Below are 60,948 nucleotides of genomic sequence, written 5' to 3' on the forward strand. Positions count from 1 at the left end.
TAGAACACTTTACTGTAGTAGTACTTAAGTTAGATTTATATACCAAACGAGCTTCAATTCACAAGTTGAAATATGTTATATAATATTTATTGATAGTAAAATAAATAATCTAGTTAATTGACCAATGACGAGGTTCCTGGTTTAATGATACTTTATTTACTAGTCATACACTTATCTTCAGTGACAAGCATCTTTATTAGTTAATAAACAAATAGTAAAAATCATAAATATAAATGCAAATGACGTATTCCGTTTTCTGTTTATACAAGAAAATGACTCTTTACTTGATAATTCGTCGTGTGTTTCCCATAAATATTAAATTTTGTTAAATGTAATTGATTATCTTCAATTTATACTTTGTTCATGTATGTTTCATAATGTACTGTCAGACTTTGAATTTGGAATGCTTGGAACATGTAAGAAACTATACACACGAGAAAAATATAGTGAAAAACAAACAAACACTGTCATTGAACGTCCTGTATATTTGATACAAACGTTAGCAAAATATGTTTTCACAAGCAAATGTATAAGTTTGAAACAGAAAGCTTTATAAATATTTGTTAACTCATTTATATATATCTATAAGGTGTACTTGATATTGCTCTATATGTACGTTTCATCCATAGTAAGCTATTTCAAATATGCTATGATATATGGAATTAAATAAGATGAATAAATCAAAAGATATTCTTTATATAAACATAGAACAAATTTTCAGAAAGTATCATTTAAAGAATTGAATGCTTCTTTTTGTAAATTTATTGGGGTGTAAAAGCATTGACTGAAGTACATTTTGTAAAATTCTAAAAACGTGCGCACGGTCAACGCTTTTACAACCCTATAAAATTATTAAAAGAAGCATTCAATACTTATAATTACATTTTTTGCTAGGATCATGATAACACAGTTTCTTTCAAGTTTTTCTTTTATTTACCTGTGTACTTTATTGTGAAAGCTCGTGTCATCATGAATGTTGCATTTCATTTTGAAATAAATGTTAGTTTTAGAATGACGCAAAATTTCTGTAACCCAATTAAAATAACGTATTATAGTTAAACTATGGAACGCTAAAACTGTCTTGTTATGACCATTTTCATTATATGATGTGCATTTATCTTTATATGATGTGCATTTATCATTATATGATGTATAATTATATGATGTATGATTAAACATACATGTAATGCAATTATATGCATATGAACAAGAAAGTACAGTAACTCTAGTTACCCGATAAATGATATATATAGGGAAAACAAAGATCCAGTTTTGATATAAAAATTATCAAACAAGTAACAATATGGATATTACTTTCTAGCAATCCTTCTGAACAATGTATTTTGTTTACTTTATAACGTTTTTTTATATACAAGCGAGAGACAGATTCGTTATTGTACATTCTGTACTAGTATACCCATAATCTTCTCCATCTTTAGCAATAGGCACAAACATCGCACTCTATCACTTTCTTGTTAATATTGGTTGATAGCGTTTGATATATTTAGGTTTTTATGGACTTCTCCTGTTTGAATTAATAATGGAGTTCCGTATTTTTGATATACTTTTTGATTCAGTCGAAGACAGCCCTGATGTATTATCCACGTTTTTATACTTAACTTTTAAATTACTAATAATCAGAGGCAATAACAGTATTTTAAAGAAACTCTTACCCCTCTATGTTGTCATCAAGCCAGTGTGTATGACGTAACATTACGTAAACTAGGCCATTAGTTTTCTCGTTTGAATTGTTTTACATTTGGTCATTTGGAGCAATTTATATCTGACTACTCGGTTAGGGTTTTACTTATTGATAAAGGTCTTACGGTGACCTATAGTTGTTAATTTCTGTGTCATTTGGTCTCTTGTGGAGAGCTTTTTCAATGACAATCAAACAACGTCTTCTTTTTTATATAAACCGATTACAGATTTTTAAATTAAATATGTGCAATATCTTAGTAATGATTTTAATAGAACTAGTTTGTTCCTTGTTATTATTATATTTAAAACAAAACCAAACCATATATGTGTGTACCTCGTTAGTCGTATAGATACTAATGGCTATCATATAGTTAGTTAAAGTCATACGTCGGGAAAGATATTCATCAGAGTTTGCATCATAGGCCTGTCATTGCACCGTTTGCATATGCATCAACAGTCTTATTATTTAACAAAAATAGACGTGCTGTAATATTACATTCATAACAATGTGTATGTTCGACGCATACATTTTAAGATATGCAGTCAATTTTAGAAAACAAGGTGCCATCAATGTCACTGAAAAAAAAACAATGCGTTATGCCATAGCAGTGGACATGGCGGACATCTATTTCGAATAACATACAGTTCAAAGCTTTTGAATATTGTAGCTTAGGTATCCGATCCACAAAGTTGAAGACAAATGTTCTGTAAATGATAGCTTTTTTTATTAATCATGAATCATTTTCATCCTTGACAGTTTTGGACTTACCATGCCCGTACATATAATAAAAATTGCGAATGTTACATAAAAACATGCGTTCATCGTGAACAGTGTTCAGTTAGTGTTCACCTTATAAATATGCATGTCTTTCATTTCATTTAGTCTTCACCTCAAACCATAGATTTTGTAGATACTGCCTCTATCTGTATTTGCTACATGTATATATACTTATAACGAGAAAAGGTAATTCCAATTGGGGATTTATTTTATATAGAAATTTTCCTAAAACAATTGTGTTGTCATAGATCTGACATTTCGTACTTCAGTCCGGCATATATATGGTCTTTTGTTGCCGGTTAAATCTGTTCAGCATAAGTTACATCAGTATCCTGTAAGTATATGCATAAAATAAAAACTACAAAGTATTAACAATATGAAAATATACTAAAGATAAAATTAAAAAAAAAAAAAATAGCACAAAAACCATATATTTATAGTAAAGAACAAAAAATACAAGATTTTAACATCTGAATTCTAATTTTGGTTTTTCTTTACATCTGTTTTTTAATACACCGATCGTTTCTAATGATAGAAGGGTCTGGTATATCAAAACACTTCTAACCGGCCAGATGTGTATGTGTCTATCTCAAGTTTTCTTATATCTTAATATTTGTCTCATTTTGAAGATTTTTGCATTGATGGTGGTCATTAATAGTCTTGTTTTGATTAGTTCACAATTTTCATACACCGAACATTAGCTTGTCATATTTGATTACTGTGTGATGTGTGATGGCTGACAGCGGCTTTTGTTAGCTGAAGAAGTTTTAGAAGTTTTTACAGTACAGGTACCATAGTTTTTAATACTGGATCAATTCTGTGTGCTCATAATCACATTTTAACTTCGATTTTAACTATTAGTGCTTCTTGGTAGATTTTAATTATACTATTGACACTTTAGTAACCCGGATTTGTATTTGTCTCAATTGATTTATGACTTTCGAACAGCGGTATATTACTTTTGCCTTTATTAAGCTGTTTGGAATTACAACTCTTTTATTAAAGTACCGCCATCTGGAAAATTTTGTTATTTTCCTGCCATCCGTACCTATTGTCCCATTTGTACGTATATTTTACCTGTAAATATGTCGTCATCAGTCCCTGGTATTTTTTGTCCATTTTGCCAGTTATTTTCAATCTTTTTAAATAACTATTTTAAGTTTTAAGTACAGTGTTTGTCTGATAATTTCTATCTCAAGTCAGTCTTGAGTGTACATGACCTCCCTCGCCTTTTACATCCGTCAAGGGAGTTGTTAAACCAAGAAAACATAAAAACACTAAGGCTACTAATAGAGATCAAACTGTGCAGTATACTCTTGACCGACAAAAGGCTGTTAAGAAAAGACTTGATGCTGCCAACAGTTTCTTCTCCATCACGCCAGAGATAAGTCCTGGTAATCTTGTCTTGTTATTATCAGCTGCTGCATACGAAATATTTAAGACTGTCACCTTTAATGTGTTTATCGTAGAGTGGCTGTTTCGGACACAAATTAAGGCTTAGTAAATAAGAACGTCTGCTTGCAATGATACTTGTATTGAACTCTCAAAAGCTAACGTCACACCAACGGTGACGTCGTGTACATGGAGATCGGTAGCGGGAACACCTCATGTGCAATTCTTAACATTCTGGGGGCCCGCAAATGAATTTAATTACAATAAAATGAAAATAAATTATGAAAATTTCACTTTGAACTACTGTCTCTGAAAACTTTGAATAGCTTTAACTGTCTTTGATCATGAGCACGAATGAAATAAAATTATGTCTGTAATAAAGCACGAACAGTTAACAGTCCATAAAATTATACGATAGTCTCATTTGGTCCACATCTTTAACTTTTCCTTTGCATCGGTCTTCGCTCGTCTGACGGGTAGTATTTCATCACATGGTCCTGTGTATTCATTAGATGTTAGTTCTAGAGGATATAACTTGCTAATAGGTCTAGACGTTTGACCATTTCTTTCTTGTAATAGGGAAATTGCCTTTTCATAGTTTGCTTTAGTGAGCGCAAAACCTGTCACTGATTTTAGAGCTTCATCGTGAAGTAACGATTTCAAATAATTGAATTTTTGGACGTTGCTTAAGGTTGGGTTCGTATGCACGGCTGTCTCAAATGAGTCCCAAAATGATTGCCATTGAAGTATATCTCCATCGAAAGTAGGGAGATTCAACTTGGGTAGTTTGTTGTATTCACTGGTTGAGCTTAAGGATGGGCGAAAATCTGACAAACGGTAATTTGAATTGTTATGATGTTCTGTATATGAAGAGTTTATAGTATGAACGGGTTGAGTAGTTTCTATGCGTGGAGTAAAACTTTCTGCGTGTGTATTCAACGCTGTAGTTTTGACTAAGATAAATTTGTTGACTTGACGAATTTTACCTTCTAAGTTAAATGCATACTCATCTGCTTCAACGATCTCTGTTTCAATATCTCCGTCGTCCAGTTCCTGTACTATGTCCTCATCTAACTTGCGTAATATTTCTTGCTTCCGTTTCAGACTATTCAATATGTTTGACAAATCCTCCGTGTCCACGGTTCCATCTTCTTCTTGTTGAACGTCTTCAAATTTCTTTATCAGTCGGGAAACTGCACTTCTATGTCCTGCTCGTATCGAACGTAGCTTCAGATTCATCCTGGTCTCGGTACAAATATCGTAGAGTGGTTGTTTCGGACACAAATTAAGGCTTAGTGAATAAGAACGTCTGCTTGCAATGATACTTGTATTGAACTCTCAAAAGTTAACGTCACAACAACGCTGACGTCGTGTACATGGAGATCGGTAGCGGGAACACCTCATGTGCAATTCTTAACAGTGTTAAACAACTTACAATATACATTAGACATCACTAGCACGAAAGACCAAACAAGTGCTGTAATATATGACTCTGTGGCAGTTGAAGTGAAATCCGTTAAGCGATATGTTCTGAACTTTTACCACTCGAGCTGAAAGGTCCTGTTTAATGGCAAACAAAATCACATGATAGTCTTTATACAAACTAAATTACAAGATATCATGGGTGTGTTAGAACAGAATGATGACTTTACTAGTATAAACAATACAATCAAGCACTACTGTAAACATTATCTAGAAACTCTTGATAGTTCAAATGTCCATGCACGTAATAAATGCACCAATTCTAGGGACTCTCAAAATGTACTTCATATAGTCAATAAAGATACCTTGTCAGTGACACCTGCCAATATCTGTCCTGTCTGCAATGATCCCTGTGAATTTTCTTCAAAAGCAATAGGGTGTGATACGTGTGATAAATGACTTCATTACTCTTGCGAGAATCTATCACCTAAAGACATAAGATTTTATGAATCCGACCACTCGTCATAATATGTATGTTTGAGCTGTATGAGCTTACAAGCTTCTGTTGCAAATGACTCCGAGGGCTCTAATGTTCTTAACCATCTTTGTTCTAATTTGGGAAATCCTTGACTTAACAACTCTGGTAAACTAAATGCATTTGAAAATTTGGAAAGCTCAAAGCTTTATGTAATGGAAAAAAACTTTACCTAAACGCTTATACCTAATACTGTTGATGCAAATCAAACACTTGTACATGAAGTAAAACAAAGGCCAGGAATCCCATCACAAATTCCTAATGTTCATGAACAAAAACCAATTGCATCAACTGACTTGAGTGATATTCATGACGTTAGAATAGGCTAATAAACTCATCATAAATGAACCGAATATTCCGGCTGCACATTCTGAAATTGGAACAAGCACGGTCTCAAACCCTGATGACATGGGTAATAGATATCTATACGAACAAGAAATTGATCATCTTAAAGATTGCTTGAGTAAGAAAGAAAAGCTATTAAGAGCTAAAGACTCCATAATTAATAAACTACAAACTGATATTTCTAGCCTACAAAAAGAACTGACAATAGGTAGATCATATTTTATAACTCTGGAAAGTGACAAATTAGACTTAGAGCATTCTCTTCGTATACATAAACAGAAACTTGCCAATGAATTCTCTCAACATGATAACTATCCATCGTTTAAAAATACACAAAATCACAATGCAGCATCTCATTGTCATCAAGGTGCTGAGCAAGACTCCATAAAGGTCTGGGTTCTGGAACAAAGAATTGAAACTCTAGAATTTGTTATAACCAAGCAAGATAATAAAATGTCAAACTTACAAGACAAAATCAGTGATATGCATATTCATCATATGTACAACAAACATAATCATGGGAGACAAAGGGGTAGAAGAAAGCGCAATGGTAACAACAATACTAACAATAATGGCTATCGAACACATACACAATCTTGTAGTACGCTTTCCGATATATCTGAAAATGTGAAAAACAGCTCTCTACACAATTTCTGCAATGACCAATATAATGATATCTATACGTCCATCAGACCAGATGAATCCGTTGTATTAATGAATGATCCTCTTGAAAATGAAATGGATAATTATTTAATGCAAACCCCTGAAAAGGCAAATTCAGGAAGTGATGACAATTCTTAGACACGCGCAATCGCCCCAGAGTGAGGAAGGCACTAGTAACGGGTTAGTACATAACTAATTGAAAAAGTTAAAACCTGACGGGTTAGAATGCAAACATAATATCCATGTACACAGGAAGCATACAATGCATGAACAAAAGTTCTAAGCAAGTCAAGTTAATATAGATAATATACATTATCATTATATATAAGTATATAGATTGTGGACCTTATTTTCGCAAAGCCATGCATGGATTTCTTTTATTACACAGCCACAAGACTTTACAAATATCTTGATCAGTGATCTTTATTTGGATCTAAAATAGTTTACAGTTCGCTAGAACTGGTTAAAGTTAGAATAATCGGCTTTAACTGTGTTAATATATGGATTTCTAAAATCACTGCTGATTTGGCATGAAGGAAAAAGTATTCCTTGTCTTCTAAAAATTTACAAACTTTACACACTCTTATGTTCTCTTCGAATTTTTGTATATCGACCCAAGGAGGATTTGTTGCTCATGTATGGAACTCCAAAACTGTCTTGGTATGACCAAGTCGTTATATGATCATTTTATACTTTTATATGATGTGTACTTGTTATTATTTGATGTGCAAACACCTCTATATGATGTGCAAATGTCCTTATATAATGTGCAAACAAAATTATATGATGTACAAACATACTTATATGATGAGCATATTTACTTATATGATGTGCATATATACTTAAAAATATATATGATGTGCATATATATTTGTGTGATGTGCAAATATACTTATATGATGTGCAAACATACTCATATGATGTGCAAATATCCTTATATGATGTGCAAATGTACTTATATGATGTGCAAATGTTCTTATATGATGTGCAAAGATCCTTATATGATGTGCAAATATACTTATATGATGTGCAAATATACTTATATTATGTGCAAATGTACTTATATGATGTGCATTTTCCCTTATAGTATGTACAAACATCTTTATATGATGTGGTTGTGTCATTATATTATGTGCATATAACCTTACGTTATGTGGTTTGGTTAACTTCATTATATGATGTCGAAACGTCATTATATGATGTGCTTTCATCGTCGTTATGGTCATCATAATATGTTTGCACATCATATGATGATGTTTGCACATCATATAATGATGTTTGCACATCATATAATGATGTTTGCACATCATATAATGATGTTTGCACATCATATAAGTATATTTGCACATCACATAAGTACATAATTATGCACATCATATAAGAATATATGCACATCATATTTTAAGTTATAGGGTTCGCTACTGACCCCGTACGGATCCATAGGGGGTTAGTAAAATCCATAGGGGGTGAGGCCGGAGGCCGAGTCTCCTATAAAATTTTATTCACCCTCTATGGATCCGTAGGGGGTCGGTAGTTAACCGTATAACGAATTTATCGGACGCTGGATTTTTTCTGCGGCGTTTTTTTGTAAAATAAACAATGAAACACAACAACATTAATAGATGACGTCGCCATTAACGCGTCATGAACCCCATATGAAACTGACTAACCCAAAACGGTCTCATAGGGGGTCACCACGTGACGGCATTTAACCAATCACAACTTGATAATTCATCTGTGGTCCGATAAAAGTATATATGCACATCATATAAGTATGTTTGTACATTATATAATGATGTTTGTACATCATATATTGATGTTTGCACATCATATATTGATGTTTGCACATCATATAAGAATATTTGTACATCATATAATGACAAGTGCACATCATATAAAGGTAAATGCACATCATATAATGAAAATGGTCATAACAAGACAGTTTTGGCGCTCCATACTCATGCATAAGGCAATTAGTTAGTATATATTTTCAACTACTGAAAGAACATGATATAAAAATATATATGTATGATTAATTATCTTGCTTGTATAGTTTAAATTGCATAACATGACTTTTAATTTTTCAGTTATTGACGTTACTTTATAATTTAAGCGTGAAATGTTTTGATTATTGGTTAAAGTATGTAGCACACAGCTAGACCCCAATTTATGGTCTTGTTTCAATGTCAATCTGGCAGAATTCGCTGAATCAAAAAACATTTCGTTTTATAAATAGTATTATTCACATCAGATGAACAATGTAAGGGTTTTAATCCTCACCTGTGTTCCCACGGTGATCCAAATTGTTGTAATCTTATATTCAGTTACCACAATCTGTGGTAGTCATTTATATATATATTTTATAGTACGGTTGCCATAATCAGCGATATGCCGGTAACCTCATATTTTCATATATACAAGTGACAGTTAAATTGCCAGCGATCTGCGGCACATACATACATTTATATTGAGATTACTTTTATACAATATGTATAGATTTAAATAATAATATAAATCAATTGTTTTAAAAATAATTGTTAACGGTCTTTCCCCTCCAAAACATGATTGATTGATTGTTAGATGGATTGATGGATGGATGGATTAATTGATGGATGGATGGATGGATGGATTGATGGATGGATGGATTGATGGATGGATTGATGGATTGATTGACTAATTACACACATGGGATAGGGTTGCTTGAAACAAGCGAACACGAAACAAATGAGATATTGGACCCGTATTAAACACAAGGGACCGAAACATGCATGTAATGGTTGGTTGATAGGTAGGTAGTATGTAGGTAGGAAGGTAGGTTGGTTGGTTGGTTAAACACATGGAGCCGAGCCACTAGGAACACGTCAAAAAGGAATTGAAAGCCTAGTGGCCGTGTTCAAACACTTGAGACCTAGCCTCTAGGAACACGTCAAAAAGGAATTGAGAGTCTAGTGCCCGTGTTTAAACACTTGAGACCTAGCCTTTAGGAATTCGCGAAAAAGGAATTCAGAGCGTAGTTCCCGTGTTTAAACACTTGAGACCTAGCCTCTAGGAACACGTCAAAAAGGAATTGAAAGCCTAGTGGACGTGTTTAAACACTTGAGATCTAGGCTCTAGGAATACGCGAAAAGGGAATTGAGAGCCTAGTGGCCGTGTTTAAACACTTGAGACCTGCCTCTAGGAATACGCGAAAAGGGAATAGAGAGCCTAGTGCCCGTGTATAATAATAATAATAATAATAATAATAATAATAATAATAATAATAATAATAATAATAATAATAATAATAATAATAATAATAATAATAATAATAATAATAATAATAATAATAATGATAATAATAATAATAATAATAATAATAATAATAATAATAATAATAATAATAATAATAATAATAATAATAATAATAATAATAATAATAATAATAATAATATCTTTATTTAGAGAGAGTAACTCATTTGGATTACACCAATATTTAATAAGGCTCTCTAAATACAATAATAATTACATTAAAAATAAACAATACATATTCAATAATAATGATAAATAAAGATGTAATACAATCTAAATACAATAAACAAGTATTTTATGGTATTACAGCACAAATATCATGGTCATGTTAAAAGTACATAGATTTGTCGTTATGTTTAAATTCTAAAACTGTGTTTGATTTTTTAATTGAATTAGGAAGAGCATTCCATACTTTTGGTCCATTGTACGAGAAACTAGACTTATAAAACTCTGTATTTGGTTTTGGAATTTTAAAATTATCTGCGGACGAAAATCTCGTATTTTGTATTTTTGGTTTGCAGTAGCTGAATACAGTACTTGCAACCTTAGGCGTTACTGTTTGACGTGAACTTGACTGATCGGTGAATGATCGGTGACGGATGTTTGACTGATCGATGAGTGATCGGTGATCGGTGACCCATAGGATCCGTCAGATAAGTCAAATAACCTATGTGAGAGTTACCCTGACAACTGTCACCGATCGATCAGTAAATTAAATTTATGCACGGATCGGACGGATACGTATATATTTAAAATTCTGATGTAAACCGAACTCCACAGTGTTTACAATCGATGAACGCGGACCTCTACGAAGACACCTTAATTTACACGTTATAATGTGTAATAAAATTAGTTGCAATACAAAAGTAAAAATAGTTTAACATAATAAGATGCTTAGAGCGTTATTTGTGTTGATTAATATTTTCGTATTAAATATTATAAACATCAGAGACATATACATTTGATATAATACATAATTGTATTATATGACTGTTAACATGAACTTATTTCTACGAAAATTGTTATTGTTGACCGCCATTGGCATGGTTGGATTTTTGAACTCTTAATAGTTTCGAATAGGTTGTTTTTTCATGAAATTAAAAGAATGTCAAAGAAATGATATAAAAAGTTTGTTCCCATTGTTTAGAATTACCAAAATTAATATTCTTTTTATCAAATATTGTACTATTTTATTTGCAATCAGTTATTTTTACCATCTTGAGACAAGTCTTCTAATTAGAATTGAGATACAATGAGAATTAAAATACTTAAACTTTTGTTTTTGTGGAATAAGAATGTAGTTATTGATTTATTTTGATACAAATAATAACCTTCACATGATGTCAGTACTTTTTGTACATCATGATTGGCTGTTCTTCATTAAATATGCTTACTCTAAGGAAAAAGATATTAAATTTTTGTACGCGTTGCCTAAAATGCAAATATTGTTTCATTTTACTGAAAATTATTGACCGCCAATGGATTTTTGTACTTTTTATAGTTGAGAATAGTTTTTTTTCATAAAATTAAATTAATATCAGAAAAATCATACTAAAATTTTGTTTGCATTGTTTAAAATAATCAAAATTATTCTTCTTTTTATCAAAAATGATACTATTTTATTTGAAATCAGTTATTTTTACCATTTTGAGACAAGTCTTCTAATCAGAATCGAGATATAATGAGAATTAAAATACTTAAACTTTTATTTTTGTGGAATAAGAATGTAGTTATTGATTTATTTTGATTAACCGTCATATGATTTCAGTACTTTTTGTACATCAGGATTGGCTGTTCTTCATAAAATATGCTTACTTTTAGGAAAAAGATATAAAATTTTTGTATGGTTTTCTTAAATGCAAATATTGTTTCATTTTACTGAAAATTATTGACCGCCATTGGATTTTTGTACTTTTTATAGTTGAGAATAGTTTTTTGTTCATAAAATTAAAATAATATCAGAAAAATCATACTAAAATTTTGTTCGTATTGTTTAAAATAATCAAAATTATTCTTCTTTTTATCAAAAATGATACTATTTTATTTGAAATCAATTATTTTTACCATCTTGAGACAAGTCTTCTAATCAGAATTCAGATATAATGAGAATTAAAATACTTAAACTTTTGTTTTTGTGGAATAACAATGCAGTTATTGATTTATTTTGATACAAATTATTAATTGCATATGATTTCAGTACTTTTTGTACATCATGATTGGCTGTTCTTCATAGAATAATCTAACTTTCTGGAAAAAGATATAAAATTTTTGTACACGTTGCCTAAAATGCAAATATTTCTTCATTTTACTGAAAATTATTGACCGCCATTGGATTTTTGTACTTTTTATATTTAAGAATTGTTTTTTTTTCATAAATTAAAAGAATATCAGAAAAATCATACTAAAATTTTGTTCGCATTGTTTAAAATAATCAAAATTATTCTTCTTTTTATCGAAAATGATACTTTGTCATTTAAAATCAGTTATTTTTACCATCTGGAGACAAGTCTTCTAATCAGAATTCAGATATAATGAGAATTAAAATACTTAAACTTTTATTTTTGTGGAATAAGAATGTAGTTATTGATTTATTTTGATGCATATTATTAACTGTCATATGATTTCAGTATTTTTTGTACATAATGATTGGCTGTTCTTCATAAAATAATCTTACTTTAAGGAAAAAGATATTAAATTTTTGTACGCCTTGCCTAAAATGCAAATATTTCTTCATTTTACTGAAAATTATTGACCGCCATTGAATTTTTGTACTTATTATAGTTGAGAATAGTTTTTTTTCATAAATTAAAAGAACATCAGAAAAATCATACTAAAATTTTGTTCGCATTGTTTAAAATAATCAAAATTATTCTTCCTTTTTTCAAAAATGATACTATTTTATTTGAAATCAGTTATTTTTACTATCTTGAGACAAGTCTTCTAATCAGAATTCAGATATAATGAGAATTAAAATACTTAAACTTTTGTTTTTGTGGAATAAGAATGTAGTTATTGATTTATTTTGATACAAATAATAACCTTCACATGATTTCAGTACTTTTTGTACATCGTGATTGGCTGTTCTTCATTAAATATGCTTACTCTAAGGAAAAAGATATTAAATTTTTGTACGCGTTGCCTAAACTGCAAATATTGTTTCATTTTACTGAAAATTATTGACCGCCAATGGATTTTTGTACTTTTTATAGTTGAGAATAGTTTTTTTTCATAAAATTAAATTACTATCAGAAAAATGATACTAAAATTTTTTTTGCATTGTTTAAAATAATCAAAATTCTTCTTCTTTTTATCAAAAATGATACTATTTTATTTGAAATCAGTTATTTTTACCATTTTGAGACAAGTCTTCTAATCAGAATCGAGATATAATGAGAATTAAAATACTTAAACTTTTATTTTTGTGGAATAAGAATGTAGTTATTGATTTATTTTGATACAGATTATTAACCGTCATATGATTTCAGTACTTTTTGTACATCAGGATTGGCTGTTCTTCATAAAATATGCTTACTTTTAGGAAAAAGATGTAAATTTTTTGTGTGGTTTTCTTAAATGCAAATATTGTTTCATTTTACTGAAAATTATTGACCGCCATTGGATTTTTGTACTTTTTATAGTTGAGAATAGTTTTTTGTTCATAAAATTAAAAGAATATCAGAAAAATCATACTAAAATTTTGTTCGCATTGTTTAAAATAATCAAAATTCTTCTTCTTTTTATCAAAAATGATACTATTTTATTTGAAATCAGTTATTTTTACTATCTTGAGACAAGTCTTCTAATCAGAATTCAGATATAATGAGAATTAAAATACTTAAACTTTTATTTTTGTGGAATAAGAATGTAGTTATTGATTTATTTTGATACAAATTATTAACCGTCATATGATTTCAGTACTTTTTGTATATCAGGATTTGCTGTTCTTCATAAAATATGCTTACTTTTAAGAAAAAGATATATAATTTTTGTAGGCGTTTCCTAAAATGCAAATATTGTTTCATTTTACTGAAAATTATTGACCGCCATTGGATTTTTATACTTTTTATAGTTGAGAATAGTGTTTTTTCATAAAATTAAAATAATATCAGAAAAATCATACTAAAATTTTGTTCGCATTGTTTAAAATAATCAAAATTATTCTTCTTTTTATCAAAAATGATACTATTTTATTTGAAATCAGTTATTTTTACCATCTGGAGACAAGTCTTCTAATCAGAATTCAGATATAATGAGAATTAAAATACTTAAACTTTTATTTTTGTGGAATAAGAATGTAGTTATTGATTTATTTTGATGCATATTATTAACTGTCATATGATTTCAGTATTTTTTGTACATAATGATTGGCTGTTCTTCATAAAATAATCTTACTTTAAGGAAAAAGATATTAAATTTTTGTACGCCTTGCCTAAAATGCAAATATTTCTTCATTTTACTGAAAATTATTGACCGCCATTGAATTTTTGTACTTATTATAGTTGAGAATAGTTTTTTTTCATAAATTAAAAGAACATCAGAAAAATCATACTAAAATTTTGTTCGCATTGTTTAAAATAATCAAAATTATTCTTCCTTTTTTCAAAAATGATACTATTTTATTTGAAATCAGTTATTTTTACTATCTTGAGACAAGTCTTCTAATCAGAATTTAGATATAATGAGAATTAAAATACTTAAACTTTTGTTTTTGTGGAATAAGAATGTAGTGATTGATTTATTTTGATACAAATAATAACCTTCACATGATTTCAGTACTTTTTGTACATCGTGATTGGCTGTTCTTCATTAAATATGCTTACTCTAAGGAAAAAGATATTAAATTTTTGTACGCGTTGCCTAAACTGCAAATATTGTTTCATTTTACTGAAAATTATTGACCGCCAATGGATTTTTGTACTTTTTATAGTTGAGAATAGTTTTTTTTCATAAAATTAAATTACCATCAGAAGATGATACTAAAATTTTTTTTGCATTGTTTAAAATAATCAAAATTCTTCTTCTTTTTATCAAAAATGATACTATTTTATTTGAAATCAGTTATTTTTACCATTTTGAGACAAGTCTTCTAATCAGAATCGAGATATAATGAGAATTAAAATACTTAAACTTTTATTTTTGTGGAATAAGAATGTAGTTATTGATTTATTTTGATACAGATTATTAACCGTCATATGATTTCAGTACTTTTTGTACATCAGGATTGGCTGTTCTTCATAAAATATGCTTACTTTTAGGAAAAAGATGTAAATTTTTTGTGTGGTTTTCTTAAATGCAAATATTGTTTCATTTTACTGAAAATTATTGACCGCCATTGGATTTTTGTACTTTTTATAGTTGAGAATAGTTTTTTGTTCATAAAATTAACAGAATATCAGAAAAATCATACTAAAATTTTGTTCGCATTGTTTAAAATAATCAAAATTCTTCTTCTTTTTATCAAAAATGATACTATTTTATTTGAAATCAGTTATTTTTACTATCTTGAGACAAGTCTTCTAATCAGAATTCAGATATAATGAGAATTAAAATACGTAAACTTTTATTTTTGTGGAATAAGAATGTAGTTATTGATTTATTTTGATACAAATTATTAACCGTCATATGATTTCAGTACTTTTTGTATATCAGGATTTGCTGTTCTTCATAAAATATGCTTACTTTTAAGAAAAAGATATATAATTTTTGTAGGCGTTTCCTAAAATGCAAATATTGTTTCATTTTACTGAAAATTATTGACCGCCATTGGATTTTTATACTTTTTATAGTTGAGAATAGTGTTTTTTCATAAAATTAAAATAATATCAGAAAAATCATACTAAAATTTTGTTCGCATTGTTTAAAATAATCAAAATTATTCTTCTTTTTATCAAAAATGATACTATTTTATTTGAAATCAGTTATTTTTACCATCTTGAGACAAGTCTTCTTATCAGAATTCAGATATAATGAGAATTAAAATACTTAAACTTTTGTTTTTGTGGAATAAGAATGTAGTTATTGATTTATTTTGATACAAATAATAACCGTCATATGATTTCAGTACTTTTTGTACATCGTGATTGGCTGTTCTTCATTAAATATGCTTACTCTAAGGAAAAAGATATTAAATTTTTGTACGCGTTGCCTAAAATGCAAATATTGTTTCATTTTACTGAAAATTATTGACCGCCAATGGATTTTTGTACTTTTTATAGTTGAGAATAGTTTTTTTTTCATAAAATTAAAATAATATCAGAAAAATCATACTAAAATTTTGTTCGCATTGTTTAAAATAATCAAAATTATTCTTCTTTTTATCAAAAATGATGCTATTTTATTTGAAATCAGTTATTTTTACTATCTTGAGACAAGTCTTTTAATCAGAATTCAGATATAATGAGAATTAAAATACTTAAACTTTTATTTTTGTGGAATAAGAATGTAGTTATTGATTTATTTTGATACAAATTATTAACCGTCATATGATTTCAGTACTTTTTGTACATCAGGATTGGCTGTTTTTCATAAAACATGCTTACTTTAAGGAAAAAGATATTAAATTTTTGTAAGTGTTACCTAAAATGCAAAACATTTCTTCATTTTACTGAAAATTATTGACCGCCATTGGATTTTGTACTTTTTATAGTTTAAAATAGTTTTTTTGTTCAAAAAATTAAAGGAATGTCAGAGAAATCATACTAAAATTTTATTCGCATTGTTTAAAATAACCAAAATTATTCTTCTTTTTATTAAAGATGATACTATTTTATTTGAAATCAGTTATTTTACCATCTTGAGACAAGTCTGCTAATTAGAATTGAGATGTAATGAGACTTAAAATACTGAAAATAAATGATTGCATTACTTTTTGTCCATCAGGATTGGTTGTTCTTCATAAATTGTGTTTACTTTAAGGAAAGAGATATTATTTTTTTGTACGTGTTGGCAAAAATGCAAATATTTCTTCTCATATCGGAAAATATTGTAATTTTAATTGCAATCAGTTGTTATAAATGATTTTCATATGTTTTTTTGTAGAAAATGTGAATTATTCAAGAATAAATCTGCTTATTTCTTTCTTTTTAAGGAATATATTTATGTTTACCAACATTGGATTTTTGTACTTTTTATTGTTTAGGAGTTAGTTATCTTTTTTATTAAAAAAAAGACTATCAGAAAAATATAATGTAATGAAATATCTCCTTTGCATGATTAAAATCTAATAAATTTTCAGCTTGTGAGCAATGTCCTATATTTAAAAATGAATAGATGTAATTAAAAGAATTTTTTTCAAAATCTTTCTCTTATATATTCAAACAATAGTAAAAAAAAATAAATGTGACTTTTTGTCCTATCAAATTTGTGACTTTATGTCCTGTGACTTTTTGTCCTGTGACTTTCTGTCCGTTTACCGACGAGAATATAGAAAGTCCGTGATTATGATAAGTTTTTTTTTAAAGAATTTTATGATGATAAGGATACAAAAATTTAAAATATTGAAAAAAATAGACTACATTTTTCAATAACTGATCTTTCATTTTGTTTTTCCCGAGAATGTTTGGAAAATAATGAAATAAAAATCGCGATGTAGACACCGTTTTAGAACTCGCCGGTTTTGAAAATATATAACCTAAAGAAAACGAAAAAGACCATTCTTTAATGATGATATTTTGATTTAGGTTTTATCTGTACATTTCTTTTCATTTCAATTCATAAAACTTTGCTAAATAATTAATAAACAAAATGTATCATTGAACGTTCGATTTTCAAAAGTCGCCATTTTAATTAGATTAAACGAAACTAAGATTCCGTAATTTGTATTAGTTTATCATGTGACGTATTAAAGTTCGATCCGTCATCAAGGTCGATCGGTACTATCCGTCCGATCAGTCCGATCAGTCAATTACTTTTACTATAAGTCTGACGGATTGCTGACGTGAGTTTGACGCGAACTTGACTGATCGGTGACTGATCGATGACCGCTGACTGATCGCTGAAATAGTAACGCCTAAGGTTGCAAGTACTGTAAGACTGGACATATATTCTGGAGCTAAGCCATGTTTTGCCTTATACATTAGTAATGATTTATGATTATGTATTATTTGTGTGATCGGCACAATGTTACATTCGTGAAATCATTCGCTTGAAGGTTTGGTGTAATCATGTTCATCTAAACTTATTCTTGCTGCCTCTTTTACAGTTTTAGTAAACTATCTAATAGCAAGTTTTTACAGTTTCCCCATATTGAACAACAATAATCTCAGTGAGGTCAAACGTAAGAGTTATAGAACATTTGCCTAGCTTTGTGGTTTATATATTTATTTATCCTTTTTTAGCAACGCTAAAGAAGGGTTAACCCTTTTTATGACATAATCAATATGAGAAGACCAAGATAGAGATGCATCAACAAAAATACCTAGAACATTTTAATTTCTTCAATTTGTTGTCCATTTATTGCAAGATTAATGTTTTCATTTGATGTAACTGAAAGCTTCTGTTTAGAGCCAACACATATAGCTTTTGTTTTAGATACATTTACAGCCTTTTTATTGTCATTACACCAGCGAAAAATATCTTGTAAAACCGTATTAAGTTTTTGACTGATGCAACTCTTGTTTTGTCCAATGACTGAAATGGTGCTATCATCAGCAAATAAATCGGTGTTATGATTAAGATTAGACAAAGGAAGATCATTTAAAAAAATAAAAAAACACAGGTCCTAAAATGGATCCTTGAGGTACACCCGTTTTTTTGTTTTTGTACGTCTGAAAATGTATTTGAAATAGATACTATCTGATAACTGTCAGCCAAATATGATGTAAACCATCGTAGCGAAAAATAAGCACATTTGTGTTTGTTTAATTTTTGAATGAGGAGTTCATGATTGAGAAGATCAAATACTTTTGTTAGATCTAGAAACACTGCCCCAACAAGATTGCCATCATCAATGGCTATAAGCCATCTATCCAATAAAGCTGTTAACGCAGTTTGACAAGAATGGTTTGCATTCTATATAATAAGTTGTATTTATTAAGATAATTTACAAAGTGTGTTTTCACATGTTTTTCAAGGATTTTAGAAATGAGTGGTAAAATTACAATTGGTCTGTAATTAAAAACATCCTGTTTTGAACCTTTGTTCTTATAAACTGGCATGACTTTTGACAGTTGAAATGAAGATGGAAATATACATTTTTTAATGCTTAAGTTAAAAATGTGACAAAGTGGTAGTGAAATAGCATGAGAAGACATCTTTAAAAATTTTGCATTTATTGTATCAAGACCTGTTGCTTTTGATTCATCTAGTGATTTTAGTTGTAAACACACAAAATCATAACTCATAAGTGGTATAGAAAAATACACGTTATCTGGTACATGACCCGATATGAAATCGTCAAGTTTGTTAAAAGAACTATAATTGCTGATGTTTTGATTAATATCAAGATTATCTGTGATGTTTGGGAAATAAGCATTAAAAATATCAGCAATGCTTTTTGGTTCTAAAATTTCCTTTTTGTTACAATCACTTATGACTTTAATACTGGTATGATTGTCGGTTCTGCTGACAGTATGTAGGTGCTTCCATAATTTACTTCTATTGCCCTTGTTCTATAATATTGGTATACAAATTTTGTTTAAAGTTTTCGATGAGATATTTGACTTTGTTTCCCCAGAGTCTATAACTATACATATCTATTTTCTTATGATAAAAATCACGTGTTCTCACGTGTTCTCATGCTATCTAGAATTTCATCACTCATCCAATCATTTTGATACAAACGTTTTACTTTTTTTTTAATGAGTGGAGCATGATGATTTAATACTTCAGTAAAATATTAAAAATGACAACAATGCTTCTTCGGGGTCATCAATATTTAATACACGTAATATATTCATGAATTTTCTTTTTCGATTTTAACCCTCTTTTGTGAGAAATGCATACTGGATAGTGGTCACTGATAGAATACTTTGGAACAGAAATAAAATGAGTATTATCTGGTTCATTACTATAAATATGGTCTACCAAAGTGGAAGAGGTTTGTGTGACTCGAGTGGGAACTGACACTATTTGAGACAAGTTAAAAATGTTTTTCAAATTGGACCATTTAGCTGGAATTTTTCTCGACGCCAAATCAATATTAAAGTCACCGAAAATAATTATTTCCTTATCTTCAATATCAACATTTGTTAACATTGATTTAAATTTTGTAATTCACTCTGCATTACTATTTGGTGGTCTAAATATGTTACCAAGTAATATAGGTTTTTGATGAACAGAAATAATTTCGACCCAAATTGAATTGATTCTATATAATCCTTTTCCAAATCATATCGTCTAATTGTGATTAACATGTTAGAAGTATAAATTAAAAACCCACCCCCAAATTTTCCAATTCTGTCTTTTCTTTTTGTATCATAACCCTTCATATCGATTTCTTTATTTTGGACAGAATTTGACAAAAATGTTTCACTTAAACACAGCACATCTGTGTTAGATTTTGATAACAAATATTTAATTTCAGAAAACTTTGGCAATATATGATTTATGTTTAAATGACATATATTAAGTGACTTGTGTGGAAATATAAAAGGGTGTGTAAAAGGAGATGATTTGGAGTTAGATAATAGAATATGTGTTGCAGTACATAAATACAAAATAACAAACTGACAAGATTTCCCAAAATGAAGTTACATTTTCTGGTAGTAGAAAAGTTATTTTGAAAATCCTTTACCTCCGGTACGCTTGACTGAACACATTTTGTTGTTGAGTTGTTGTGTTGAATGGTATGAATCTCATCCCTGTTGACCTTACCGATTGGAAATTTGATTGAGTTTCTGATGTACAATCCGACAAAATAAGCAACGTGTTCACGCACGAGATAATGTTATGGCTTAAAACTTTGGCACCAGCAACATTTGTATGAACATTGTCTGCAAATAAAGTAAGATTGGGCTGGTCTCCATATAGAAAGTCTAAAGTATTGTCTAGAATTTCCACATGTTGTTCCTCCAGAGATGAAAGACGGTTGTTGACATAAATTGTACGGTTACCTTGATAATGAGTTGGCCTTGGTAGGATTTAGGAAATTACCAGGTTAGTTCTGTCTAACTGTACAAATTAAATTTCTATAGTCGTCCATTATAGCATGAACAAAGTCTCCATCTGATACGTTGTTAGTGCCCACAGGAACAACAATGACATCTACACAATCAAGTTTGCCTTCTGAGATGTACTGAATTAGGCAATCTTCAATGTCTCTGATCCGTCCTCCCCGAATAGTGTTTACTTTGGTGTCGATTTGTTCAGTCGACATTTTCCTTCGAAACATGTTTTTGAGAGTTGAACTCCCAACAAGAAATAAGTTTTTCTTCTAACAAGAACGAAGTAGAAGTGTCGTCCATCAGAATTTTTTAATGACATAGTCTATATATAATGCTATGAACGTTTGTATATACATTGATCTATTGGTATTTCATTTACTCATTTAAAATACTTGACCAATGGTCTCCGTATAAAAAAACAATAGATACAATGAACCTCACATGTTTAACCCTGCTACATTATGTACTATGTGCCTGTCCCAAGTATTGAGCCTGTAATTCAGTGGTTGTCTTTTGTTGCTGTGCATCAAAATTTTTTTTCATTTATTGTTTCATCTTAAATCAGGCCATTAGTTTCTCGTTTAAATTGTTTTACATTTGTCATTTCAGGGAATGTTATAGCTTACTATACGGTATAGAGTTTTGCTCATTGTTGAAGGCCATAATGAGACCTATACATAAAGTCGTTAGTTTCTATTCATGCGGTCTCTGTTTGGAAAGCTGTCTCATTGGCAATCATACCACATCTTCTTATTTCTTTACTACGTGGACATCTATTTCCATTGCATAAAAGTTGAACGCACTTTTAGATATTTAGATGATATATTGGCGTTCAATAATGACGACTTTAGTATGTACACTAAAGAGATTTATCCTGCAGAACTGACTTTAAATAAAGCTAATACTAACAATGAACACTGCCCTTTCCTAGATCTTAATATCTATATCTTTAACGGAAAGCTTAATACCAAAATTTAAGATTAAAGAGACGATTTTTCATTTCCTATTGTTAATTATCCATTTTTAGAAATTTCTTTTTTGGGCCCATTTTATACAGAAAATTATATTTTTTCGGGCCTTTTCCCTGTATGCAATGTACCTCCCCAGAATTCACCACTTGTTAAATTTTTGTTATATGTCAATAAATAAGCGCCTGGAATATATTGAAAATAGTTATAAACCAATGTTTGATTACGTATGACGGTGTAAGTAAGATTTTTTTACGCTTTATCCTGCTTTATGACTCTTCACGAGCCATTTTACTTAGTTTTAAGGAAATAATTTGCGAACTTAAAATGAAAGGCCTCCTGAAGTTGAGCATTTTTTTTTGTTAATCAGGCTTTTTTGGCAGTCCCAATCGAGCTATTTTGACTTCGTTTCAGAGACACAATTTTCAAACCTTAAAATGAAAATGCATACTTAATAACTCATAACCTTAATTATCAAATTCAAATTATTATACCGTAACACTGTTATTTTTACACTGAAAGTTTTATTCGGTTAGGCATTGTCAAATGCTAAGGTGATTTTTCTGTGCCCGGACGAATCCCATCTCTTTAGCACTTCTATGCATCCAATATTGCCAGCATTGTCACTTCTATGTATGTGTAGCATAGCCAGACCACACAATCTGATTTCCGTCATTGTTGACCTTTTTCATGTCTTAAGGCGCCGTAGTGCAGAAAACGGTCTCTAAAAACTGCAAGACCCAACTGGCAAGGCTAACAGAAGCACTAGTATTTGTTTTATATTTGGATAGAACTGCGTGTTTTTGATTGCTTACTCTATTGTACATTTTGACCCAATCTCCTTAATAGACGTAAAAGTAACAACCAGTGCTATTAAAATAATGCATGATTTTAACCATTTTTTTTCTTTTCAGTGTTTTTTCTTCATTTTTTCTTTGTTTTTGTAAGCCCCCAATAGGAGGCAACTGCCTACATGCATATGCCTCTATGTAATTTACGGCCCTGGTATGACGTCCATTTTCACTGAACTAGTACATATTTATATTATTGGGCCAGCTGAGGACCACCTCTGGGTTCTGGATTTTATCGCTGCGTTGAAGACCCATTGTGGCCTTCGGCTGTTATCTGCTCTTTGGTCGGGTTGTTGTCTCTTTGACATATTTCCCATTTCCATTCTCAATTTTATGAAAGTTTTTATATATTATTTTATGTTGATTGATTGAGAGTTCGATTAATTCATTTATTCATTCATTTATGACGACTTGCCTCTTCAATAATCCACTCATTATAGACGATTTACGGTACCTCATGTACTGTAAAATAAAAGATAAGAAATATATATTTAATATTTTTATTCAACCTTAGATACTAGTTTGATATACATAAAAGATAAACGCAAATTAACGGATCATTATTTAGATTCCTTTTGAATATAATGCAAATGATGGTGGCGTTCTGTTTGGAAATTGGAGCGGAAAATTTGAGGATGGTGTTTCACCAACCATGTGGTCTAGCAGTGAAAGTATTCTCAACAAATATGACGAGACTAAGGAGAGTGTCAAATATGGACAGTGTTGGGTTTTCTCAGCAATAACTACAACGGGTTAGTATATCTTAAATTGAGAATGGAAATGGGGAATGTGTCAAAGAGACAACAACCCGACCAAATAAAAAACAACAGCAGAGGGTCATGTTAACTTATATGTTTATTTTATACTACACTACTCCCTATGTCATTTGTGAAACATTGATAAACATCCATGCAAATTACTTTTTACAAACTAAAAGTAAAGGCTCTGCGAAATTTGCCCGGATGACAATAAAATATAATTTTACATTTTGTATTTGTGTAGTAGTGTCATTTTTACGCCTATTAAATAATAGTAATAATATCTTTATAAAGTTCTATAATTAATTGTATTTATTATAAACGTTAAAATCTTGAATTTTGATAAAGGAATATTATTATTTAAGTTAAAATCTACACTTTACTTTTTTATATTGAGTTCATGAATATTCAAAAGGTTCTTACTTTAAATTACGTATTTGATTGGTCATTGTCATATTACCTGATTATTGTAAGTTAAATTCTTTGTTATATAATTAATATTAAATTGTGCAGTTTTAACTTTAGTTTTGTACCGTACATATAATAAACCACTATATAGTATATTATTTATGATCTAGGGTTACATTCTTGTGTAGTGCATCATAATGAGAAATAAAAGTACGCGTGGCATCAGCTCACTGATTGTCTATTATATTTAATCGTGGTATAGTACACAGTAATAAAGAGCATTGTATATTACTATTACCATATGTTATAATGTGTAATTTAAGATACTTGAATATTAGAACTGTTATTTATAATTGTGATATTGTTATTTCAGAGTTTATTCTTTTACTACTGGTATAATAAATCATCCGAACCCTAAACAGAGTTTGTTATATCTTTATCCAAGAATCGACCCTGTTACATTTGTATGTCAAAAGCAGCTATAGCTTACGTATCTTCATTTAAAGAATTTGTTCTTTGTTTAAAAGCATTTGAACATATTACTTGATACACAAGATGATAATGCATCATTTATGTAAAATTTTGATTCATTATATTTCAGTATGTCGAGCATCAGGACTGCCATGTTGGAATGTAACGAATTTTAGTTCGGCCCACGACTCAGATGAAAGTGTAGCTATTGATGAAGAATATGAAAAAGATAAAAAGACAGGAAAACCTAAAAGACTTAAAACTGGAGATTCAGTATGGTTAGTTTCTTTGGCTTAGACAAACTGATACAATAGTAACGTTATATATATATAAATTTGCTTACAACAGAAGAAAACATGGAATCTTGAAGGGAAAAAGCGGAGGACAAAAATAAATCAATTATGACCTACGTAAAAAGTTTAATTCATATGTATTGAAATGTTTTATTAATTTTGTCTAATCATATCTAGTCCAGTCTTTTCGCTTAAATTAACCGAACAAAGCGTTTGAAGCATTGTAATTGTCTCAGACTCTAATATTGTTATGATGCAGTTATTAATGAAAATATCCCACCTAAATAGATAACCTTCTTAACTATGCAGTGGTTAAGAAAACACTCTGGATTAACCGGTGTTATTCCAGTCAACAGTCCGTTAACCGTCACTCAAACATTAAATTTGGTGATAATGAAGTATAACAGTATTTTTGATTGCACACATAATGCTTCTTTTCAGGAATTTCCATATATGGAATGAGTGTTGGTTGGATGACCAGGAATGATCTTGGGAACGGCTATGATGGTTGGCAAGTCATTGATGCAACACCACAAGAAGTTAGTGGAGGTAATGTTTGTATATTCACTGTTAATTTGATTGTATACATTTGTACAATGGCGGTTACCAGAAATTGAAATTAGAAAAAAAGAATAATTCCAGATTTTTATGTATTTATCATAAGAATTCGAACAGATTATCGTAACAATAATTTGAGATGGAATCCGTGTAGATTTAAATGTGCGTATTGTTATGCGTTTACTTTTCTACATTGGCTAGAGGTATAGGGGGAGTGTTGAGATCTCATAAACATGTTTAACCCCGCCGCATTTTTGCGCCTGTCCCAAATCAAGAGCATCTGGCCTTTGTTAGCCTTGTATTATTTTTAACTTCAGTTTCTTGTGTATAATTTGGAGTTTAGTATGGCGTTCATTATTACTGAACTAGTATATATATATTTACATAGTCAACAGTCCGTTAACCGTCACTCAAACATTATATTTGGTGATAATGAAGTATAACAGTATTTTTGATTGCACACATAATGCTTCTTTTCAGGAATTTCAATATATGGAATGAGTGTTGGTTGGATGACCTTGAATAATCTTGGGAACGGCTATGATGGTTGGCAAGTCATTGATGCAACACCACAAGAAGTTAGTGGAGGTAATGTTTGTATATTCACTGTTAATTTGATTGTATACATTTGTACAATGGCGGTTACCAGAAATTGAAATTAGAAAAAAAGAATAATTCCAGATTTTTATGTATTTATCATAAGAATTCGAACAGATTATCGTAACAATAATTTGAGATGGAATCCGTGTAGATTTAAATGTGCGTATTGTTATGCGTTTACTTTTCTACATTGGCTAGAGGTATAGGGGGAGTGTTGAGATCTCATAAACATGTTTAACCCCGCCGCATTTTTGCGCCTGTCCCAAATCAAGAGCATCTGGCCTTTGTTAGCCTTGTATTATTTTTAACTTCAGTTTCTTGTGTATAATTTGGAGTTAAGTATGGCGTTCATTATCACTGAACTAGTATACATATATTTATTTAGGGTCCAGCTGAAGGACGTCTCCGGGTGCGAAAATTTCTCGCTGCATTGAAGACCTATTGGTTACCTTCTGCTGTTGTCTGTTATATTTGTCTCTTTGACACATTCCCCATTTTCATTCTCAATTTTAAGACTACCAACATGTTGAACATTTTGTTTTTTCTTTGGAATTTCAAGGTTTTACTTTAATGCAGAGTTGTCGTTCTTTAATACAGAGTTGTCGTTTTCCAACAGGTGTTTACAGATGTGGACCTGCTCCAGTTACTGCAATAAAGCGAGGAGAACTTGACAGAATGCAGTATGACCTACCATTTGTATTTGCTGAAGTAAACGCTGATGTTATTAAATGGGTTAAACTTTCATCATCGAAATGGGAAAAACTTGATGTAGACACATCTAGGTAGATACATATCTATATATCTGTTTTGCTTGCTTAAATTGTTTTACATATTAATTGAGGTTAAACTGGCAGTCTTCAAAAATACAGTAGCAATTTATTGGGAAAATTTCCTGAGTTTGCCTTTTTGCATCTAGTTTTAAAAACTTGTGAGTGTTTATATCATTTTGAACAAATAAAGGTTTTGATATATCCCAGTGCCCTTTTGATTTCAGAGTTGGTAAAAATATACGAAAGTACGAAAGAGCCAGATGGTAAACCATACGATAAAAATCAGTCACTGTTCCCATGGAATTGGGGTAAAGATGATGGACGTCCTGATATTACACATGAATATAAATACAAAGAAGGTACGTTTATAATGTATTTGGTGTATGTCAAATACAAGTCAAAACAGCAAATTATAAGTATATTGCAAGACAGGGAATACAAAACCATATGTACCAATCACTTTCCATGACGACCGCCAATATGGGCATAACAGAATATATTTGTAGTTGTCTAAGTGGAGATCTTCGGAGTTTTTAAAAATGCATTTTTTGTTAAAACGACAGACATCGTTTCTTTCAAACATTTTGCCAGCTGATACATAATTTGTTTTAGAATTTGAAAGTTTTTTTCAAAACTTACTGCCTTTTTTTGCAATCTATTTTATTCATGTTTAGGATTTTGTGTGATTCAATTGCTTCATCATCATTTCGAATGATGCAACAAATTCCAAAGTAATATATTAGTATTCGAAGTATGAATTTATCATTGAAGCAATAATTCATTTTTCTTGTTATTTACTTTTTGAAGTTGGTGTACATTTCTTATACTGATACTATGTTTTATTTTACGATTTGACTCTTTGGGATGTTGTTAAATGCTCAATGAAAAATATACTTGTCTCTTTGGCAATCACACCACATTCCCTAATTGTACATTGCAGTGTATATTAGACAATGCAGATGTCTACATCGAATTAGCTAGAGTTGTTCACCCATTTTGTTTTACACAATGATTCTGCTCACAAAAGAATGTCTTCAAACATCTATTTTTTTACCTTATGATGACAAAAAATGGAATTCAAGAAAAAAACTTGTATTTTACTTGGCCAGTATGGTTTTAAATAGTATTCAACGTTGCAAATTTCTATAAATAATTATGTAAAAGTTTACTTTGTTCAGGTACCAGGCATATAATTTAATACGCCAGACACGCATTTCGTCTAAACATGACTCAATAGTGGATCTCAGTTCAAAATAGCTAGAAAGCCAAACAAGCACAAAATTGAAGAGCATTGATCACCCAAAATTACAGAAAGTTGTGCCAAATACGGCTAAAGTTACCTATGCCTGGGATAAGAAATTCATAAGTATTTCGAATAATTCATACTCTTGCAAACAGTAAGACTTTTGTGAGTTAAATGATTGTGTAATGGGGGACAACTCTAGCTAATTCGTTGAGTCTAATATACAATGCAATGTAAAATAAGTAAATGTGATATGATTGCCAATGAGACAAGTACCCAACAAATATTACAGTTCTTCTATAGAAATTTCCGTATTACTTTGCAAACTGCCGGAGTGAATAGAACGTTTTAACCCCAACAAGTAGGACACCAATAACCTCATCTTTTAAAATAACACATAAAATTTGCAGGATGTGGTGATGGATATTATTGGTAATGACGGTATTTTACTCGGAAGCAACTTTGACATGGAGGTCAAGGTAAAAAACCAATCTAAAGATAATAAAGTACGGACCATCACAGTTCTAGATATAGGCGTAGAACCAAAGCGCTATACTGGTAAAACTGGTGACGAATTTGCTGAAAAGCGGTATAAAGACATCCGATTGAAATATGAAGAAGGTATCAACTTAAGTTTTTTTTTAAATTTCTTCGATGTTGTATATTTTTCATTTAATGCAAAATAAACAAAACCATGAGTCCTCTTTATGCCAAAGATATGAGGAGGCATTTGTGGTTGGGTCAAATAAAATTGTTCCTTATAAATGTACAAACACCATGTTTTTATACACCTTTGTTTAATAGAGTTGAAATAAAAAAAGTCACAAATATTATCAATCCAGTCATTGAATGTACTCCCAGTTATCAATTTAAGAACGGGAGTATGTATCTCTAAATGACTTAATTAAAATAAATAAATACATGCGTGGACTTTCTTTTGCTTTTAGAGGAAACATTTAAGTTTACACTAAAACCGGATGACTACCTGGACTATCTCACAGAGCAGTACATGATGAATATAACTGCTACCGCTCAAGTCAAAGAGACTGGCAAAGTACATACTAGAGAAGAAGATTACAGACTCAGAAGGCCAGATATAGAAGTTGAGGTATTGCAATAATAGACCAAGTAATTATTGATAAAAATAGATATTAGGATGCATGCAAGAAAAGTCTTGCACATCATAGGAATGCAAAAAATACACAAATGCTTTTTATATCATTTGCAATCTTCATATATGTAAAATGAAAACATTGTTACATGTTTGTAGAAGTATTATTACGATGGAGCTTTGACGTTTTCTAGTTAAAGTTTCAAGGTCACCCAACTTTTAATAATTGGGTACCAGAAAAGAGTTTTATTATACTATGAAGATAAAGTAGAAGAGCAAAAGTACCGAATTCCAAAATTAAACCTGGTTTTATATATAGCTAGCTAAACCTCTCACTTGCATGACAGTCTAATTATTTAGAATGTATATGCTATCGCTTAAATCATGTATTTTATCAATATGAAACCATCTAATATATTTTAGGCTCCAAAATATGGAAAAACATATAAACCGTTTGAAATAAACGTATCTCTGAAAAATCCGTTATCTAAACCAATGACTAAATGTGTTGTTCATGTGGAAGCTAACGGTATAGTGAACGTAGAGGAAAAAATCAGGTAAGACTGTGCATAGTGTTAGTCCGTTAATATGTTCGTTCCTAAATAGGTTCTTACCAATTTGATGAATACCGACAAACCTTCAAGAAAATAATTTAAAGGAGACAATTCCTTTTTAAGGATGATCCTTCTGAGATAAAGTTCAATCGTCAAAAGTGACAAAAGTACAAATTGCACCAAAATTTGAGTTCATGTAATTTTATGATGTGAAAATATGTCACCTTTAGTTACACAAAGTCAAAGAAATGTTTCAGTAACACACTTAGGTTTGAATAACTGTCTGGACATGTTGAACACACATAGATTTTTAGATGAATGGTTGGTATCAAAAGCTTTATGTGATATTCTGGCTTGGTAAGTACTCAAACAAATATATATATGAGTATTGAATATCAAGCTATGCATTAGCTTAATCATACATGTGTCGTCTTATGTTTCAACAAATACGACAAGTTTTAATAGTGTCAAACCACGAGGGTATATTTTCATGACAAGACCTTTTCAGTGCAAAGAAGGGTCTCCCTGTGAGTAATGCCCGACACCTCTCATATTAAGTTTGTAATTTGTCACAAAAATGTTCGAATACCTATTACGTTATCCTAATTGCCTCGAAAAAAACTTACACGCCCCTGTATATTATTAATTGTTAAATAGGTTGAAACACTTCGGTGTTGACACGAATATCAATAATGTGGTCATTTTTATAAATTTCCTGTTTATAAAACTTTGAAGTTTTCGAAAAACTAAGGATTTTTTTTATTCCAGGCATAAATTACCTTAGGCGTATTTGGCACAACTTTTTGAAATTTTTGATCCTCAATGCTCTTCAACTTTGTACTTGTTTGGCGTTATAAATATTTTGATATGAGCGTCACTGATGAGTCTTATATAGACGAAACGCGCGTCTGGTGTACTAAATTATAATCCTGGTACCTTTGATAACTATTGAAAATCGTAATATCGGTATCCCTATCTAACAGATGTTAATCAATCAACTTAACGGAAATATTTTAACAAAAAAAATAATTTTGTTGCTCATAGAACGAGAACAAAATTTAAAATTTATAGTCATACCAAACACTTATCAAAACTGGTATATATCAAAAAGAGAAAGATAAGATATAACACTTAATAAGTAAACATGGAATAACAAAATATCTAAACAAATTGTATCAACAGATCAAATAAACACGAAAGTACGATCTAAGAGTACTCGCAGCTACTGAAATCTAAAACCAATAAATGATAAAAGTTCATGCATTAGAGACTAAAATCTAGTAAATAACACTTAAGAGATTAAGTATTTCAAAGTCATGGACAGTCAACGAAGACATCACTTGTGCAATGCCAAAAGTAAAAGTATCGACGGGCAGTGGGGTAGTTAGAACTTAACCTCTATATAGAAAATGGACGTGGATGTGTATTTATGAAATCCCGTTTGAAAAACAATACACATTAAGTTATGTTTTAATTTTCTGATAACCTAGTTTTTTTAAAGAAAAAAAAACCCAGCTTATTTCTTCTCATAGGAGAAAACAAACGGTAGCTCATAATAGTTGTATTGCTAAAAAATAAGACGTACAATATTTATCAACATCGCCAAATCAACCCACCTGAGTGGTACTTTAATATATGAATTAATGTGATACGTTTGTATCAATAGAATCATTAAATTATTCCATAACATTCATCTGGAAACATTTATAATAAATAAGCAAGATAACAGGACAAATAATCAGCAATTTGATAAGTATTTTACATAGTACTTTGAATTGGAGCATTGTTCTGCCATTGTTGAGATACTTCGGACACAAAACCTTCATCATCAATGCCTTGTGTTGCCTCGTTGTCTGGCTCTGCATTATTTACGGTCTCAACATCCTGTTATAACATAGCAATTAAAGTATAAAAAAAGGAACGTGTGTGTTACAAAATTAAGTAAGCCTTATCATTTGAAAATAAATGTACACTTCAAGCAACTTACAATATGGTACAAACAAATGTCTTGCTATATTTTTTGTCTTGATGGGTTGCTGTTTCATTGGCACCCTCTCCTTGTATTCGTATATTAAGCTAGCATTTCTGAAAGGTCGCAGTGTCATTAAAAAATCGAGAACAACACGTTAAAAAATTTCATGCGTCCCAAGCGCTTTTCTGGATTTACCTTCATCAGGAAGGCTTAAAGCCAAACATTTGAAATCCGAGAGATGTATAAATATTATCCAATATCTTAGAGGTAATATGCACAGAACGATACACTAATGATTTTAGGTAAAAATGTACAATATGAAAGATTATTATAACAGACGTACTGGCCACTTACATGACCAACGAGGAATTACAATCATTAAGCATTTATTCATTTAAGCTGAAAACTGATTGATATCATTTTGCATGCCTTCAAATTTGGATCTATTTCAAAAAAAGATAAAATTATAGAATGCATGTGGAATAGTTTTATAAAAATGAAGATATAATTATAATCAGTGGTTCTTTAAAATGTGTTCTTGATCTTTGACAGAATATGATATATGCTAGGAATACGTGTAGCTCATGCAATAGAAACCAATTTTGAATTTTGATAAATATATTACCTTAACACCAATTGTTTTTAACATTCGTAAATGTTTGACTTTTTGAATTATCTTGAACAAGAAAATTGAAGTCAGAACAGCGCCACCAACAGATACAACTGCTATCGTAGCTAATCCTGAAAAATAATTGTTTTATATCATTGCATATACTGTATAAAGTTCATATAATGAGCTTTGCTTTAAAACTATAAGGATTGACTAAGCATTGCGTTACGAACTTAACACCGTGAAAGATGTAGTAAACAGTTTAAAGGATTTTACACACTCCATATACAATGTAATGTTCAATCTTATTTTATAGATCTGTAATCTTATTTTCACTACTAATCAATTTCAACTTTATGTGAATTGTATAAATATATATCTCACCAGCTGCTGTGTCTGCAAAACCAACTCCTGAAAAATATACAAAGTGCATCAAAGCAAATATAAAACAAAATCAGAATCAGAGAAAAGAAAAAAAAAAGAAATATTTATGGTCGATCTGTCAAGTTTATTACCGTTAAATGACGATCTCAATTTTTTTTCCCCAGATTTTAAAGTAAATAGGGAGGAACTATTATCATCCTTTTCAATTTGTGAAATGAATACTATCATGTTGTAAACAAAGGCTGTAGAATCAGAAATAAATTTGACAGTAAATTTGAATCTACGTAAGTTTAAATTAACGATAACCGTCTTGAATTCTACTACGTAATTGTTTTTTCCCAGTAAACAAGATTGTTGAAATCTACCTTTTCCCCGATATAAACTTACCTTCGATAGGGAGTTGTTCAGGCTGCTCTGAAAAAGTACAGGTAAGTTAACATATCGAGCAAAATATGATAATGAAAATACATTGTACAATTATGTTGTTATCGTATGATAATTCTTGTATCAAAATAAAATCTGAACTTTTAATGGCCTGAATGTATTCAAATCAAAACTCCTTCGAAATTTACCACTGAGAGATTCGATTTTGAGCTAAATTGTCTTTATCATGTGTATAATAATTATATTTATTTAGATCTAACTGTATTCATTTTAATAGTATCTATGTACTTCAAAAAAAGTATTGTAGATTTGTTAACATGTAACCCTCCTAACGCAAAGTCAATTCATTCATAATGAATAATTATATTATTCCACTGTTTATACATATTGATAGTTTAATAAATATCTGATTGGTTGAGACTATTTCACGTGCCATTGAACAAATCTTCATATTCCATTCTGAGGATCATATTCTCCTCTGAAATGTCGGCATAACATCGTGTGACGTAACACGAGGTTAAGGTTTATGACCCTTCTGTAGGTTGCACTTTGTAAATACAGCTGTTTCTCAAAACACGCCTCTTTTGGGGAGATCTTGAATATTCATAGAAAATTAATTTTGTTAACATAATGGTTCCTAGTTATGCTCTCTGTGTTCCATCTCACAGAGACATAACTTGGGAATGTTACCAGTACATTTACATGTGCATATTGTTTACATTGAGATCTGTGGTAACCTTTCATTCGAGGTAGGGGTAGTTAAGAAAATTAGTGTTATTTTAAACTCTGAGAAGTTCAGGGCATATAAACGTTGAAAATATGCCGCACAGCCCTATGTTTTGACCTTTGAAAAAAATTGAGGTGCAAATGAACTTTCAATTCTAGGATAAGATTTTTTTCAAAACTTCATAGTAAAAGTGGTACAGTTGGAGCCGTAAAATGAGTTCCTATGGGAAATTGCATTGTCAATATTTACAGAAATGCAACCTATATAGGGTGAAAAAGCGGAACATTCAGAATTTAACCAAATTTGCTTTATTTCACAGATTTTAAAGAAATTAACTCAAATATGAAGTTTTATAAATATTTAATGAAGATTGATAGAATCCTGGGCCTTAAATATGATGACTCAGCATAAATTCACAGTTTACAGTATGCATACTTTACTTAAAGTGCTGGATACAAAATCAATTCATAATATTTGCATATTTGTAAGTTAAATTGTTAAGAAGTGCTTAACTTTACTCTTCGCAGTCATTGAAATTCATAGATCCTACCTGAATATTATTTATGGGGTGTATGTGTCCTTTCGATAACCCAAAAGTAAGCCGCAACACCCAAATCTGCTTTTTTTAATCACCACGGCATAATAAATACAAGCTAGAAAAACAAAAATATCTCAACAAAACTTACAATAGTGTGTTCTATCCTGAATATATACTCAATATTCCAAATTGCTAGAAACAGCAGAATGATTTAGGAAATTTGAGGCCCCAGGGGCAAAAAACAGAGAAAATTGCCTACCCCCTGTGTCATAAAACAAATAATTTAAGTTGTAAATGCTATGATTTTATGATTTTAAAGTTCTTGATATAGAAAACAATAACTATGCTTGGAAGTTATGCAAAAATCAGATGTTAGCAATCATCTCTATAACATTTCAAGTGAATTTTTATCTCAGACTGGTATCTGCATACATACAACTATTGCAAATATGGCTTTGTTTGAACACTTCTAGTATATTTATTAGCTAAATTGTGTCAGGTATGTGGTAACAGGTGATATTGTTATGACAAGAATTCTAAATTGACCATTTGAGGCAGAAATGTGAACTTAAATTGACAAATAGGCATACAGTAAGATGTGGACTGGAGACAGAGGCTGGATTGTATACTTTATGTAATCTTGAATGTTGTAATGATTGACTGCTAAACATTACATTGATAGTATTCTAATATGTTTTCAATATGTTATCAAAACAGTTTTAAACAGGTTCTAGGCATTTTTATCAGAAAATATGCAAATAGGGTAAGCTGGCAATAATTAAAGTCTTGTTTTCAAATTCTTTAAAAAATTGAAACAGGGAAGGGGGTATAAAATGTACAGTAAAGAAAAAGTTAGAGTATACGCAGTGATTTCTTTAAGGCTATAATTCTGATAAATGAGTACTGATGTGAGAAAAACTGATTTTGGAGAGTTTTCTATTTGAATAAATGTTTGTATAGGTTGCACTTTGTAAATACAGCTGTTTCTCAAAACACGCCTCTTTTGGGGAGATCTTGAATATTCATAGAAAATTAATTTTGTTTACATACTGGTTCCCAGTTATGCTCTCTGTGTTCCATCTCACAGAGACATAACTTGGGAATGTTACCAGTACATTTACATGTGCATATTGTTTACATTGAGATCTGTGGTAACCTTTCATTCGAGGAAGGGGTTGTTAAGAAAATTAGTGTTAATTTAAACTCTGAGAAGTTCAGGGTATATAAACGTTGAAAATATGCCGCACAGCCCTATTTTTTGACCTTTGAAAAAAATTGAGGTGCAAATGAACTTTCAATTCTAGGATAAGATTATTTTCAAAACTTCATAGTAAAAGTGGTACAGTTTGAGCCGTAAAAGGCGTTCCTATGGGAAATTGCATTGTCAATATTTACAGAAATGCAACCTGTTGCCATTTTTGTATGAACTTTTCAAACTTTAATTGTATCAAAACTACAGATATAATGAATGATAGAGATAGGCCATTTTGTACATATTCCAAGGGGAAACTTGATGGAAAGCATTATTTTTTACTGTTTCATTGCATTTAATAGAAAAAGAGGACTTGTGGCAAATAGATCAAGATTTTTATAGAAAATCCACAGCCTTTATCCTTGTACGCTCATATTTGGCATTTTGATGACTGGTAGATATAGGATTATTGCATGCAGCGCTAGCATTGATTTCCTTATATATATAAATGTAGTTATTGGTTAAAACAAATATAAATATGGCCAAAATCATGTACATCTTTTAGGGTGCGCTCGACTTTAGTGACTCAGCACGAGGTGTTTTGGAATTTACAGGTTGCTTAGAACTTTTTGTAAAAAATAAACACTAGCACATCATAGAAAATCAAGTGAGCAATTTATGTTTCAAATTTTATAACAAAAATCTCTGTATTAAAGGCTGTGGATTTTCTATAAAAATCTTGATTTATTTGCCACAAAGTCCTCTTTTTCTATCAAATGCAATGAAACAGTTAAAAATAATGCTTTGCATCAAGTTTCCCCTTGGAATATGTACAAAATGGCCTATCTCTATTATTCTGTAGTTTTTATACAATTGAGGTTTGAAAAGTTCGTACAAAAATGGCTACAGAAGGGGTCATAAACCTTAATGTATATAACGTTTTAAACTTCTTTTTCTTCTTAAAATAGCAATAGTAATAATCATTATCATATTAAATTCATGTCAGACGATAAAACAAAAAGACTTATAATAATTAAATTTTGATCCGTACTGTTTATCAATGAGTATGTCGTGTTTAGTTTAACTTATAAAAACAAGCGGATAACAAAACAAAATAATATTTAATGTATTGATAGTAAACAAAGCAAAGGCAGTGGAATAAAACATTCATTTCCATTTGGAAGATATGAAGATTTGCTCAGAGCCCTCGTGAAAATGAATATTCTTGGGTGAACAAATCTTCATATCTCCCCCAGGCACTGGAAATAAATGTATATCATTCACCTGGATTTCGAATGTCTATTGTAACTGTTTGGTTGAATTGTTCCTCTGTACCGTTTATAATGGTTTCGACAATGCAGATGTAGTTACCACTGTTTTCTATTTCTACACTAGATATTCTGTATAAACTATCGTTTCCTATAGTTGTATTTAGATCTGTGTCTTTGTACCATGTATAATTTGGCAAGTTACAACCCTGAGCGAAGCAGGTTAATTCTATAAAAGGCGTTGTAGGGTCGTAATAGTTTATGTCTGGTTCCTTCGTTATTTCAGTGTATTCGTATGGATCTAAAATAAAAATTGTATTTCTTTATTTGAGGTTTATCAAAAAATATAATATTGAAAGCCTATATAAATGATGTGAAATATTTTACTCATGTTACTGAAATATAGATTAGCTAAGGATACAGCTGAAAAAAAAATGAAAAAAGCAATTTCTAAAACCACGCCTCTCTTTAGTGATACTGTTGATTCATCATTATTCGTTGGATACCAATTTTCGTGGATTTCCTGGGTACAGGTAAACCACAAAATTAAATGTTCAAAGAATGACAAATTTTCTATAGGCTTGTATGCAGACCTCGACAAAACAAAGAAATTAAATATCCACAAACATACACGTTTTCCGTTATCCACGAAAATTGGTATCCACGAAAATAAATGAATCCACAGTATTCATATATAATATTTTTTTTTATCGATTGGTTCCAATCACCACGTGTCATAAAAAAGGGACACACATATTGGATTAGAATCGTTGAAAACACCCCGTGAAAGAACTTTTTATGGGAAATTGCAATGTCTATATTCCTCCTCAGTCAGAACAACCTTCTAACATTACCGAACTGAAAAAAGAAATAACACGACGGGTGCCGTATACGGTGCAGGAAATGCTTACCCTTCCAGAGCACCTGATTTTACTCACGGTTTTTAGTGGAGTTCTTGGTGTTTCTTATTTATTATTTATAACTGTTGATTTAAATGTCCTTTGATTCTGTGAGTCTTTGTTTACTCCTTGGTTCGAATTGTAACACAGCACGTTTTTGATAATTAATTACTTGTATACAAGGGATACATTTAAAGTAAGCTTAATTGTTAATGTCTTTTTTTCTAATGAAAAAGAAAAAGTAAATACTTTTTTGAATAATTATTACCGTATACAAATATCTCAGGAATCGTTTGTTGATGCATTTCAGATGTTGCTAGATCATGGATAACCTCGCATCTGAAAATGACATTGTTATCTTGTTTTTGAACTTTAATCGTCAATATGCTTATTCTGTTTGTATTACATTCTCCTTGTGTGTCTACATGAGAAGTGTCATTGTAAATAGTTATATATCCATTGCTGATTTTGGTCCATTTAAAATAGCCAGGCGGTGCTCCAATGTTACCAGTACAAGAGAAGTTGACATTCATTCCTGGACATACTTTAAAATCTGGCGTCCGTATTGGAATTGTATCTGGTTTGTTAGGTGTGCCTAGAACAGTGCAATACAGTTTGAACAGTGCATAAATAAAATCAACCTCCATAAAAGTTTTGTTATTAAAAAATACATATGTCCAATTGTAAACCAAGAACTTCGTCGTTTGTTATCAAAATTAAAAAGTACAGAAAATATGTAGGATGCCATAAATATTTGAAAGCTGCATAAGAAAATCGTTAGACATACAGCGGAAATTATATTTAGTATTATGTATGTTAAACACTAGTTTTTGTGATACGATTAATTTTAGTGGCTCTTGAATCAAAACATATGGAAAGAAAAGTCAATTAGAATGCAGTCCTGGAAAAAAATCAAACCAAACCTGGTTATATGCATGGTAGTAGAAATAGGTTTGCTGTGCGAATGATTCGAACATTTTATGAGCAGCACTTTAAAAGCAATCACCACAGCGCAGCTGTAATAATAGTTTATGCAATCGGTTTCCGTTGTGTTGCTACGGGGTGTTAAATTTAAGTTAAACTGGTATTTCGTGATGTCATAAATTAGGAAACGGCATGTAAGAAATACCTGTAATTATACACCTTTATTTGAGACTGGTATTCACAGCAGTCATTCGAAAACGATTGTGTCCGTCAACGTTCAAAGGGTTGTTGCTTAATGTGTACCGCTGTTTGTCTTTTCATTGTTTTTCGTTTTAGCCATGGCTTTTTCAGTTTTTTATCGACTTACGATTTTGATTATCTCTTTGACATTTTTCTTTCTTTTTTCTTGATTCAGTAGATTCCTTGCGAGGAGGAACCGTCAATCAAGGCAATGCTTGTTAGAAATGCTAACACTTAAATGAATACTATATCGACTTAGATATATACTCCATATGCAGGTCCTAATAGAGATTCCAATACAATGACATTACTCGACATAACCAACCTATCTGACCGTATATCGTCCTGTTGTATTGAAGCATGACGGAGGGGAGCATAGTCCATGCATTTCATGTTTGTTGAATACATATTATTTGATACTATTGAACAATTAGTACAAACTAATTTCATAAATTCTCTACATATTTTGTTTTTAAATTGATTATGATTTCATTGACAACAACCTTTAAAGGGAATAAATAATTCAGTTACCGATGATTCAATGCATCTATTATTACTTCGGCATTTCAGTTGACCCATATAATTATCTTTCAAACAAAGAATTCTTAAAACAACTAAATAAAAATAAAGTTTGATAAATAAAAATAATAGAATCTGAAGCGAGATCATAATCCCATTTTGATTTAAAAGTTATTAGTTGAAAACAAGAATTTAAACACACCCAAATGTAAAAGAAGTACACTTCATGCTTATCCTTTTTTTCATAGTATACTTCTATAAATTATTTCAAGATACTTCTGTCAAAGGTATACGCTCAGATCACTGATGCATCTGTCTGTAGAATTGTATCAAAAGGAATTTGATGAAGACATATCTTCCAGAAAAAAAATAAGACCGCACTTAACTAAATCAGAAATATTTCCAGGTTCAATCCAACTTTAAAAAAAAAAAATTGAAAATGCCTATACCAAGTCCGGAATATGACAGTTATTGTCCATTCGCTTTGAGTGTTTTGTCATTTTATTTTGCCATTTGGACGAATAAAAGAAAACTTTGACATGTTATTAAGATGACCATTATGAATTTGTGAAATTGATACGAAATATTTATCAATAAGGTATTGGTACCTTCCGATAAACGTATTGGTACCTTCCGATATACAACTTTACAATTGACATGTGATAAATAGTTAACAAAAATCATACCTTTTACTTCAATTGAATGTGAGTTCGATGCTAATTCTGAATGAGGATTCCTCGACTCTACGTCACACCTATATGCAGTATTGTCTTGACATGTTATCAAATTGTATTCAACCACTGTACGATTTTCTGACAATAACAAATTCTTAAGTGTAACTCTTCCTTCCAAATAATTGCCATTAGGGCTCATGATAACTGAATCATTTTCCTTAATAAAGAAACGAATTACATTCTTAAAGTCATCCCCTAATCTGGAAAGAAATGTGATGCGTTCAATAATTTCATCCTCTTCTGTTTTAACAATACACGACAGACTGACGCCATTTGATCCCAAGACAGGATTGCCAGATTGCTGCAATTCGACCGTTAACAACGTTGATTCTGTAAAATGTAAAAACGTATATTTATGAAAAAACACCGTTGTACTTTAAGTAATATGAAACGAGTTTCTGGTAATTTTTACGTTATCGAAATTATTGAACCAAAATATTCGTATATACTTAACTAAGTCTTACATGCATTATTTTATTTTTAAAGATAACACAACGTATTATCGACAATTAATATATCATTCAGTGGTTGCTGGACTTTTGAGTATGTTGTCGAAGTCTTTCAGATCGAACCATTGATGATTGATAACCAATAAGCACATGTAAAGCGGAGCCGATAAGTAAATTGAAAGAGCCAGGATATTTGTTTATTTTTATATTTTCAAAGTGTTCCTATTTGCAAATTACACTTTTTTTTAATTTGAAGAAGCTGTTATTTCTATTTTCCTCGTATTTTCACATTCTTTCATCACGGTTTTCCCCTCGAACTAGTTTATAAAATATGTTAAATCAAAAGTGATGTTAAATCAAAAGTAATGACTATGTAGCTGTGAGTCGTACCCAGTTAACACTTATAACATGATAAATAACTACCTTTTAAAAGTCCAAGAAGAACTATAACCACGATCATCATTTTTAAGATTAGCGAACACTGTGACAATCAAATTCATATGATGATCATTTATATGGTATAACATAGTAAAATATTAACCGCCCATTACGAGATGACAACTCTTATTGACATTTGTTTTATGGTTATGAAATATGATTTAATAACTGCATTTCATATTGAATTTAAACACTACAAACCATTAAAGTCTGAAATGGCCTATATATGTACTCGACTGTACTGATTTTTACTCGACCAGTCTGAATTGGTCTGACTTTTACTTGACATTACTCGACCCCAGTCTGAACCATACTTGACTGTACTAAATCGTACTTGACCCTTATCTTTGCCGTTGAAAATGGTCTGAACTATTACTTGACCAGTCTGAAACAGTCTTAACCCATTCTCGACATGTACTCGACCTATTTTTCCAGTCTAAACCATACTTAACCAAAGGTCTGAACAATACTCGACCAGTCTGAACCATACTAGACCAAAAAAACTCTACTTTTTTAACTGTTAAAAATAAATTTCTTTTTAACTGACATATATAACAACAGCCAACAAAATTTATAAAAATTTTAACCTTATAAAAGAAATATATCTCTGATTATATTTAGGATAAAAAAAAATATATTATACATAACTTATATCAAAAAGGGATTTAATTAAATAAATAAATAAAATTGTTTTTCTGATTAGTGGTAAAATATAAAGTATAACCTCTGCTTGGGGCAAACTCATAAATAAGATCACACCTGGTCAGAGGTATTAAATTCGAAATAACATTGATTCAAAATTGCAACATCCTGTTTAAATTAAATAACAAGGTCTATCGAATATATACATGTATGTACTAGATAAGTAATACACGAATTTAAGAAAATAGGGCTTTCTTTTTACCTGTAAAACACACATGTACTGAGGTAATTAGAACATATTAAAGTGCTTTATGTATGCCATGTAAATTTGACTAAAAAAAAAATACTTAAATTAATTGAAATTTGTTTTTACTGTTACTTAATAGGTTATCAAGGATTGCTATAGAAATTCTATTATCATGATTATATTAAATTCTTGGTTTAATAAAACAAAACAATTAAGCGCTCATTTTTTTTTAAATTTATTAACTTGTTTTATATACTATTTTATATATATCTTAATAAAAAAAAACATTCACTGCATTATTAACACCATAAATCTATACTAGGCTTAAGTTAATGGTGGAAATAGTCCAGTTACCATTAAATACTTCCGAAATATCAATAAAATTTTGATTAATATTGAAAATATTAGTCACAATTCATTTCTTTTTAGATTATTTGATCAGCTTGTTTTATTTATATTTTAATAGTTGATATATATTATCATGTAAGTGTTGACTAATATTGAGTTGAAGTTATTTTATGATTGATTATTGTGAAATTTTAATTTCAATACTGTAATGAATACATTTTTAATTTCAAGTTGTTGTTCAAATTTCATTTTTATTTAAAAAATTCCTAAATTGATAAAATTCAGTTGATAGATACAAAGAATAGGTCTAGGTTGGTGAAGACTTGGTCGAGTATGGTTCAGACTAGGTCGAGTATGGTTCAGACTAGGTCGAGTACGGTTCAGACTAGGTCGAGTACGGTTCAGACTAGGTCGACTACGGTTCAGACTCGTATAAAATGGTTAAGTACTTGTCAAGTACAAATTCAGACTGTTAAGTATGGTTCAGACTACAGTCGAGTATTATCAAGTAAATCTTAGACGAATTCAGACTGGTCGAGTAAAAATCAGTACAGTCGAGTACAGATATAGGCCATTTCAGACTTTTAATGGTTTGTAGTGAAAGGTATTCGATGTAGAATTTGCATATTTTTTGGAATTTTATGTAATTTAAGTATATACTCCAACATAACGTTTAATGGTAAAACATATGTGGTCAAATACTATTGAGATGGATTGATACACATTTGCACCTTTCGTGTCATCTTGGTATCATCACGTAAATTGGCTAGATAGTCTTAAGAAAGCTTTTTAGACGAGAAAACGCAGCAAACAATCAAAATAATAATACATTAGGATCACATCAAATAATTATTCGAACTCATAGACATAGTGTACACATTCGCATTTTCTCTCTCAATTACATATGTAGTGTCTTTGTTGTAGAAAATAAATCAAAGAATACGCTCTTTTGATTTTCTTAAAACGTGATAGACGACAAATACTCCAAAATTCATATACATAATATACTGTCACACTCAGATTGTCCGATGTCTTCTAATACTATCAATTATTATCAATTATTGATTGAGTTGAATAATAGTTAATCGTGGAAAGGGATATCCTAATATTGTGATAATAACCAATTCTACTAAGACCTATCACCCTACAACTTATGTGTCCAATGCCTCCATTAGTTTGACTACTCAAATCGTCCAATGTGTTTCGACAATATACCGGTATATGTTTCTTCAGTAATGTCCGATGTCAAAATATTTTACAATTTTTAAATGTTATATAACCGTTTAAAACACAGCGTTAAGAACGTTAATATCATAAAACATTTGTCACAGTCAAAAACAGACAAAAAATAACAGAACATTATGTAACCTTCTATGAGGAATATCGCAACGATGCCAGGCTTCTGAATTATTAAGAGCGCCATGTGTGTCATCTATATTAGACCCACCAGTACCGCTTCAATCATAAACAAGGTGTTGAAGAGCATTGTAAGCTAACATTTTGAATCTTTGTGCCAAATACAGCTAAGGCAAAATATGCTTATCAGTTAACATCATACTGACGCGTAATAATTTGACATTTTGCAAACGTAACGTTTATTCGATTCAAAACTAATGAAAGTATTATAAATACCCATAAATTTGATTTGATAACTATTCACTTCTACACTTTCTGTTATCTTCCTTGTCTCAATGTAAATTACACTGAACTCCATACACTTACACGTACTGACATATTTATTACGTCAAAACGACGTTAGTAAAATCATAAAAATATTTTGTATCTATATGTATAGGCATGATTAACAAAACAAACTGCTGATATTTGTCCTTTTTATCTATTATAACAGAAAGTGAATATATTTAACTATGATCTTCAATTGATTGCTAAGTAAATACTTGAATTATGAATGTCAATTTTCAAAACCTACTCTATGGATTTCACACGAAAGATAATGGTGTTCTATTAAAAGCAATGGAAGCTAGTCAAACTAATTTAACTTCAATTATAGATTATGTTAAATTCTAACGAATTCTTTGATCAAGCTAATCGCAATTGGACTTGGCAGCATGTCAACTTTTATTTTGAAACATCTTAACCTATTTGCGGGACAGCGAGTTTATCTTTAAGTGAAGGCATTCCTTCCCCTTTCGGAGGGATACTGATGTCAATCGACACTTTTTAATCTCAATTGTAAATATTTATTCATCTCAACATCAGCCAGACAATGTTAGATCTGTAAATTTGCGGAATCAAATAAATGTCTCTGCAGTAATGTTAGGAATCGAAACGGTTTTTGGAAGGCCATTTAATTTATCTCAATTAAGGATAGACTCTTGAATTTTAAAAGAGTCAAAATGGGATGAACGGATTATATAATCCGTCTATCCTATTTCGACTCTATCAAAATTCAAATATAATACAAGCACAAACAAAAAAAATATAAACAAGTCTAAATTGAAAACAACGTTAAAACCTATATATATATATATATATATATATCTGTTTATGTCGATCTCTATAAGCAATGATCAACATCTGTATCAATTTAAATATGTTGGAGTAGACAATGTGCTCGTTATTAAGTAGTAAATAGTGTATCATCCACTATCCTTATCGAGTTAGTAATTTCATACACTGTTTTACTTCGTTCAGTATTTAATATGTATATTATCATTTATCTTTCTTTTATTTGAGTTATTAAGTCACATTTGTGTGAGCATCTGGTTGTTGAAAATATGTTTATGTTTAACATTTTGTTTACAATGAATATCCTATTTCAGTTACCATTATCAAATATCCGCGGAAATAATATAGATATGAATTAATCTAGAAACCTCGTGTTAATTTTGATCTTTGTTGGCCCAATCAAACCATACCTGATGAGGACTATACGATTTTGAGTGTTCCTGGTGAACGTTCACGAGAAGACCGCTATGACCGTTACCATGTGATTTGATTTTTTTCTCCTGTGTAATGTTTGCATGTACGCGTGCGATTCTAAGTAAGAACGTTATAGCGTGATTTAAAAAAAAATGTCCTTTATATTGTATAATTAAGTTTCATATCATTTTCTAAACTAGCCTCTAAAATAACTTCGTTCGAAGAATTATAAAAATAAAAGTGTTTAACACTAACAACTAGTTTCATTTTTTTCATGTTTGCAGTTGTTGTTGTGATGATATCATCTTTCAAAAAAAGAGGAAGCAATTTGAACCGGTCCTGGATTACGAAGCACTGTCCATGTTTCTTGCAGATTAAAACATGTTCCTTTTGAAAGTGATTTGTCGACAATTTTATAGAAAATATACATAATCTTTTATAGGAAATATATCAAGATTTTTTATAGAAATGACACCCACAAAAATCTCTTCTCCAGGCTGTCAGTCAAATCGGGCAAAACAGAGGCGAAGGATATTGAAAGGACATTCAAACTCACGAGTCGAGGATAAAATAACAATACAATGGTTTAAAGAAAGATAAACAATAGTACACAAAGGACAACATAAAATACAAGGATTAAGCAACAAAAACCCCACTAAAACAAAACCCAGGATTCATTCAGATCAATCTAAAAGTAAAAAAAAAAAATCACTTGAAAGCTCTTTAATTCTACTTTAAGATGTACTAATGTTGTATCATTGAATAAGCCATAGTTCAGTCAGTACTTGCATCTCATATACATGTATCCCAGTGAACTTGAAATAAAGGATACTACTGATACAAGAAGGACTGCTTCATACCTTGATCCTGTTGTATGATATTTACATATCTCAACTGATACGTTATTCGCATGCATGTTCATGCTATAAGGACTTGATATTATAAAGGTGTGCTCCTTTAGCAGAACTACTCCAATAGTTTAATAGGATGAAATATTAACCAGAGGCTCTAAAGAGCATGTGTCGCTCACCTTGGTCTATGTGCATATTAAACAAAGGACACAGATGGATTCATGACAAAAATTGTGTTTTCGTGATGATGATGTGTTTGTAGATCTTGCTTTACTGTACATTCTTGCTATTTACAATTTTCTCTATCTATATAGACTTTGCTCTTTAGATTCAAAAATTTTACATAATTTACCAAATTAATGAAAATCGCTTATAATTGACTATAAAGGACAATAACTCCTTAAGGGGTCAAGTGACCATTGCGGTCATGTTGACTTATTATTAGATCTTACTTTGCTGAACATTATTGATGTTTACAGTTTACCACTATCTATAATAGTATTCAAGTTAATAACCCAAAACCGCAAATATTTCTTTAAAAAATTACCAATTGGGGGGAGGGGGACGGGGGGGGGCAGCAACCCAACAACCAGTTGTCCAATTCATCAGAATTATCAGGGCAGATCGATATTGACTTGATAAACAATTTTACCCCCTGTCATATTTGCTCTAAATGCTTTGGTTTCAGAGTTTTAAGCCAAAATCTACATTTTACCCCTATGTTCCATTTCTACCCATGGTGGCCATCTTGGTTGGTTGGCCAGGTCACTGGACACATTTTTTAAACTAGATACCCCAATGATGATTGTGGCCAAGTTTGTTTAAATTTGGCCCAGTAGTTGCAGAAAAGAAGATTTTTGTAAAAGTAAACGACGACGGACGACGACGGACGACGGAAGACGGATGCCAAATGATGAGAAAAGCTCACTTGTCCCTTTGGGCCAGGTGAGCTAAAAAAGAAACTCCGTTAATTTTATGCACGCCATCATAAATTGGTTGATCTAAACGATTGTCTGTGTCAACACTACTTAACGACATTTTGTTCCACGTCTTAGATTTTAGTTTATAATCTATGTCGTCTGTCTGCTATGTACCGAATGTGACCTATCCCTAAATATGCTAAGTGTGTATATATGTGATATACGTTGTGTCTCGGTATCAATACATCAAACATTCGTGTATTTTAGTAATAATGTTTCTGTTGTGTGTTTGTTGTGTATCTGGCTAGATATTGCGTTGTGTCTTATGCGTTGTAATTTTGATTCTATAATTTCGGTCCATTTTACATATTTCTTTTTTGTCAGTTTACTTGAGTAATTTTCCTTTTTCCATAAATAGTGTTAGTCAAAATAGTTCGTTTAATTAGTTATCAAAGGTACCAGAATTATAATTTATTACGCCAGACGCACGTTTCGTCTACATAAGGCTTATCAGTGACGCTCAAATAAAAATAAGTATAAAAAGCCTTCTCAATACCACCATAATTATAATAATTGTTTAAACTAGTATAATTGTGAAAAGAATTGTATTTAATTAGAATTATATATTCTGAGAATTCTTTACCTTGTTTGTGCTGTATTCCTGTCACAATGTTTTGTCATTTGAGGGATATATGATATTGTCACATAAGTGGGAGTTCGGATAGCCATAAAACCAGGCTCAACCGCCATTTTTTTTTCTTAAAATGTCATGTCATAAGTCAGAAATATGGCAATTGTTATCAATTAGTTTGATTCTATGTTTAATGCCGTCTGTTTTTATTGTACTTCATTGTCTCTCTTCTTCCGTTGTTACCCAATTTGATGTGATATCCTCAGTTTTAGTTTGTTACCCAGATTTGTTTTCTCTCAATCGATTTATGACGTTTGAATAGCAGTATATTACTTTTGCTTTTATTTACAATTTTTCTAAGTACAACTCCCCCTGAACTCTGACAGCTGACATTACACATTCAAAATAAAAAGAAATCAGAAAGGAACTATCTCAGGAGCAGGAGATTGATAAGCTAAAGTTGATATGAACCAAAGATACAACGAAAAAATTAATAAAGTTCAAATATTTATTCGATTCGCACAAACCATACATGAAGTGTACAAAAAATATTTATAACAGAGAGTCCCGAAATTTCCCAATTGTCTTGGCATGCATGCTATCAATAAATTATAAGGCCTCATTTAGTTGACTAGGAATTGCTGACTTTTAATTTCTTTATAAATGATAAAATGATTATGTGGATATCGTTAGATAGACAGTGTTCATACAATCCGAGGATTCTTTTTGTTGGAGATTGTGCTGTAGAAGCCTAGATTGCATGATTGTGTAAATTAATCCCTTAAATACAAATAGTTTTTTTTTCAAAATCCCATATTATAGTGTAACGTGTTTGGCTTATGAACTATATGTTCGTATCGGTTTTCACAGAATCTGAGACACTCCAATATCAATCTTTTAATTAACTCAAAAACCCAACTACAACTTGGAGGCTTTACTTAAAACTACAAGACCAACTTTGAAACTTAATAAAACACTATTTACACAAATAACTTTGTATCAAAAAGTAGTCTGAAAACTAGAACCTCAATTTATCCTTGATCCTTTCACTGACTCCGAGGTCCCAACTGACTTGACAAACAATTATATTAAACTTAAGAATAAGCTTCAAAAATCCTAGGTTCCTGAAACACCTAGTTCTGAGACACCCAGTCTCTGAGACAACTAGTCTCTGAAGCACCTAGTTCCTGAGACAACTAGTTTTGAAGCACCTAGTCCCCGGAGCACCAAAGTCACCAGACTTTTACAAACCACCTGTTCGAGGGACTGCGACCATTCCCGAGGGAAATTACAGTATCGGAACAACCCGGTAGCTTGCAACAATAGAAAAGACTTCAAAAACCGCTTGCTTCAAAACCACAAGCTTTCAACTCAAACTAGGTTTACAAACTTTCCTTTTAAACTACTTTATTGGCTGGTATTCACTTTCCGATGTTCATCCGTCGACGGCCAATTAAAAAAATGAGCGACTTGCAATGAATCGGTGTCTTTATATACCAAGAGCGCGGACCTCGAGGAGAGCGCCCTAGCAACAATTAACGCGTCTTATAACAACCAAGGATAAAAGACTGATTTTATATGTAATATTCGTTAACGCATTGTTCAAACGGGTAATTTATTATGGATAACAATTCAACGATAAATTACAAATATTGTCTTATGCCTAAACTGCATTTTTGTCACATTACCCACGCCTCCGATTTCATGCGTCCTCGCATGACTAACATACTTTTTTTTTCTATTATAACGTCTGTAATTTTGAGCGTTACTGCCAAAGAATAAGTTTAAAATGTCAATAACAAATTTTGCCTCTACAGCGGCCCCAAGGAGCCTACTCTTAACGAAATCTGCAGGAGGGGTCTTTTACATGCACAGGGCATGACATGTTCCTGTACATGGGGCCTCGGATTTAACGTCCCCGTCCGACGGACTCTACATGTATATCTATATATATTTTTTTTCTCTTTGCTGAGTGTATTTCAACAGACCTCAACAGTTACAATAACAATAACATTTTTATAAAAAACAACAACCAAACATTGCTATCTCAATTACCAATTAAACCTCAACAAAATATAGAAAATTCTTCCTGAACTGTGTGTTTTAATTCTTAACAGTCTCCACATCTGTTTTGGGCTCTCTAACAACTTTTTCTTGTATCAGACTGTTTTCGTCATTATTGGCCAAGTTCTTCAACTCTACTAGATCTGACATCTCTTTTCCACTGTCGTGTGTTGCATATTGATCTTTTGGTAGCTCAAAGTTTTCAGCACCATTACCCTGGTGACACCTTGTCATATGACGTCTATGATATGCTGTCTTTTTATACCGTCTGTTACACTGGTAGCATATCAACTTGCTCTTCTCTTGATCTTTATTTATAATTATAATACCAACTTCTGGCTTTGGTATAACAGGCTTTTTTATGTTTCTAGACACCATTACTTCACTAGTAAGAGGCAGTTTTATAGTTGTTGCAACATCTACCCTGTGGCAGCCTACCTGACCTTCAAAATGTAAACGGTTCTCTCTTCCGTGTACCCAAATGCTACCTTTAGTAATATTTATTACACAATTTTGGCTTCTTTGAAAGTCTATTCCCAATATACCATCTACGTTTAGGTCTGCTACTACAGCAATGTTTGAACAAACATGTCCATTTAAGTCAATGTCAATTATAGTTTTCCCAAACAGAGTTAAGGGAGAACCATTTGCAGTCAGTATCTCTCTGTCCATTGGTGACAGAACCTGAGATTTCATACTGTCAAACATCTTTTTTGAAATAAGTGATACTGTCGCCCCTGTGTCTATAAGCATCTTTGCTTTACAACCATTGACCTTAGCCTCTATAAACATACCAGCCTCATTTGCTAATTTGTTAACTCCTATTACACCGTTCTGTTTTTCATGTGAAACTTCGGGTAGGTTTTTGGAGTTTGAACGTTTCCTTCTCACACTACTTTCGGGACAATCTCTTTTGAAATGTCCAAATTTTCCACAGTTGAAACATCCACGTTTCTTACGATTCTGAAATTGTGAATTACCTTTAAAAGGAAACCACCCTTTTCCCTGAGTTTGTTGCAAAGCTTTTACTTCTTGCTGCAGATCAGTCAAAGCTGTCTGCATGTTTTTAAGTAGCTCTACTGTTTTCTCGCTAGTGTCAGTGGTGTCTTCAACTGTATTTGTAGCTCTTAAATAACCTTTCCCTTCCTCCCGCTTTATTTCAGCCTTATTGAAAGCTTCTAGTTCAACAGCGTGCCGAACTGCGTCACTCAGGTTGGCAGGTCTAGCTTGTTTAATTCTAAGTCTCATATCCACACGCATGAGCCCGTCTACAAATTGCTCTTTAGCTAGAGTTTCCCTAACGTCATTTGGGGCTGTTGGATATGAAAGGTTCGCCAAGCGTCTTATGTCCTGACCTAATTCAGGAAGGCTTTCTGAAGCTTTTTGACGACGCTCCCGTAGTTGTGTTCGATACAACTCCGTTTGATTGGCAGGCGAAAATCTCTCTTCAAGAGACCTAACAAGTTCTATAAAAGTTTGTCTTTTATCTGTTGGTAGATTTCCTAGTACCCCCTGAGCTTGCCCCCTCAATGAAACTGCCAAATACAAACCCTTTTCTGTATCTGTCCATCCATTTATACTTGAACAAGCTTCGAAATGAGATTTGTAATCTATCCATGAGCCCTGTCCATCAAACGTAGCGGGTTTTATAATATTTTTGTTTTTGTTGTCTCCCCTATATGCACCTAATTTGTCTTGTGGTTTTTGTAGACTTTTCTTTCGTCTCTCAGTTACAAAATTTGTCTCAAGAACAGAATCTGAATAAGTTCTCATTTCTGTTGCTAATTTTACAGAATCGGGAATATCGTTATTATGTATTTCAGGCCGTGGCATAACTTTTGTCTTAGCCCCTACCCCAACGTGTGTACTCTGGAGTATGTTGCTGCCTGTACCAAAGTCGAGGTTTGGAATTCTAACAGAAGCAATTCCAGAGTCAGATTGTCTTGGACGTGTTGCTTGACTAATAGGGGTTGACTGAGCAAAGTCTGGGGCATTTTCAAAACTCTTAGATCTTAAGCACTCTATTTCCTTGTTTAATTTATCTAACTCCCTGGTCAAATTTATTGTTTCGACACTGTAAGGGTCATACAACATTTTATCTTCTCTGTATGTTCGGGACATATTTTGAAGAATAAATTAAACAATTTTCCAAAAATATTTTATTAAACAATTTGACAATCAATATATTTACAAAACAGTGTGTTGCTTATTGCAATTAAGAACGAATAGGAAATAATGACAATAAAACAATGTGATTATTTACATATAATATTGAAGTTTCTCAGATCCCACCGCTGCTAACCAATTTTGTAACGTGTTTGGCTTATGAACTATATGTTCGTATCCGTTTTCACAGAATCTGAGACACTCCAATATCAATCTTTTAATTAACTCAAAAACCCAACTACAACTTGGAGGCTTTACTTAAAACTACAAAACTAACTTTGAAACTTAATAAAACACTATTTACACAAATAACTTTGTATCAAAAAGTAGTCTGAAAACTAGAACCTCAATTTATCCTTGATCCGTTCACTGACTCCGAGGTCCCAACTGACTTGACAAACAATTATATTAAACTTAAGAATAAGCTTCAAAAATCCTAGGTTCCTGAAACACCTAGTTCTGAGACACCCAGTCTCTGAGACAACTAGTCTCTGAAGCACCTAGTTCCTGAGACAACTAGTTTTGAAGCACCTAGTCCCCGGAGCACCTAAGTCACCAGATTATTACAAGCTATCTGTTCGAGGGACTGCGACCATTCCCGAGAGAAATTACAGTTTCGGAACAACGCGGTAGTTTGCAATAATAGTAATACTTAGTCTCAAAAGCACCAAAGTCACCAGACTTTTACAAACCACCTGTTCGAGGGACTGCGACCATTCCCGAGGGAAATTACAGTATCGGAACAACCCGGTAGCTTGCAACAATCGTAAAGACTTCAAAAACCGCTTGCTTCAAAACCACAAGCTTTCAACTCAAACTAGGTTTACAAACTTTCTTTTTAAACTACTTTATTGGCTGGTATTCACTTTCCGATGTTCATCCGTCGACGGCCAATTAAAAAAATGAGCGACTTGCAATGAATCTGTGTCTTTATATACCAAGAGCGCGGACCTCGAAGAGAGCGCCCTAGCAACAATTAACGCGTCTTATAACAACCAAGGATAAAAGACTGATTTTATATGTATTATTCGTTAACGCATTGTTCAAACGGGTAATTTATTATGGATAACAATTCAACGATAAATTACAAATATTGTCTTATGCCTAAACTGCATTTTTGTCACAATAGATTTGTTATTTAATTACAAGTCGTAAAAATATTTTCTTTCTTTTGTGGAAAATTCCATTGTTACAATTGTATTTGATGCAAAACAATTCTTGCAAAAGGAGTATATGGTCGCCTGCAAAATAAGTAATAACGCTTTAAAACATATATTGTTGATATGACATCGCGTTATCAACCATATGTTGCTTATTATAATGTATGTTGAATTATCAAAGTATGTGTATTTAATGAAGTATTAGTGAACTATACTATTGCTACTTTATCATCATATACCATCATTTGGTATTAATCTATTTTGATACAAAATAGTATTAATCAACTACTCGGTTATTAGACTTAATATGATGAAAACTGTCCATGCAATACAAGGTGTCAACTCTGTCAATATTGATATTTTTTCTGTATTGGCCAAGTTCTGATTCCGGATTTTGGAACGTCTCTATTTTTTTAATCGAAAGTCATGATAAATACAACCTTTGAGTTAACAGTCGTTTTGGAGATACAGTGTTATTTACTCAACATAAACATGCCTTAACTTTCAGTGTAGCATATACGTCAGACTAAAAAACGGGACATGTATGTAAAAATAAAACATTTTGTAGGAAGACAATTGAATTATTTCAGGTTTTGGCAAGAAAGATCAATTTTTGTCGAACCAGGTACAAAGCGATTCACGCGAATGTGACCTTCCGAATTAGAATATTTACCGAGTTTTCAATCACACAAGGAACACGACGGGTGCCACATCTGGAGCAGGATCTGCCTACCTTTCCAAAGCACCTGAGATCACCACCAGTTTTTGGTGGGGTTTGTGCGACTAAGTCTTTAATTTTCTATGTTGTGTCTTGTGCATTATTATTTTCTGTTGTCATTTTCTTTTTTACCCATGGCGTTGACCGTTTAATTTTAATCTACGAGTTTGAATGATCCTCTGGTATCTTTCGTCCTTCTTTTTCTTTTAACTTTTGCTTCTTTTTTTTTTGAAAATGTAAGTGTCATTTTTTTTCCAACCCGAACTCGGCGCATAAATTGGTGAACGATGACCTGTAATTGGTCAAGTCTTCGTTCTTTGGTCAGTAGGTTTATAGAAAGTTGTATCTTTTTCAATCCTTTTCAACTTCAACTTTTATTTTATTTTAATAATCCTTTTGTTTTTGCAGTACGAATGCAATGGCAGTACCTTTCCAATTAATATTTATATTTTGCATTTTGATATCAACAGTATATTCTTTAAAGTGACTGGAAAGCGTAAAAAATGTCACGAGAAAGGTAGAAGACATCAAGTGCATCTTATATAATGAACCTTGACTTTGATAATTTCAAATCAAAATAAAAAATGTTAATCTCTTGTAAAATGAAATAAAACATATGTTAACGCTGTAGTTAATTGATAAATATATCATTACGTGAGTATTTCTGTTTGGCCTTGGTGTTGGTCCTCGGCCAGCTGTATTCGTCTTCGGTCTCGGACCAATAACAAGGTCAACATAGAAACACTCAAGTAATAAAACCATTAACAATACATATATAAGATATAAAATAAATAAAATATTCTATAGAATTGAACATTGAACAGAGGGCCGACTTATTGTTTGTACTAATTTTTTTATGATTTAAAAGTGATGTACTAGTATAATTTTTTACACACAAATGTACAACATATGGTACGGTTAACAAAAATAGGTTGCAAATGGTTTTATGCAAGGAAATAGTCCACCTGTGTGTCTTAAATACGAATTAAAGGTATGTTGGTGATATGTTCGTTCTCTTTATGATTTTTTAAATTTGTTATCGAAGACATAAATTTTTATCGGTACAACACAAAATCCTTTTAAAACTCGCTGATATTCATATGACCCTGATGTAACATAAAATATCAGGAGCTGTAGAAAGTTCTTCTGAATGATGAAACGTTTTTACCAAAAACAAAATCGTTTGGGGTACATCGACAGCTTTCAGAATTTGGATAAGAAATGTAAAGGAACCTTTAAGAGATATGCAAGGACCACTATGAATAGAGGAATATAGAAGTGCTACCGGTCAATAAGTTAGTTGCACGAATGGGAACCAATTTGGATGGGAGATACAAATGTTTTACCGGAACCAGGTCAAGAGATTTATGTTCTCTCTCGCACGTCGATTTACAATTAAACTAGTTAGAAACATGATAAGTTAAATGTGATTTTGAAGTAAAGTCAAATTTCATGTATTTATGATTGAATAAATGTGCGCTAATATAAATTTTTACCGGGGAAGAATTCAAAATGCATAAATTTGGTGGACTCAATTAAAGTTATGATACACAAAATAATTTATAGTAGAAATGACAACACAACAAAATTTAGAAATAGCCACAACAAAATAATGATTTGGGGTTCCTTCATAAACTTGTCGAAAACAAGAAGATCAAAGCAGTTAGATCATTTAAATGCACATTCAAATATATTGATGATATTATTTTCATTAATCAATCCAAACTTGTAAAAATGGGTTACATATTGATATATATCCTCAAGAACTTTAGATTAAATATATATATAGGGACGTGTGTCGCTGCCTCAATTATATACCTCTTATATGACATTAGCGGAACTCAGTACCAGAAACAGACAAACTAGACGATTTTAATTTTGAAATTGTTTATTTCCCACACCTTAGTAGCAATTTACCAACTTAACCTGCATTTGAGATATACATTTCTCAAATCATTCGTTTTTCAAGAAGTTGCAGCTGCTACTCGGAATTTGTAAAACAACACACGTGTCTGACCAGAAACTTAATTAACGTGGGTTTGGTCAGGGTATTGTGATATGGTAAAAAAAACTTCATCAGAAGATACCAAGACCTTGTTGATAAATTCCGTATTAATTTTAATAATATATGATTGTCTTGAAGTAAAGATTCTAGGAACCAACGTTGTTTATCATTTTGATAACGTGTTATAGACATCTTTTATTAGACTTTGTAAATATTTTGTTTACTGTTTTTAGATCGATATTGGAAGTTGTGGTTTAGTCTATTTTTTTTGTACAATCCATTTGCTCGGTCCTTATACATTTCGTCATTGTGTTATTGTGATGTGGTAAGTTTGTTTATTCTTGTCTGGTTTTGCTATTGTGCGTTGTCTATATGCTCTTCTGTTTTTCTTTATTGACATATATGTTTGTTTTTATAGTGAATAGGACTATAAAACAATATTGACTGCTGTACCCCGATTTTTGGCATGCATGTCTGTTGGTTTTGTTCACAGATATTTATCAATATAGTGGAATGTTATACGACTGTCATATAAGTGAGAGGTTGAGCGTATAAAAGAGAGAATGTTGAACATTTCTTCCTCAAATGTTCTTATTTTGAATTATTCTGGAAAAAAGTACACCAATTTACTTTTAACTATTATCAGTTACACCGTATATAAAGTATACAATATGTCTGACAAAAAAATTAAAAAAATATATAACCACTCAAAATATTATCAGAAATTTTATTGAAATAAGAAACTTTTTAGAATATACAATTGACAGACTATTTAAGCAATTTAATGAACTGATGTCTGACTTGAAACAGGACACTATGGATGATGACTCTGAAAAAAATAATACCTCACTCAAATATTGAGATTATACTGTAATTTTCCTCAAACATTGCACAGGTATGACTAACTGTTTATGTATATACATGTAAATTATAGTGTTTATCAATTGTGATTTGAAATTTGACTGTATTTTTATACAACAGTCAACATAGAAATTATTATAAAACTAAGGTTTCAACTCCCTCAGGCAAAGTTGGCTTAAAATGAATTGGGCTATTTGTTTTTAGGTATTTTTGACATATAGACCTTCAACGATTTTCGATACTTATCTATCTTCGGATTTCAAATGTTTGGCTTTGAGCGTTCCTGGTGAAGGTAAATCCAGAAAAGCGCTTCGGACGCAAGAAATTTTTAAACGTGTTGTTTTCAATTTTTTACATCACTGGGTTGATACCTCTGCTGGTGGACTATTAGTCCCCGAGGGTATCATCAGCTCAGTAGTCAGTGCTTCGGTACTGGCATGATTTAACAAACTAAACTTAAATAGTCCGTTAATAAATTTTGAAATTATGATGAAACTAAGGTTTCAACTCCATCAGGCAAAGTTGGCTATAGATGAATTTGGCTATTTATTTAGGTATTTTTGACATATAGCTCTTCAACGATTGTCGGTACTTACCTATCTTCGGATTTCAAATGTTTGGCTTTGAGCGTTCTTGATGAAGGTAAATCCAGAAAAGCGCTTCGAATGCAAGAAATTCTTAAACGTGATGTTTTCAATTTTTCAACAGTAGTTTTATATTTGCTGTTTTACCATGGTTATTATTTGTACTATATTATTCATCTATTTTTGTTATTTTCCACGTAAAATTTTGCTAGTTTAATTTTATTCAAGATATATATAAGAATCTAGTTATTACCCACAATCGAATGATCTGATGAAATAGAATCAGATTTTACTGTAGATATATTTTGTAAAACACATTTGAATTTCAAACGAATATTCAAAACAGAAAAAGATAACGGCGTATTAATAATCCTTTCAAAACAAATATTTTGGGAAATTTCCTTGAATAATGCACTAATGTATATTCCATATAAAGCACAACACGTGTTATCTTGATTCTTTGTAAACAAAGAAACTAGTATAAAAAAATTATTCAGGTGAAGACATGAATTATATCCGGATTAATGAAAATTTGTGTACTAACATAATTAACCATAATAGATGTTATATACTAATGATAACGAGGCCGGGATAAAGTACCGGTATTTGATGTATCTATTAACAAATGTAAATAGGTTAATAAAACTTAGTTTTAATGAAAAATAGAAGGTTTAATCCATTTTTTTCTATATAAGAAAATGCATATACCAAGTAAAGAATATGAAAAATGTTATACATTCGTTTGATGTGTTTGTGATTTTGATTTTGCTTTTTTGATTACTTTTGAATTTTCCTCGTTGTTCGTTTTTTTTTTTATTATTTCACTTTTCACATCAAAATTTACTATAATTGGATATCTGTCGATAACAATTAAAATATGCGACACATTCCAAATAGTCCTACAATATAAAGATGTGGCATTATTGCCAAAGAGACAGCTATAAAGTTATTTCAAATGAAGTAGATTATTGGTAACAGTACTGCCATAAAAAACCTCTTTCGTTGTCTTCAACTCTTAATTTAGATCAGTTTAAACATGTATAATTTTACTACTGGATCATTATAATCATCAGAAAAGTGTGTGTCAGCCAAACGTAATGAATTCAATTCGAATATTGAAATGAAAGTGAAGTTAATTATACTACTTTTATTGAAATCTGTAAATATTTCCACATTCATATAATGCGTCTTTTTAGATATCATCTCAAACTTAAAAGTCTCACATATACTGACCCTATATGTATACGCTACATGTCTACAGTAATAAATATAACAAAAAAAGGTATAAACAATCAGGGATATATTTTACATAGTCCGTTTAAATAGAACCAGTGTTTTGTCAACGTTCTGACATTTAGTACTGCAATCCGGTATATATATGATCGTTTGTTGCCTCTTTGTCCTGACCAGCATAATAAACATCAGTATCCTGTAAGTAAACGCATAACATAACAAATACAAAGTTAAGACATAAAGTATTCAAGAGACAAGCTCGAAAGAAAAAAAATACTCCAAAAAGCGATATATCTATTGTAACTTAGTCATTTTGTCATTTGATTTTGCCATGTGATTATGGACTTTCCGATTAGATTTTCCTCTAAGTTCAGTATTTTTGTGATTTTACTTTTTAGAACAGAACATAACATATAGAGAAGTGAACAAGACAGAACAATCAACAGAGTAAACTACATGATCAATCGCATTGGCTTTTTTTCAATATCATAAATATTCTTCTCACTCACGCATTTCTTTTTGTTAGACGCTTTTGAATTTTTTTACAATCATGGTTGTTAATGATAGCTATATTAAGCTCAGACTCATTGATAGGACGGACAACTGACACATTATAATTAAATTACTTGATAGAAGAGACTCAAAGCAGGATTTACGTTAAGGTGTTCGGTGTCAGTACATTGTAGGGACTTTGTGACTAAATGCAGAAGAAACTATTATATATTGTACTAATATCATACCTTCCTATCATCTGATTCTGTTTTTAACTTTCGTAAGTGTCTGACGTTTTGAATTATTCTTAATAGGACAACTGAAGCAATAGCAACACCAACAATAGATACAACTGATATCGTTGCTATTCCTGTAAATGTGACGCATTTTTGAATAAATAAGAACTAAAATTACTGTCTAAGATAATATAACCTAATTTATTACAAACTAAATTTTCTGACGGTTCTTTTGTATAGGTACCCATCAAAACAGAACATTTATGTCACTGCTGCTGAAGGTTTATACCCTTCTAAAACTTTGAATTTTAAAAATAATAAGGATTGTCTTCCGAAGGAATATATCATTTTTGCTGTATTTGAAATTAACTTTTGGAATTAGGGTCGTCAATGCTCTTTACTTTCATACTTTATTTGTCTCATTTATCTACCTTTCCATTTTTTAACATTCCAACTTTGAAATGCCAAGTTTACTGTAAACGGTTCGTAAATGGTTTAAAATTTTCGATGCACATCATTGCATTTTTAAAGTAGGATAATCTATACACACATTTATTTGTAATTTTCATATGTAGCATAGATCATTAATATTTCAAATTGATAACAAAGTTCAAAAAGTAGTATTAACCTCAACTTCTTGGGTTAGTTGCAAAAAGTATGATTTGAGGAATATAATGTACCATACGGTAACTATAATATTTAAATTTGTAGAAACTATACATGAAATTACTATGAAAAAAGCTGAATTTTGCGTTGTTTTTTAAAAATATAATTTTACCACCGATAATCCCCGAATTCATTCAAATATTACGTAACTGAAAAACGTATCTCACCTGCTGAACTTTCTGCAAAATTTTCTGAAACAAAATTAATATACAATACAGTTAACAAAATCATCACTAGGAGCATTATGCCATTAAATAGATATTATGTGTACTCAAGTAACAAAAACTAAGAAAACAATACACACAAAAATAGTTGCATATTCTTTGGAAGAAAATGGACTGTATGAAACTATTATACTTTGTGTTTGTGTTAAAGTTTTAAATCACTACATCATTATGATATTTTAGTTGCAACGATGTATTTGGTGATTCCATTACGAGATAACTTATGTTGTCTTTAATTTACACATTTATACGTTTCCAATAACATGAATGACCTAAATTAATTGATATTAGCTAAAAATAAAAATGTCATAGGAAATTTTTCATTTGCATGGCATCGTTACACACAATGAATTCATTTTCAATATCCCTTGATAAAAAAATCCTGATGGAGTTGCATGAATCTAAAATGCAGGGTGCGTTGATAGGTTAAATGTCTCATTCTATGAATGCAAAACCGCCATGTGTTTTTCAACTCAATGAAAATGAGATAAGGAATAGTACACAATAGGTATATAAACGGCCATTATCTATCATACCATGTATATCCAATAAAACATGAACTATCCTAAATGCACAAATTAAATAATGATAGTGGAACCTATTGTTGGTATATTTGTAATCCAAATCAGAATGAAGTGGTTTGAGAATTGTTATGCAATAAACTTACTGTCGACAGAAATGTCTTTAGAATGATCTGAAAATATACATTAATGTTTTTAAAATATAAGACTCAACCAAATAGCATAACACATACAAATCTAAATAGATACTTTTTTTCTTATGCTTCAAACAAGAAAACATGGGAACAAACTCGAAAGATGATAAGTCTGGGATCAACAACCACTGAATGAAATATTATTTATTATTTGTCGATAAGACATTTAAGATTTGTTATCAAAATTAAAACAAAAACATGAAGCATTACATA

General features: G+C 31.0%; 3 protein-coding genes across 3 annotated transcripts in view; 1 reads left to right on the forward strand and 2 right to left on the reverse strand.

The window, feature by feature from the left end:
* LOC139525175 (uncharacterized) overlaps positions 1-5,110 on the reverse strand; it is a 20,330-nt gene extending 15,220 nt beyond the window's left edge. The window contains exon 1 of the mRNA XM_071320363.1: positions 4,858-5,110. Within this exon, the coding sequence (XP_071176464.1) occupies positions 4,858-5,110 (253 nt within the window). The remainder of the gene's footprint in view (positions 1-4,857) is intronic.
* A 23,455-nt stretch (positions 5,111-28,565) lies between these two features.
* Positions 28,566-29,818, forward strand: LOC139525176 (hemocyte protein-glutamine gamma-glutamyltransferase-like). The gene is made up of 3 exons (XM_071320365.1): positions 28,566-28,767; positions 29,094-29,254; positions 29,681-29,818. Exons 1-3 carry the CDS (start codon positions 28,566-28,568, stop codon positions 29,816-29,818), a joined length of 501 nt encoding a protein of 166 aa, XP_071176466.1.
* A 1,751-nt stretch (positions 29,819-31,569) lies between these two features.
* LOC139525177 (cell adhesion molecule CEACAM1-like) lies at positions 31,570-40,341 on the reverse strand. Its single transcript, XM_071320366.1, has 7 exons — positions 40,155-40,341; positions 38,192-38,380; positions 36,903-37,187; positions 33,165-33,191; positions 32,778-32,804; positions 32,409-32,524; positions 31,570-31,695 (listed from the first exon to the last, which is right to left on the reverse strand). The coding sequence occupies exons 1-7, from the start codon at positions 40,339-40,341 to the stop codon at positions 31,570-31,572; spliced, it is 957 nt and encodes a 318-aa protein (XP_071176467.1).
* Positions 40,342-60,948: the final 20,607 nt, after the last annotated feature.

This window comes from Mytilus edulis, chromosome 5 (assembly GCF_963676685.1).
Source record: "Mytilus edulis chromosome 5, xbMytEdul2.2, whole genome shotgun sequence".
Taxonomy (NCBI): domain Eukaryota; kingdom Metazoa; phylum Mollusca; class Bivalvia; order Mytilida; family Mytilidae; genus Mytilus; species Mytilus edulis.

Coding starts and splice junctions, on each gene's coding strand:
- LOC139525177 (XM_071320366.1), bottom strand. CDS start 40,341: ATGAGCCCTAATGGCAATTATTTGGAAGGAAGAGTTACACTTAAGAAT. Junction 38,381..40,154: donor ACATTCAATTGAAGTAAAAG/GTATGATTTTTG, acceptor GCACTGTTCTAG/GCACACCTAACAAACCAGAT. Junction 32,525..32,777: donor TTTTGCAGACACAGCAGCTG/GTGAGATATATA, acceptor ATTATTTTTCAG/GATTAGCTACGATAGCAGTT.
- LOC139525176 (XM_071320365.1), top strand. CDS start 28,566: ATGGATATTATTGGTAATGACGGTATTTTACTCGGAAGCAACTTTGAC. Junction 28,768..29,093: donor CCGATTGAAATATGAAGAAG/GTATCAACTTAA, acceptor TTTTGCTTTTAG/AGGAAACATTTAAGTTTACA. Junction 29,255..29,680: donor GGCCAGATATAGAAGTTGAG/GTATTGCAATAA, acceptor AATATATTTTAG/GCTCCAAAATATGGAAAAAC.